Source organism: Mirounga leonina, unplaced genomic scaffold, assembly GCF_011800145.1.
Source record: "Mirounga leonina isolate KUSES-001 unplaced genomic scaffold, KU_Mleo_1.0 Mir_150, whole genome shotgun sequence".
Lineage (NCBI taxonomy): Eukaryota > Metazoa > Chordata > Mammalia > Carnivora > Phocidae > Mirounga > Mirounga leonina.
In genome coordinates, this window is record NW_023270374.1 from 22,025,630 (window position 1) to 22,096,548 (window position 70,919).

The following is a 70,919-nucleotide window of genomic DNA, read 5'->3' on the forward strand; positions in this document are numbered from 1 at the left end:
GCGCCTCCCAGCACCATTTTTAAAAAGGCGATCTTTCTCCACTGAATTGCTTTCATAACTGTCAAAAATCAGTTGTCCAAACGTGTGTGGGTCTATTTTTGGACTCTGTTCTGTCTTATGATCTATATGTCTATCTTTATGTCACTATCATACTGTTCTGATTATTATAACTTCATAATAATTCTTAAAAGCAGACAGTATTAGCCTTCTAAGTTTGTTTTTTTCAGCTCTGTTTTGACCACCTGAGGTCCTTTTTATTTCCATAGGAATTTTAAAATCAGCTTGTCAATTTTTGCAGAAAGCCTGCTGGGATTTTGGTTGGGATTGCACTGAACCTATAGATCAGTTTGGGTAGAATTGCCATCTTAATATTGAGTTTTCTCATCCCTGAACAAAGTACAGTTGACTCTCATTATTCACAATAGTATGGTCTATAAAGTCTCCGTGAATGCTGAATTAGCAAATACTGAACTGTTGTTTCCGGGGGAAATACAAGGTTAGGTTCCTAGAGCCTCTAGTCACGTTTTTGTCAACTGATCAGTAAACAACTTTGCTTTATATGTGTTTCTGTTTAAAGGGAACTTATGTAATATCTTTGGTTGATTTATTGCCATTGAACTCACAGTCAACAGCGTTATAACTCATGCCTGAAGTTTAACACACATATTTTCTCAGTAAGGCACATCACAGCCTTAGTACAAGTGTGAAAACCATAGCACTAACTAAATAGATTGCAAACACTTGCTCACTTGCTTATGGTATGTGAGCTGAAACAAGGAGGCAGAGCATCACCTGGTTTGACCTCAGCTGGCAATGTGGGTTGGGCTACTCACAATTTTCTGCTGTTCTGTGCATGTCTGTGAATAACTGCACAGCACTGCCATTATTGATCCGGGGGTTATGGATACATTTCGGTGAGTAGGTGAATTTCCAAGTGTGGAATCTGCAAATAATGAGGACTGACTTCTATCTCTCCGTTCATTTAGGCTTTCCTTAATTTCTCTTAGCAATGCTTTGTAGTGTTTCATAGCTTTTGCCAGATTTATCCCTAAGTAGTTCGGCATTTTTAATGATACTGTGGTTTTGTTTTTTTTTCCTGTTTCAATTCTCGATTATTCATTGCTGGCATATAAAGATACAATTGATTGTTGTATCCTGGAACCTTGCCAAACTCAATTAATTCTGGGAGGTTTTTTGTAGATTCCATTGGATATTCTACATAGATGGTGGTGTCATGTGCGCTAATCAAGGCAGTTAACCTCTTCCTAATCTCATGCCTTATCTTTAATTGTTATTTCTCGCCTATTTGCACTGGCTAGAAACTCCAGTAAATGTTGAATGGTTAAGAGTGGACATCCTTTCTTGTTCCTGACCTAAGAGGGAGAATATTCTGTCTTTTGCCTTTAGGTATGATGTTAGTTAGCTGTAGTTCTTCACAAATGTTCTGTGCAAGGAAGGACACAGTGCAAGGGGTTTAGACCTTGTTAGGAAAGGTGTAGTTCAGTCACGGGCAGCAGAGAACTTTGATGCCTAGCCCGGCTGGAGCTGGCCTGGAGTTTCTAGGGGAAGCAATAGGCCACCCTTCAGTGGGTATGTGTTGGGGGCTGCAGGCCTTCAGCCAATGGTCATGGGCAGCGGGAGACAGGGCGCCGGCGGGCAGGGGTCTTCAGACTACCTGGGCTGCACACGGACTTGCGGAGAGAGCGTTGTTGTGTCTGTGAGACTCTCCAGGCCCCAGGCGACTGTATGCAGGTCATGGAGGGGCTTTGGTTTCAGGAGGCCTGTAGAAAGGTTATCACCGGGCCGAGGCTGCAAGGTCGCAGGAGGATCACACTCTGAGCCCTTGGCAGGGGTAAGAATCCACCGTGGGACACCCCCTCCTCAGTAACCGCCCCGCTCCAGCCCTACGTGCCAAGCTGGAAATTGCAAGAAGCCTTTTCCTTCTGCAATGTCCCCCCAGAGTCCTCTACTGAGGTCTTAAAATTGTGCTCACTTTACAGGAGAAATGCCTAAAGGAATTCTGTTGCTCATCATAGAGTAATAATCGAAGGAGCATTTGGAACTGAGGGGCAATGAATTAGTAACTGACACAGGTGGGCAGAACCCCGATTTCAACCGCTCTCCAAAGCTGGCAGGGGAGGGGTAGGAGGGTTTCAAGAATAGGTAGGGGTGGGGAAGGGGTCAAAGGAACTGTCCGGGGGAAGCGAGCTTGGGTCCCTGAGAGCAGAGGACTGGCTGGGCTCTGGCGTGAGGGCAACTGGCTCAGCTCTGCAGGCATCCACCGCTAATCACCTTTTGTTCCCAGATTACTGCTTATCTGATGACCCAGGAAAATAAAGGACTACTTTTCTGTGCTGGAATCGGTGGCCTCCTTTCCCAGGCCCCATCCACAGGCCTGGCTGGGCCGCCTGTCCAGAATCACGGGACACAGATGTCCACAGGCCGCATACTACCAACAGAGCTGGGGCCGGACCCCAAGTCTCCTAGCCCCCCATCCATGTCTGAGCTGGGGTCCTCTGTGTGTCCCACCCCTGACTCCACACCTCCGCCTGGAAGTGACATGGAGCTTGGCACACGGTAGGGGCTCAGGAAATATCCCTATGATGAAGGTAGGTTTAGGGTGTATTTCATCTCGGAGTCTCCAGTGAGCAGCAGAGAACATGCTCAGTGAATGCTCAGCATGGGCAGGAAGAAAGCAGAGTAGGTATCGAGAAGCTCGTGGGTCCACTGGAGAGATCGGAGGGATTTTTTTTGTGTGTGTTCAAAGCACTTTATTTGTATTAATTCCTTTGACCCGCAGAATAATCCTGTGTTGGCGTTTATCACCATCTCCATCTTAGACATGAAGACAACAAAGCCCAGAGAGGTTAAGTTAGCTGCCCAGGATCGCACAGGAAGTGGCAGACCTGGGACTCCACCCCAGGCTCTGTATTTCAGACACCACTCTTACTCACCATGAGACACTGCCTCTTCGGCCATCTCCTCTGTACCCCCAGCCCTAGAAGGTGGCGCTCAGTCCACACTTACTGAAGAGCTGACATACCAGCAGACAATGAACCCAAGCCGACAACTTTCTGCTGGTTGCACCCTGTGGCTGGTGTCCCAGCTCTGAACAAGCCCCCTTAGAGGCCCTCTGGCTAATTTAGTTACTTCATTTCTTTTGAACCCAGGCCTGCAGGACTATGATTAATGATGGTAACACCTAACCTTTATTGGAGGGAGCTGGAGGCACGCTCGTGGCACAGATGGATGCTTGCCCACCCGACACCCAGACTCCGTCAACCTTAGTAACAGGACCGCTGCGCCCTCTGCTTCCCAGCCTCCTTGGCACCACATGTGGCCATACTAAGCTCTAGCCAATGAGATGTAAGTGGAAGGGGGGTGTGGGACTTCAGGGAAGCTTCCATGGAAGGAGGGGGCCAGCTCTCTGCCTCCCTCCCTCCTTGATGTTGTCAGGGCTGGGAAGAACATGCCCGAAGCTCCGGAAGCTATCCTGGACTGGGAAGTGACCCTGAACTTGAGCCACTTGCTGAAGAGGTCAGAAACAAAGACAGGAGATGGGTTCTCCAGTGATCTCCCCACATATGAAGCCCTGGATGGCCCTGGATTGATAGCCTCTCACTTCCTTTTTTTTTTTTATTAAGATTTTATTTATTTGGGCGCCTGGGTGGCTGGGTCGGTTAAGCGGCTGCCTTCGGCTCAGGTCATGATCCTGGAGTCCCAGGATCGAGTCCCGCATCGGGCTCCCTGCTCGGCGGGGAGTCTGCTTCTCCCTCTGACCCTCCCCCCTCTCATGTGCTCTCTCTCTCTCTCTCAAATAAATAAATAAAATTCTTAAAAAAAAAAAGATTTTATTTATTTATTTGAGAGAGAGAGGGAGTGCATGAGCAGGGGGAGGGGCAGGGAGAGGGAGAGGGAGAAGCACACTCCCCGCTGAGCAGAGAGATGGACGAGGGGCTCGATCCCATGACCCCAAGATCATGACCCGAGCAGAAGGCAGACGCTTAACCGACTGAGCCACCCAGGCGCCCCACCAGGCTTCTTTTATGGGAGAGAGCTCCAGCTTCTCTCTTGCTTCTGCTGCTGCTATTTGGGGTCTCCCGCTCAGGCTGTACCGAATCCTCACCGACATGGGTGTGGTTATGATGCCCATTTTTCATTTGAGGAAGCTGAGTCCTAAAGAGGTAGAGCAACTTGAGCCCTGAAGTCTGGCAGTAGGGTTTGCATGCGTACCTCCCGAACGGCGGGTGCCCCCCAGCAGAAGGCTAAGTGCTCGGTGTGCTGGGTCAGGGCTCGCTGCAGAGTGGCGGGGCTCTGCCAGACGGGCATCGGGAGTGTCAGGGTTTTGGCAGTGGCCTGGTCTGCTGGCTGGGGGAGCTGCTCCGTGTTCCCACCACATTCGAGTCTGGGCCAGGGCCCTACAGCATTTTGGCAGGGGATCCAGACCATGGTTATTAAATTCCTCATATTCTGATCTGCCCTCAAGGAACCAGCAGACCAAGCGGAGGCAATTATTGGAGGCTTTTGCAAGAGGGGAGTCATTCCAGCCCCATGTGAAACAGGATGGGGTGGCTACAGTCCCCTGACGGGGAGCTGGGATCTCAGAGCTGCGAAGATGGTCTTGGTTAGCTTCTGAAGCAGGCCCCAAAGCTACGTGGCAAAGCAGTCATCCAACCCTCCCGCCTGATTCCAGAATCCACCATACCATGAGGCGCAGAGAGGAGAGATTTTGCCACATCCCACACAGCCGGCAGGAGACCAGCTGGATCTGGATCCAGGTTTCTTAATTCTTGTTCCCATTAGGTTTTCAGACTTCGGGGCCTCTAGGTTCATGAACATACGTCAGATGGTGAATGATGTCCATCTCCCTACCCTGCACTTCCCTCCCACGCACCGGGAGCTGTGGCCAAGAGACCAGCTGGAGATGAGGCAGAAATTCTGGGCCTGGTTCTTGCCCCATCAGCAACATCACCTCTATGGGTCTGACACGTGACATGGCAACACATCCCTGAGCCGGACTCGTCAGTTATGGGCCATGCCGTCCACCATAGGCCCTGCACATGGACACTATGTGGGCTCCCCCCCACCCCTGTGGGCTCCTGAACAAGTTCCTTCCACGAGGGCTGTGTTCTTACTGATGTAACCTGCTCTCATTCATCTACTTACTAAATACGCATCGAATGTCTACTATGGGCCATGTCAGGCACAGTTTAAGGAGAGGAGAGATTATTTACATATATACACACACTTTTACATGTATGTTATACAGAAAACTTCCTGCTGGTGATTGTGCTAAAAAGAAAAATAAAGCATGTTAAAGAGATAGTGATGGTGATGAGGTTTCTTTAAGGGGGCCAGGGAAGGTCTCTTGGGTGTGTGAGCAGAGACCTAGATGAAGCAAGAAGTCATGTGCTCTGGGCAGAGGGAACGGCGGCAAGCACAAAGGCCCCGAGATGGAAATGTCATGTGAGCTTCAGGGACAGTAATAGGGGCACGTGGGTGGCTCAGTTGGAAGTGTCTTGACTCTTGATTTTGGCTCAGGTCATGATCTTGGGGTCGTGATTTCGAGCTCTGGGTTGGGCTCTGCACCCGAGGGGGTGTCTGCTTGAGATTCTCTCCCTCTCCCTCTGCCCCTCCCTCTCTCCCTCTCTCAAAAAAACCCAAACAGAATGACTGACTGACTGACTGAATGAATGAACAAAAAAAGGACAGCAATAAGGCCCAGCGGGCCAGAGGGTAGAGCCTGGGGGCGCTAGGTAGCAAGCAGGTCTGAGGAGTAAGCGTGGGGAGAGGGGGAAAGAGGAGAAGTGCCTTCTACAGGCCAAGGAGAGGGTCTGGGTAATAGTCCACGTGCAATGGAGACCGACAGATGGTCTTGCACCTTGGCCTGCTCTGTGGTGTGGGGGCTGGATTGAGGGCTAGGTCTCAAACGCCATCGACCCTCCTTTGGCTCCTCAGGATGGGACGTGGTGAGACAAACACCTCCCAGAAACCAGGGAGGCGCTGCGACACTTCAAGTGGAGAGGCCAGCAACAGGCAAGAGAGGGTGCTGCACCCGCTGCGGGCCATTTGTCCGGGCGCTGCAGGCTCTGGGGCCCCAGCAGGGACGAGCGGACACCTAGATCCCTCCCTCCCAGGGACTGGATGACACATCCCCCTGCTTAGTGTGGTGTGGCCCTCAGTAGACCCCGTGTTACGGTGACCTGTTCCTCATCACCCACGCCAAACCCAACACACTGGGAGCCCCCCTAGAGCCTCATTTCTGAGTCCCGTCCTAGTTAGCCCGGGTGCCTGGGACACAGGGACAAGGAAATGCCCTGAGGAGTGCCCGCCATGTCGTCTGCACGACCAACCTTTAGTCCTGACAACCACCCTATTTTATAGATGAGAACATGAAGTCAGCGAGGCGATCTGCCTCAGCGTCCAGGGAGCCAGTGTGAAGCAGAGTCAGTCTGCATTCTTTGGACTCTGCGAGGTACCTACTACTTGCTGGATCCGTGAATGCATCTGGGTCTCAAGTACCCGTTTGCTCTTCTCCCTTCATCTGCCATTAGTAAGTAGTACGATGGTGTCGACGTCTATGACCCGCACTGGGAGGACAATAAAAAAGGACAGTAGCAAGTGTCGGCAAGGACGTGGAGAAAGGAGAACCCTCGCACCCCGTTGGTGGGAATGTAAAATGGTGCAGCGTCTTTGGAAAACAATTTGGCGGTTCCTCAACGACTGTACAGTTACCATAGGACCCAGCAATTCTGTGAGGCACGTTATGTGCCCAGGGGATCAGAGATAGAGGTCTGTGCAGAAACTCGCACCCAAATGTCCACAGCGGCGTTACTTCTAAGAGCCCCCAAGCGGAAAACAGTGTCCACTGACCGTGAACAGATACAGGGGACGCGGTGTTTCCACACAATGGAATACAATTCAACAATCAACAGGGACAAAGCGCTGACACACGCGAGGACATGGATGGGCCTTGAAAACACTGTGCAGTGACAGGAGCCAGACACCGAAGGCCACAGAGTGTGTGATTCCATTTACACGGAATGCCCAGAATAGGCAGATCCATCGACAAAAGGTAGATTAGCCGTTGCCTCGGGCTGGGAGTGCGCTTTGGGGAGGGGATAAGTGATTGCTAACGGGTGTGATTTCTTTTCTGAGGCGCTAAGAATGTTCTGGAATCGGACGGTGCGACGGTTGCACAACTCTGAACGTATAAAAAAAAACCACTGACTTGTACACACTTCAAAAGGGTGAATGATCTCAGCCAAGTTATTAAAGCGAACCTGTGGGTCGTCCTTCCCCAAGCCCCAGGCTAAGCACAGAAGGATCCTTTGCAAGAAGGCTCGTCCCCAGACACCAAAGCCTGGGCTTGGAATGTGGCGTGCTCACTCTCAGACCGGCAGGAAGGCGGACTTATCTGTTCCTCGGGCACACATTCCAGCGGCCTGACTCGGCCTCCAGCAGTTTTAGGATTCCTGTGTCTACAAGGTCCGATTCCGAAAAGCCTGAGCCGTGGGCCTCCGGTCAAACACCGGCCCTTCCAGAGCGAGCAGCTTTCCCGAGGCTGTGCAGGCCCGGAAGTCCAGGCTCAGCCGCCAGCAGATGCCGGGATCATCCCAAACCTGGCTCTCTGGGAAAAGGGAACTATAGGAGCCTTGGTTGAAGGCCTACTAAGTGCTGGGCCCAACACGAGGTTCCTATTTAGCCTCAACCACTGCCATTTTGCTTGAGGAAAGGGATGCGCAGCGAGACTAAGTGCCCCGTCCCCGGCGACAGGTGGCAGAAGTTCTTGTTCTTCCCGGTGCACCGAGCACCCAGCCGGCACCCCGCGGGACTCTGGGCCCTAGTTTTCTTACCCCTTGGTAGAGGGGTACACACCACACCTACCATGCAGGCCAGTAGCACCTGGCTTGTAGTAAGTGCTCATTGCTCATGGGACATGGAACGGCTGCTGTTGGCCAGGCCAGCCACCACGGCCCGGCTCAGTCTCTGCTCTCGGGACATGGGTGTTAGCTCCTCAGCTCAGAGCTGTTCTGTCCTGCTCCTCTCGGAGCCCACCGCCCCCCTGGGACATCCCTGTCCCCTTCCCCCTACCGCTGTGGTTCGGAGACCTCTCTTATCTCTCTGTTGAAACTCCCGAGGGCAGAACTTGCAGAAGCAGAGCTGGGCCTGGAAGGGCCTTTGACCGCCTGGTTGCAGCCCCTGGAACCCCTGTGATGGGCCGGCCAGGCTAGGTGTGGATTCCCGTGCCCCAAGGACAGGCAGGTTCCTCCTCCTGAGGGCCTGTTCCCCAGGTGGGGCTGGAAGGCTGGTCGAAGGCCACCAGGCAGCTCACCCACCAGGACCTGGGACCTGTGGTGCCGCCTGGCTCCTCCCTCCCCCAAACGGGGGCCAACAAAACCACGAAGCACTCGTTTTCAAATCACATATGGCTTCTTTGACCCCATCAAATAACTTTATTCACACAAACGTCCCTTAATTTACAAAGCCTCAGTCATTCATACACATTAGGGGGATCCACAGTGTTCAAGGAACTTAAATATAATGTCTCATACCAACCCAAGTAAACCAAGTACAAAAAATATTCATATAAAGTTGTTCACACGTAGGTCCTAGATTACCAGCTTCTGTGCAAAAAAAGAAAATAAAGAAAAATAGATTAACTAGTAGCTGAAGCTAACTTTGCGCCTGGGTTACTCGGTGCCTCCCTCACATCCAAGTCGTCCCCACCTGCATGTTAAATCGTGGCCTCATACTCCCCGGCTGTGATGGAGGAGGCCCCCTGGGACACATAAAGAGTTCTTTACAACGTTCCTGAACAAACTCCCTTCCTTTTGTGTGGCCCCTCCTGGGAAAAGATGTGGCGGCCTCTGGGTAACCAGTGGGAGTGGCTTCACCTCTCGATGGTGACCTTGGAAGCTTACATTCGCCAGCCCTCCTGTCCCACCTCCTCGCTTTCCCTCTGAGGGCATCTCTCTGGACAGGAGTCCCTGACCTGCGAGCCTGGCAGGCAGGGTCAGAGACGGGCCTGGCGTCCCAGAGGCCGTGCCTCGGCCCAGTGTGGGAGGACAGCCAAGGTGCCATCTCCGGGCCTTAGCCCCAGGCTTGGCTGTTGTCAGGCTGTCAGTTCCTAGGTGACTCCAGTAGCGCTGTGGTCTGGGGGCCACCAGGCAGGCCAAGGGAGGGGAAGGGAGTCAGGGGGGAGCAATAACCCAGGAGCCACTGGTGCCCCCAGATGGGTGTGTACGGGGGAGGGGGGGGCACAAGGAGGATCAGAGGGGACAGGCGCACTTGGTGGGCAGAGCCAGGAGCCCAGGCAGCATGGAGCAAGGTGAGGGCAGAGAGTTAGGGGTCCCCTTCTTAGGGGGTGGAGGCCCAACTCCTGCTGTTCCAAGTTTCCAAAAGATACTCTGAGGCTGAAACCCAGACAGCCATCCTACAAAGATCTGTCTTCTGAAAAGGTAAACTGCAACAGCATAAATAGAACATTCCTACAATGCCGGCTCTTTACCTTTTCTCAGAAAAAAGACTCAGGCAAAAATAATCTTATTGCTCCAAACACTGGTTTTCTAGGAGACAGCTGATATGTCAAGGAGCAGAGAACCTGGGAGGAAGGGAATGGTGGAGGTGGGAAATGTCCAGGGGCAAGAAGGCTGCGAAGGTGGTGGTGAGTGGTCTTAGCACCGCGGGGTCAGGGAGCAGAGGGTGTGCAGGGCGCGCGCCCCTGCGGGCTCAGCCTTCATTCGCTCTGGGACCCCCCACTGGCAGTGCCCGAAAGGAGGCCAGGCCCCATCAGGAGTCAGATCTCTGCCAGTGTTGGGCTTGTTTCTCCTCTAGCTGTAAACAGGGTATTTCTTAAGTAAACATTGAATACACTCCCTTAGAAAGGCAGCCAATCGGGGGCAAACCACGTCTGGGTGGGAGGAAAGAAGTCCCACTCTCCTGTCCCAATGCTTCTGGGATGAAAGGGGGCTAAGGCCTGCGCCTTTCGTCCCCGGTGCCCAGAAAGGGGTCAAAATGGAGCCAGTCCTGAACGGACAGACTGCAGCATCCTCCTGGCTAGAGGTAAGAGGCAGGGGGCCTGCTGGGTAGTGAGAGGCAGAGAGCATCCACCTGGTGGAAACATGGTTGTTCTGTCCTCGGCTATAGCTGCGCTTAGTGTCCCGGTGGTGGCGGGAGCCCTGGGCCTGGCTTCCCTCATGGCTCTCTGTGGGCGGGAGCGAGAGGTTAAGTGACAGACATAGGGAGAAGGATGCCACGGACTTCCAGCGGAGCCAGCAGGTCTGGTCAAGCGAGGGCAGTGGAATAAGGCACTATGATCTGTCTTGCTGAGTCCTCTCGCTGGGGGGGGATACTGAGCTCAAGACCCAGAGGTCTCAGGCCCAGAACCTCCCCGCTGCGGGCTAACCGTTTCACAGATCCAAGGAGAAGAGAGTGACTGCTATTTCAAGGTTTGGAACTCCTAGAACTTGCACAGGCCTTACGAACGTGGTGGCGCTGAGATGAGGTGGCACAGGGCTGCCGCCAGGCCCAAACTGCAGGCGGAGAGGATGAAGAGGGGGAAGAAGAGGCAGCAGGCTGACCCACAGCGGAACAGGGGGAAGGTGGCTGAGAAGCGGATGGGAGCTACCTGGGTCCAACCGAGGCTAGTCCACTGGCTGTGGGCCGAGCCGGCGCTCACGTGGGGTTGACGTCCACCTGGCTGGCTGGGCACCCGGGGTGGACAAAGTGGGGGGGCAGGAGTGGAGGGAGCAAGAGGGAGAGACAGGCACTTGGGGCTAACGAGCTGGCCATCGTGAGCCTGGGAAGGAGGACCTGCCACCAAGCAAGGGTAGGCTGAGTCCTGCAAGATAAGTGCTAGCCCTCCCAGGCTGCCTGCCTTGCCCAAAAGGCAGAGACATCCTGTGACCTACGGGGGCTACACTGATGCCAAGAGAAATAATGAAGGGGGACCGCTGCAGCTCCGAGACCTGATCCAGATGGAGGTTAGAGACCGGGGGAGGGCCGAGGTGAAGTTGAAGCAAAGGGTCTCAGGTTAGGCCTGAGCCTTGACCAAGAACCTGAGGGCGGGGGCTGCAGCCAGGAAACGTGGGGTGAGAACCAGTCCCCTAGTTCTCACCATCCGCTGCCCCCAAGGGGAGGGGAGGGGAGGGGAGGCAGAGAAGGAGGGTGCGCTGCAGTCAGGGACACTGTGCTCCCCACCCTCCCGGGGGCGGCCCAGGGTGCACTCCGGTGGCCTGAGAAGCCGGAGAGGAGACGGGGCGGGTGGGCACGAAGGATTTCACAAGGAAGGGAGGGCACGGCTCCCACCCGCAGCCCTGCTCACCACGGCCAACCGTCGGCCCAGGAAGCAGCAGCAGCCGTGGTATTTTGGGGCCCTGAGAAAAGGCGAGAAAATGCCAGCAAACGTGTGGTGAGTTTGCAAGTTTGGGCTGGTGTCGCGTTGGTCTCTCCCAAACGCCCAGGGCCAAAGGACGGCCACGGGGGGGGGGGGGGAGGGAGGAGGAGAGCCCCCCCTTGGTCACACACCAACCTGAATGCCCTCCAACTACCTCCCCTATCGATCCTATGCTGGTTTCGAGGAAACAAGAAACAAAAGAATTTCTTTCCCTTTCCCCCAAGACCCCGTCTTGCTTGGTCGTAACGGGGGGAAGCCTTTGGAGAAGCCCCAGCAGCTTGCGGGTGAGAGGGACGACACGGGGCCAGCCACCTGCCCCTGCGCCCAGGGAGGTGGGGGGTGGGGGGGCAAACCCTCAGGGTCAGAAGCCCGAGGCGAGGGAGCTGCCCGCGTGCTGGCAGAGAGCGTGGGATGGCCACACAGAGCATGGTCTGCACAGACACTGGTGCTGAGGTCAACAGGGTCACACGGGGCGAACTTTAAGGTGGCAGGCCACACACGGGCACCTGACAGCTGTGGGGGGCCGGGGGGGTCTAGCCCGTCCCTTCCCTGCTCTTGGTGGGTCCATTCTTTTCCCACCAGACACGTGTACGCGGAGGGAGGGCACCTAACAGTTAAGTTCCTGGGGGTGAGGGAGACGGCGCTTGACTCTGTCGCCGGCTGGGACACCATGGGCCACGTGCAGGGCATGCCCTTCACTGCGAGGAGGTGACAGTGGCAGCCAGTTTCAGGACACCCTGTTCTTAGGGCCAGGTCACAGTCGGATCGCAGGGACTCAGGTCGTCTCTGACAACCGGGATGCGTGGCGGGCACATGTGGGAAGGAGATGATCAGGAGGCAGGAGGTGACGGGAGCTAACCTCACAGGAGTGACAGATGCCCGCCGAAGACCCGGCCGTGTCCCAGGCAGAGGTTTGGCACGACAGTTGTTTTTCCTGGGGGGGGGGGGGGGTCTTCCTCTGGGAGGGAGACCACTAACAGAAAGGTAGGCTTGTAGAGCTGGGCTGGGCTGGTGCTCGACCGCCGGGAAGTGGGGGATATCACCTCTGTCTGCCCCCACACACCCCGCCCAGCGCTCCGGGTTCTAAAGGGCAGAAGAGAGAATGGCCTCCCACCACTGTGAGTCCTGGAGTGGCCCAGGGTTTCCGGCAGCTGAGAGAGAACAAACCCGCAGTTGAGACTTTCTTTCTTGAGTTCTCCGGGCCAAGCCCTGTCTTCCTCTTCCAGGTCCTTCTTCACCTCTGACCATTTCTAAGGCCTGAGGGAGGCCCGCGGAGTCCGGCAGCGCCTGTGTCTGTGGGGGGAGGTGGCCCACAGGCTGCCTTCTGTCTTCATGCCCCCCAGGCCGGGACCCACCCTGGCTCTCCGCAGAGAGGCAGGCCTTCTCTGGGGAAGTGAGGTGCTCTAAGCAGAACTGAAGGATGGGTAAAACAAAGAAGACAGAGGGAAAATAAAGGAACGAAACAAAATAGCTCCCTAACCCCTTACAAAAATTAAAAACGACATTTATACATATGCTTTTGTCCATGTTGTTTCTCCACAGCATAGTTTCCTGCTCTTCTGAAGTCTTAATCGTTTAAATTAAAAAAGGAAGAAAAAAAAAAGACAAAAAATAAAATAAGATTTAAAAAAAATTAAGCGAAACTAAAAGGAGGGGGGAAAACCCAAACAAAAGCTTCACATTGCCGGAGATCCAGCTGTCGGGAGATCACCAACCGACCAAGCCACCACCTCGGTGGGCCTCTGTGGGAGACACGATGAGACTGTGGGTCCCGAGGATCAACCTGGAAGACAGAAGACAGAAGGCCGGGGATGAGCGGACGCTGGGCCGGTGGGCTCGGGGCACCTCCAGGCTCCGGATGCCCCACTCGGGGCCAGCACTCAACCCCGAGGACCTCAGGAGCTGTGACGTGCTGGGGGCCGAGAGGTTTCTGACTACCTCACAGGGAGTGAATCTAGCTTCGCTACAACCACCCTGCCGTAGACACAGCACACTATTCTCCTTTTTCACAGAGGGAAACTGAGGCACTGTTTAAATAAAGACACATGACTAACATCACACTGATGGAGCAGCCAACCCTGGCTGGGAACGCAGGCTTGCTGGCTGCAGCTGCCAATCCCATCATGACCCCCATCCCTGTGCTATTAGGACAAGATGTCGCAGGACCCTAGCCATCGGTCCCTCCAGACCCTGGCCCACGTCCCTCCTCGCCCTCTCTGTGCCGTACAGAAGTTTCGCGCTCACGCTCTCGGGTTTATTCTGTGTCACAGACAAGTGCGGCTCAGCCCCCTGAGAACCTGAGTTAGCCAAAGCTCTCAGGTCTCAAGAGAGGCCAGAACCCCACAGCCAGGGGCTGGGGTGACTCAGGGCCAGGGTTAAGAATGAGGTTCTGCCACTTGACCACGGGCAAATTTAAGCCCTCTGCTCCTTGGTCTCATCACTTGCACCACATCACAGGTTATTATGAGGACCAAATGAACTAATGCATCTAACCTGAGACAGCGCCTGGCCCTATTATGATTAGCTATTGCTTGGGAATTGCCTTGGTGCCAGGCCTCGGGAACAGGACCAGCCATCGGCCTTTCAGGGACCCATTTTAGTGGAGGCCTGGAACACAAGAGCCTACAGCGATCAGCCTTGAGCCAGCACCTGCCTCCAGCCCGATCAGCTGAGCAGGGCCCCATCCTAGGCAGCAATGCTCCTCCATCTGCACGGCCCAGGGACTCATCCTGGGGTTTCGGAGTGCCTGCTCTCAACCTGAATGACGGGTCTTTCATGGCATGCTTGAAATCCCTCCAAATCCACCCCCACCCCCAGGGCTTTATTCTTGTGTAAGCTCCGTGTAGCCCGAGGAGCTGTGCCCTCCCCACCATCACTTGCTGCCTGTGCAGCCTGACCACCCGGGCCTGTCATCCTCAGGTCCCAGGGAGACAGACGCCTGGCTGGTCCTCACAGGAGGCAGTGGGGTCTGGCAATATGAGACAGCCTGTCTCCTGTGAGAAATGGTGGACTCTTCTTTGAGGTCTGACTGGAGTAACGACTGTAGAGCACCTGGCCCCCAGCAGGAACTGACTGACTCCATGAGCCCACCCTGTCCTCGTCCCCAACCGGCAACGATGAATGTGTTCGATTTGGACGGGATGCAGTCCGCAGCCACTGGACCACCCAAACTGCTCGCTCCTAGCTGGGCGAGGGGGGCATGGAAGGGATGCACACCCTGCTGGAGACGTGTACCAGCGCCTTCCGGAAAACAATCTGGCCCTGTGTTTTCAGAGCCTCAGGTGTGTGCAGACCTCTAGACCCTAAGGTTCCACTTCCGGAAACCCAGCTTGACTGGTCATCTTATATATGAAAAGGACTTTATGAATACAGATGCTCGTTGAAGTATGATCTACATTACGAGGCAACAACCCACAAATCCAAAAAGAGAAGATTTAAGCAAATGATCCATCTTACTCAGTGATGTAGTACAGAGAAAATGAGAAGGCAGGTTATGGCAGAAGCACTTCCCGGGGTTAAGGAGAAATAAGCAGCCTACGATGTCCCGCGGCATATGGTATGAGCAGAACCATGTAACCAACAAAAACCTCCACGTATAGGAAATCTGTCAAGAGTACATGAAAATGTTGTACTTGTTGTGGGTGCATTTTCCCCTTCCCCTGCTTACGACTGAGGACACATCACGTTGTCGTGCTTTACTTCATAATGGGAAAACCAGCGTACTCTAAGGGACAAGAAAAGCTGGCAGCCCCAAAGAAAGGTCCCTGGAGGAGCAGTCCAAGAGACCAGACCCAGGCTCTTTTCTGGGCTCTTCCACACACAGAGTGGACAGCGGAGAATTTTCCACAAGCTGTCAGGTGAGGTTAGACTGGCAGTTTCTTCCTCCAGCGCAAGGCGAGGAAGGGGCGCCCAGTGTCTGCGTATGGGGAGTAGAGTGGGGGTGAATTATAAAGGTGCTGGAAAAGTATTTGATCTGGAAGAACATACTGGCTTTCTCAGCCTCAACCTTTTCCTCTGCTACTTCTGTTTCCCTGCCTGTGAAGTCCGCTCCATCAACAACAAAAAAATGCATTGGTGGGTTTAGTATCTCAGTTTCTGACTTGGCAAAATCAAATCACCAGAAGCATATCCTGGGATGACCCAGAAGCCACCTCAAACTCTGGCTTTACTCAGCATGTCTACAACCTTCTCCCTGTGCTTTCAAGACAAAGCAGAGCATCCAGCAGCCAGGGGGAGGGAGGGCTGGGGGTGGGAACCTCACGATCCGAGACACTCCAAGTCTTTGTGAAACAGGACAAGAAAAGCCCAGGAAACTGTAGGCTAATGTGTGATCTGCTTAGCTCATCTCCGGGACCAGTTATGACCTTTTTGACACTGCTTTCCTCCCTCCCTTGGCAGGACCCAAGCTGAGGATACCCTGCTCAAAGGGATGCCCATCAGCAGGAAGGTGGCCCACGGCAGCAGAAAAGCAGCGGTCAAGGAGGCTGAGATTCAGAAGCCAGAAGTCCCTTTTTACATAATAAACTAGCAGAACAGAGTGTGCCCGCAGAAGGTCAAACCAACAGCACAGCTCTCTGCAAGAGCTCCCAAGACACCAGTGTGTAATGACCGCTGTAATCACTGGGTCCCCTGCCAGGAAGCCAGGCTGACATTTCCCATAGGCTCCTCCACCCTCCCCCGGCTTTGGCACTGGGTCCCCCCCTCCCGGAAGGATGCCTCAGGATGGCCTACAGGTCTGGGTCTGCTTCTCTCTTGGGGGCAGGGACAAGGAAAGTAAGAGGGCTCTCTTTCAGGGAGAGGACCTCAGCTTCGGGTTCCTCTCCCGCCTCCCATTACAGAAGGCGCACCTGCCCTGGGGGGCCAATGGTGGCAGGTGCACGGGGAGCCAGGCTCCGCAGCTATGAGCAGGAATGGCTCGGAGCCCCTGGTTCTGGGTTAGATCGACAGCAGACCCTCCCAGGCACCTGCTGGGGCGGGAAATGGTGTAAGGGCCCAGCCCAGGGGTAGGGGCTGGGAGCCTCCGACCTCATCCTAGCAGATGTCACACCCCGGCTCCCTGGCTGCCCAGTGACCAGCTTGGACCAGGGCCTGCCTCGTCGCTTTCCAGTGGAATGCGTACCTCTGACCACAGAGCCCTGTGCGGAGGGCCGAGTCAGGCCGCTGAGCGCAATGACAAGTGGTGTGTGATTAACCGCCACATTCGCCTTCCTGATCGTCTCATTTGGTGAGGCTGACCGCCCCATTTTAACAAGGGGACGGGCCCAGAGAGACGGAGCGGCTCGGCCCACACCACAGCGCTGCTGAGCACTGCCCGCAGTAGCCTCAGCGCCGCCGGCCGGGGGTGCCGCCGCCGCCTGCATCTGCCGCTGGTCCCGAGGGGGAGAGGGGCCAGTGATCTGGGAAGGCGTGTTGGCAAATCCTTCCCCTTCTTTCAGCTCTCGGACAAAGCTCCCTCAGCACGTCTGACCTTCCTTCTCTGTAATCATCATCACAGCAATCGCTCACCCAGCATCGAACGTTCCAAGGGCTTTGTAGGGAACCACCCATTAAGGCAACTTTCAGCTCTTCCCCGCTGCTTCCCCCTCACTGTGTCTCCACACGGAGCCGGCGTGTTACAGCTACGGCCTCATCTCGCCCCTCCAACCCTATGAGGTAGGCACTAGGTTGCCCAGTTCCAGAGAAGCTCAGAGAAAAGGGCTGCATGGCCAAAGGGTGGGCGAGAGAAGGGTCTGGGCCTGGGTCAGTCTCACCCCACAGCTCCTGCTTTCCGCATCGAACTGTCCTGGGAAATCCCTTCCTGGAGAGACAAGAGCTTAAGTGGAGTTTAAAACCCACTTAATCCCTTCATTTATAAACACATTCGTTCAGAAAAGGGTTCAGGGAGGGCTTGGCTTAGGTACCTCCGCACAAGGCTGGTGTCTAGAGCACATCGGAGGATGTGGAGCCATCGGGCAGGGAGCAGCCTTCTAGCAAGTTCCTCTGCCAGCTAAGCAGTTGTCTGCCTGATCAAGGAGATGGGGGAACCAGAGTGCTCCCATGAATGCCACCAGCACTTTGGAGAAGGGAAGTAGGGGAAGGGGCGGGGAGTGAGGACAAAGGGGCGGGATGGACGGGCACCCCCGTCCACCTCCTCCCGGCCCCCCAGCCTGCAGACACGGAACATCTCAGGGAAGAGAAGGCTATCCTTTACTCTCCAAGTGCGGCCCTCCTACTTCGTTGATGTCAAAATGTCATTTTGAGACGAAACTAAATGGGAATGGTTTGTGGTCCCCCGTCTCCTACTCAGCCTCCTTCTTTCAAACTGTACCATCCTTCCAAATGTGTCAGTCTGGCAGCCGCAGGGTGTGAGAATCTCCCGGGAGCCGCCACGATGCTTCAGTCGAGCATCTTCACTCAAGTGCTCTATTGGGGAAACAGCACAAGGCTGTGGTGGACAGTCCTGGTTTCAAATTCCGCCTCTGCCACTTACCGGCCGCTTATAGCAGCTGAGCCTCCTTTTCCTTGCTAGCAAGTGGGGATGCTGCTCTTTACCCTTTTAGGGGCTGCTGTGAGGATTCAAGTAAGCTGCCTACCCCATCACCTGGTACCGAGCGGGACACTCCGTACGATCGATCACATTGTTCACCGTGTTACTGGGTCACTCTGGTTCTCAGACCGAACTGTACAACGTATCTAGAGATGAGGCTTAATTCAGGAACTTTCTGTCCTTATCTGCAGTATGGACGTGTAGGGTGAAGGCGGGGCGGGGGGGAGCTCTCCCAATACGCCCTCTGGAAGGCAGCCTCTGCCACACCATTGCTGTAATGCCTCAAGGACAGCCAGATGGTGGCAAAGGTATCCTCAGCCCCTGTCAACCTGCTCAGGCCTAAGGATGGAATTTTAAAGCCCACGAGCCCCGAAATCTGAAATACCACTTAGCTGTCTCCAAGGATCTATTTTCCGTGATACTGTACAAGAATGTCATAGCTACCCCGTGGAAAGGATGGGCCAGTACCCCAGGTGACCACTGGCACGTGTCAGGAGGGCTCCCATACCAGGTTTCAGGGTGACACAGAGCACCTGAGCTCATGCCACCTGCTGTGAAGGTAAGAAGCAACCGTAAGCATATGTGATGCATATACTCTTGACACTCAGCAAAATGAGAAAGTTCAATGACTCGTAAATGCTTAACTGGGATTCAAACCTCAAGTCCAGTGTTCTCCATCCCTCTCATCTATTCAACAGAAAAGGAAGTCATTGGGTTGGCATGCTCATAGACTAAAGCACAATATAAACTCAAATGGTGGTATTCCTAGGTGGGGAGCCAAGAACTCACTCTTAAAGTGAGTCCTCCCTGCACTCCTGCGTGGAGGTATTGTTCCTGTAGTTAAGGCTACCTTTGACATGCCAGTCAGCGTGCAAGGCTTCGAAAGCGATGCTTCCTTTGCCCAAACAAAGGGGCATGGAGGAATGATCTCCATTTTACAGATGGGCAAACCAAGGCTCAGGTATTCATTGTCTGCGTATCACACTGTGGAGGCACAGGGGCTAGGCGATGTCAGGGTCATAGAGGGCAGGCCTCTCCTAAGCAGAATCAGTCTTCCTCGCTTGCTTAATATACCAAAGCAGCTGGCTTTTCATACGCAGATACCGACCGGCCAGGCCCGGGGTTCAGCGGCCCCAGTACTACGGTCTGTCCCCATCTGTCAGAGGGACAGAGGCCAGGGAGCCAAGCTTTCTGATACACCATTTATCGAAGGCTCTGCTAGTCCCAGGGGCTCAGACAGGGGCAAAGCTAGGGACGACGGTGCCACAAGAGCACCCGGGTCTACAGAAGGGAAAAGGGCACAGGAGTCCGAGCAGAGCACACCCAACAGGGGCTCCGCAGCAGCCACGATGCTCTCAAAGGCCAGGGGCGCCATTCGCGACGGTCTCTAAGCCCTGACCAGGAGGCCAAAAGAAGGCAGGAGTTTGGGAGCAGGTCCCGAACGCGGGGAGAACGTCATTCACGGAGTATCAGGTTACGGAGCAGCGGAGAGCTACTGCTCTGTCAAGGGCCTGGGCCTCGAGGTAGGAGATCTAAAACCGATACGCCAGCTCTCCTTCCCGTTACTAGTCGAGGCCCCTGAGCCTCAGCTGTCTCAGCTGACAGGGTGGCCATGTCTGCTGTGCGGGGTGTGACGTCCAGCGACGGTATCCGTACGGGGCACGCTGAGGTATACAGGAAACGATTAGCATGTGGTGATGGCAGCTTTCGATCACACCCCAACCCTAAACCTCACCACCTCCCTGGCTGGCCCAGGCAAAAATTCCAGACCAGACGACTTGGCATCAAGCCAGCCTCCTTTCTGCTTTGGGCCTCAGCAAGCGCTGGTCTGGTTGTCACCTGCCCTGCCCCTCACCCTTCCAGACCCCCCAGACCCCCCTCCACGGGCCTTTTCCCAGGGGCCCCAGCCCCCGCGCCCCAGCGAGCAGACCCCCACGAGCCATGCCGTGTGCCCCCCCAAGCCCAACTGCCTGAAGGACAGGACATCCTGGGCTTCTCTTGAGCCTCTCAGGGCGCCAAGCCCACAAGTCAAATACTGGCTGATGGACGGGACCCGGGAGCTAGCACGTGGCAATAAAAGAATTAATTTACGAACTTCACGGAATCATTCAGCATGACAGGATCTTAACACAAAAATCTGGTTGTAACATCCCTGCCTATAGCTGAGTTCGCACTGAACAATGCAATGCCAGGTGGAGAGAGAGATGCTCACCCTCACCTCAGAAAACCGGGCTGCCTGTCCAAGCCGGGAGGTCATCCGGGCTCATTTCCTACCGGGCCACACCGTGCCATCCCCCCCTCCACACACACACCTGCAGAGCTAGGTGGGGGACAGGAGGCACACGGGGACGGGGACGAAGGGCTTCCCGGACAAGACACGGCCGACCCGCTACAGAACCAGGCAGCTCTGGGGCCAACGCCCGCTCTCTGACCCTCCTTCCCTCGCCGCCTTTCAAAGGGCAAGAAAATAAGGCCTTCTGTTCCATCTGGAGAGGGAAGCCTGAAATCCAGGGGTGGCCAGCGGGAGCCAGTCTGGCTTCAGTGGGCCACCCCCCCTCCTCCGGGAAAGCCAGCCACAGGAAGATGCAAATGAGAACGGTGGCCTCGCGACCGGAAGCCTTGGCTCTGGCTTCACCTCTGTGGTCTTCCCCAGATCTTCAAGACCCACGCGGCCTCCCTCCAGGACCGACCCCAAAAAAACCTCTGATGCCCAACACTGCTCCGTAGCGGGCCAACAGCTAGAGAGGCGGTGGTGGCCTTCCTGCCAGGGCGGACTCCGCACCCCACATTCGAAGCCCACTGGTCGTGGAAATCGGAGGTGGAGGTGGGGGTGAGGGCTGCAGCAGGGTAGGCCCCCCCTCCGCCCCGAGAGACTGAACACCAGCTCTCGAGCAGCCAGGGGCCCACCCTTCGCCCACTTCTGCGTGTCTGGAGGAGGCCGCCCCATGCATTCTGAAAGGCAGACTGTCGCCCAGGCTGGAACAGCAGATGGCAACCAGAGGAACCTAGCCCCTACTAAGAGACACTGAAGTAAACTGCAGGAAAATGATGAAGGACCCCGCCTGGTGGTGGGGACCCTGGTTTCCAGTCTCATCTAGCTCTCTCCCTGCGCCACTGAGGGGCGCTTGGGACCAGGGCAGGGGTTCTCCATCGGGGGTCCTTCGAACTCCAAGGATGCATAGGGCCTGCAAGAGCCCGGAAGGCATATGAAATATACCACAGGGTGCATCAGTCGCGTGCCTTTTTCTGGAGGGACAGCCCTGACACTCAGCTTCTGAGGAATCTAAGAACCACGAGCACCTCGGCAGGCTCTTATCTATCAAGGCAAAGACTCGAACCAGAAAGCAACCTGGGAGGGCTCCACGGGGTTGCCTGGGGCACAGTGGAGCAGGACAAGCTGGGCGCAGGAGCCAGGCTGCAGCTGATGGCACTAGAGCCCTGCCTACCAGTGGGGTGGGGGTGGGGGGGGTGGGGGGTGGAGGGTCCCTCTCCTTACAGATTTTCAAGGCAAAGCTGAGACTCGTAAAGCAGACAAAGGCCATGGAGAGGAGACGGGCTCTACGCCGAGTCAACTGAGCTCGATCGGTGGCCCACTCACCACGGTGAGGACACCACGCTCTCCTGCAGCCACAGCTGACGGGCCGGCTGTCCGGCGGGGCCTGGTTTACTGAGAGAAGGGGGGCGAGCTGCTGCAGACAGATGCCAGCCTTGTCTCTGCTGTGTCACAAAGCTGGGCCAGGGCAGTGAACGCGCCTACATAAAATGCGACGGCCAGTTACCGTGGAAGCTTGCAGCCTCCGAGACTTTGGTCATATTACAGCAGGGCTCATGTCCGTCGCCACTGCAGCCTTGCCTAACACTGTTTTAAACCTTTTGATTTCTCAAAGCGAGCTGCCCCAAATGCTCGTATTCAAAAGCTCGCCAAATGCACAAAAGGAAGAATTGCTGGGGCGCCTGGCTGGCTCCGTCAGTGGGGCGTGTGACTCCTGTTCTCTGGGTTGTGAACTCGAGCCCCATGGTGGGTGTAGGGATTGCTTAAAAATAAAATCTCTCAAAAACAACCCCCGAAACAAAGGAAGAATTGCTGGCAAGACCTCAGAGTCTGAGATCTGGAAGGCTCTCTGGTGACCAGCAATCCACAGGACTGCACCCCGAGTCATCCCACCAGGGTCTGAGGCCGTAGACCCATTTAGAGCCGGTCCCTCTGGCCTTGGGAAGTCATGTCTGGGGGCCCTCGGGGAGCTGGGAAGCACCTGCGCCGGTAAACAGGCACTGGCTGGCACTCCAGACAAACGAAGGGGGAACTTTTTGTCTGCAGAAACAGCCCCGGTAATTGGCAGTCGGCTACAGGGACCCCCTAACTAATTCCCTTCCTCAACTTATTAAGTGGGGATGAAGCGAAAGCTGCCAACTGCCTCAACTGGTCTCCGAAGAGACCGAGGTTCAGCTGTGGCCGCTGTGATTAGCAGACAAAGGGCTCCAGGGAGAGGCTAGGCTCCTGGGAGAAGCCAGGCTCCTGGGAGAACCCTCCTCCCCGGCCCTTTGCCAGGAGCATGCCTAAGGTGCCATCACAGCTAAAGGGGAGCGGTTGCTCTTCCATATGGTGACCGGACAGTCTGTGGTTAGAAGAGGCAAGACTCAAACAAGGTCATGCCCAGAGTGGTCTGTGCAAAAGGGGACCATATGGACTTCCGGTTACAGCAACCAGACCAAAGCCCGGTGTGCCCAGGGAACTCACGGGGGGGGGGGCACTGCCAAGAGGCTTGGAGCTCTCTTAGGGAAAAGCAGAGCACTGCAGATTGTTAGTGCAACGAATGACGGGCCTGTGAGGATTTGGCAAAAACAGACTGCACGAAGGCAATGCACAGAGCTGCCTGTTCCTGAGCTCTCGCCGCGTGCGTGGAGTTGCACTGGGTACTTCCTATTTCTTGTGCATCTGGTCTTCACACCAGCCAATAGTGAACGTCAGTGTTAAATGAGCATCATTTAGCAGACAGGAAATGGGGACCCGGAGAAGTTAGGAGACTTGCCCAAGGTCACCCAGCTGGGCCGTGGGAGAGCTGCAATTTAAACCTAGATTTATCAACACACCAGGTTCCGAAGCCAGTCTCTTACTGACACCAACAGGGAAATACAGGGCTCCCAATGGCCGTATCAGCTGCTGCCCTGTCTCCCTTCGCGTGCTCAGGAGGGCGCCTCTGCTGTCTCGCACCTTCTGAAGGCCAGCCCTGTTGGGTGTCGCATCTCCTCCCTCCTCCCGGGAGCTCTCCATTCTCTCCTCACCGTGACCTACTCATCGCCAGAAAGAACAGCCTTGTACACCACCATCACCCACCTCTACTTTTTCTTCCCCAGGGTGAAGGTCACCCTCCTTAGGCTGACATTCAAGGCTCTGGGCAATTTAGTGCCATTTCGCTCTCCCACTTCACCTCTGTGTGAGCCAACCCGAAGACCTGCTCTTGACACAAATTCTCAATGTTCTCACGCTGTGTCCCTTGCTTACAACACCCTTGCGTGCCTTTTCTTCAAGGGCTATCTTAAGTCACAGGTCCTACTTGTTGCCGTTACTGACTGCTTCAACCAAAAGCCAATGTTCCCTCCACTGAGCTCCTGGGAGCACCAAGCACGGTGCCACTTACAGACCTATCCTCAGAAGCCAATGGCAGAGGGCCCTGGAGCTAGCCCTTCCTGGCCATGTGGCCGGTGGGGCACATCACTTACTGTCTTTGGAGTGGGAAGGACATCCTACCCAGGACCCATGTGAGGATGTGACGAGATAAGAAACAGACGGGGAGAGTATGAAGTCTGCACATGGCATGCGCTCAGTAAGTCAGAAGCTAACTGAGAGGAAGTGACCCTGCCCCTTGCCCTCATGCCTTAGGATGATAAAGGCTCCAGGCTGCCCCAGGCCTGTTCTACACAGAAACAAATAAAGGGACTGTAAGCCCGCCAGCAAACTGCAAAAGCTCCCAGTAAGCACTCGTAAATGAGTATGAAACACGGACCTACTCTCCAGGGAAGGAGATGTGGTGAATAGGTAGGGCCAGCTTCTACCCCACGCCCCACATGTAGTTCAAACCAAGATGCCCGAGGATGGCTGAAGGACTGACCTTGAAGCCCCCTTCCACTAGCTTGATGTCAAGTTCAGACCTTGGGGTAGCCCCTCAGCTCTTGCACTTTAAGTGCCTGAAGGCAACTGACCACAGAGCTCTCCGCACCTCTCCCCGTTTTCTCCTTACCCCAGAATAGAAAGTATTTCCCAATTCACAAATTAAAGTGGCCCTCAAAGTCAATTTTATAGCCAGCAATCATGGTCTCGATATTATATAATCATGAAAAAAACCCAGAGAGGGAGACGCGGGCGCTAGAAAGCTGCTCTTTGGCAGAACCACCAGCCTGCCCATGTGACAGGACACTGCACAGGTTTTCAGCTCGGGAAAGCAAAAGTAAATACAAAAAACAACAAAACGCTATGTTCTTGGGACATAATTATAGCAGAGTGCATATGCAAATAAAGACAGAAGAGCCAGACACACCAGTCACCTAATGAGAAGCTGATTACAAAGGAAAGAACAAAACACAGCAAGGCACAGTCATCAGATGAAGGCTGTGAAGGCAGCTCTGGGTCTAAGGCAGGCAGTTGGGGCTCATGAAGGTGTCCCAGGCTTAGTCCCAAATTTGGGATCCAGCGGCACCCCAAGAAGACCCAGATAATCACTTACCAAATACCTGTCTAAAGGAGAGAGGATGGGTTGATGGCCATACACCCAAGATACATCTGTGTACTTTCCACCCCCCCGGCCCCCCACAAAGCCCCTCTCCTGCAGGGTTCACAGTCTCGAAAATGGCTCTGCCCCCCAGCCCAGTGATTCGTGGAGCCACTCTGCCTTCATCTCCCTCATTCCGTCCACCTGCAGTCCTCCAGCAATCTCCAAATGCACTTTAAATTCACTCTGCCCCATCCCATGTACCATCCGCCCTAGCCCGGGGAACTCGACTTCCTAGCTGGGCCCCAGGTCCATGCTTGCCCTTTCCAATCCTGGCAGCAGAGCCAGAGTGCTCCTGTAAACACGGAACCCGACGGGGGAAGCTGATCTGAGACTTACCACCATCCCCAACGCCGGGCACGTCAGGCTCCTGCTTCTTCCTCCCAGTCTCTCCCACCTTGCCCCTACCCATTCACTGCCCAGCTGCCTGGCAGACACCTCATCCTTCAGGTCTCAGGTTCAATGGCACCTCCTCCTCTGGCCTTGGGGAGGGTCCCCTATTTTCTGTTTCCTCCATCCATACAGGCATGAAATTTAGTTTCCTCTTAGGACCAATCTCTCAAACTGAGGTCAAAGGGCCCGGAGCGTGGGGACCAGGTCTGAGCTGTCCCTGATGTACCGTAAGCACCTACCGGTTAGGCTACCAAAAAAATTAATGGGCCCCTCTGGCGTGTGTGTTTTATTGATGGGGGTGGGTGGGAAGCATCCTGAGAGACTACTTCACGCTCTGTCACCAGGGTAGCCAAGAACTAGTATGAAAAGACAACAGAACCCAAGAGCTATGGGGTGCCTCCTGCACGGCCAGCATCCTCAGGCTAGCTTTACATCCATTTTCCATTGAATCCACATGAAAATCCTATGGGGTAAATGTTAGTAGCAACCCATTTTATAAATGAGGACTCCAAGGCTCAGAGAGATGCCTAAGGTTTAGCTGGACTGAGGTCAGGGATTATCTTTGTCTCCATGGCCCAAGCTGGACAAAGAGCAGGTGCTCAATACATGTTAGGGGGAATGAACAAGTGAAGATTTTTAGTCAGGATTCAAGCCATGTCCAAGACTCCACTTGGAGACCTGTGCATCCTGTTGCTTCCCCATTCCCTATGCCCAGCTGCCTCTCAAGTTCCCCTTTCTTGAAGGGTGAGCTCCCATCCTACAACAAGGACCTCACAGGGCCCTGTACTCCCCTGAGGGTACTCTGCTGGAGATCATCCCAAGATACTCACTGTTATTACGGCTCAGAAGTCTATTCTCCCAGGGCCAGGGAAGCCCATGGAGAAATTCAATTATTTTCTTTCTCTTCCCAAGAGCAGGTGGCTGCAGGACCTCACCTCATCCTAAGGACACATGCACCGCGGGGGAAACAAAGCAAGAATCAGGAGTCCCGACTCCTGGAAACTCATCCACTGTGGAACCCACAAACATGACCAGGCTGAGGGAGCAGGGAGAGAGGGGCTGAGAGTGGTCCTTTAGGTGCCCTGGTTTTCTAGACAAAAAAACCACAGCCCACAGAGAACTGACTTGCCCAAAGTCCCGATGATAGGTAATTATGGAAGGCAGAGACAGGATTAGGACCCAGCAGGCCCCTCTTCCTAGCTCTTAAGCCTAGATCTAAGCTTTTTGAGGACCAAAGATTAAGAGGTAAGGTATGTGGCTGTGTGTTTAATAGATGGTAACGTGGCAGAGTGTGCCTTTACCTTCTTTTGCCAGGGCAGCCCTCAACCCTGACCCTGAGTGTGCCTCAGTGTCACCCAGACGGCTTGCTGAATACCCTCCCCTGGTTTCCGACTCCGCAGGACTAAAGTGGGGCCAGAGATATGCATTCTGACAAGTTCCCAGGTGATGCTGCCAGTCTGGGGACCACACTCTGAGACGGTCTGTCCCTGACACTGTGTGTGTTGGGGGATGGGAGCTAGTGAGGAGGAGCAGGGAGGAGTATGGTGATAGCTTGTCAACATCTTCAAGTTCACAGGATAGAATCTTGATCTATTAAGTAGGAAACTTCTTACTCGTGACATCCTCCGTTCCTCCCACTGATAGAAAGGAAGCAGTCTTTTGAACTCTGGTTCAACTTTGCCCAGGCCACATAATCAGGCTGCAGATCCTGAAGACTCACATCTGGGTCTGCCCATGGCACCACGACCTTAGCCCCAACTCAGTGACACTCTATGAGTAGGTGGGAAGCCACAGTTCCAGAACAGCTGTCCCACAGCCACAGGACTCCAAACAAAACACTGCGCTGGAGTGATGGGCTCTCCAGTGGCTCTTGGTGCCTCTGCCCTGAGCATCTGAGGGCAGGGCAGGGAGGGGTCACCTGGATCACATCGGCGGTGACATCTGGATTTCAGTTTAGGCAACTGGCCTAAACTCCTAAATAACTCCTTCTAGAAGGTAAGAGTCACTGTGTTGTTTGGGGTGTGGTATACTCACACTCATTTCTGCTGCCCCATGCAAACCATTCATCAAATCCAAGTATGCAATCTGGTTACTAACAACAAATGAGTTTTTACTTGTGACTTCCAGTTTTCCTTATGTCTGTACAAGGGTGGGCTAGGCTGGTAAGGCCCATGCACTCTGCCAAGATCTGACGGCATTGTGCTTCCAAGCCCATGCCTCAGACGTGCCCCAGACCAGAGCCTTCTGGAAGGAAAGACATGTCTTGGACATGTCTGAAAAAAGCAGAAAGGCAAAAAACAAAAGGGTGCTGTGCTGTCCACAATATGTAAGGGTTTCCTTTTTCTAAATGGATGGAAGTAAATGCAGAATGAGTCAACTGGCTCACACCATCTCTGTGACTTTCCCATTGGAACAGCTGACCAAAGCTAAAATCCAACACCATATACCAAAGCCGACCTGCCTTCCATCACTGCTACGGTACCAGGCCTTGGAATGACAAGGAGTCAAGGTTCCCCTCCATGAGATTACTGCCCAGGCCCCATACCTGGCTCCTTTTTCCAGCCTGGAAAAACCAGAAGCATTTTCATCTTCCTCACCATGCCCTGTGGTGTGGCTGGGTGGCTCGAATCCATCTCCCCGCACCGAGTCCCTAGATATTGTTTTCTTTTACAAAGACACAACACACAGAAATCTGACCTGTATATGATGCAGGCTGAGTTATAGCTTTCCCCTGGCACCTCTAACTGAAAGTGAAATTCCTTTAAAGTTGGGAAATTCATTGCAGTATGTTATGCTATTGATTTATTTTAAACTTGGCTGGCAGTTTTAAGGCCTGCCATGCTTCTGCATCCTAGAGATGCGGGAAGAGGTCTCCATTTCCTTTGGTTCTGTAATACCACCGAGGACTCACTAGTGGCAACAAAAGGGGGGGCTGGGAGCTTATGCCGCTGCCCTAGTTTACCAAGACGGAACCCTGGGCTGTCTCCCCAGGTCCTGGGTCTAGAAGGCATCTCTGGTTCGGATTTCACGACTACAGCGGTACCCTCTCCCCTGGAGAGCTGGGTCCTGTACCCAACAAAGCCTCAGGGCGCGAAAGGCGAGTTTCTGGCGAGCCCTGAGCTGTGACCTGCTATCACCTGGTTTACAAGGTGCCACTAAACCGACCTTCAAGAACCAGCCCAAGGTGCTCCTTCCTCCCGGAAGCTTTCCCTCCGCTCCCTCCAGGCTTCCTGTATCTCTCCTGGGCCACAGCTACTACAATTAAGTCTCCATGTCATCTCCCCGTTGCTGCATGGTAAACGACTAGAGGACAACACTGGGAGGGGGCGGTTCTAGCCTGTCACCACCACCCCCAGGCAAGTGCCTGCCACATATCAGGAGGGCTCTTGCTCACCAAATGCGACTTGGCCCCAGCATCTTTCCACACAGGGCTGCGGGCAGCCACATCAATGATGGGCACCAATGACGAAATCCCCCGCTTTAGTCAAGATTTCATAAATGAACTGGGAGATCTGTCAGGGAGAAACCTGGCCACCACTGCTATTTTGCTTTGGGTCCTCAGTCTCAAAGGCCCGGGCTATGTTCACTGGGAAGGGGCTTCTGCCAGGATCCCTGGTGGAGGGAACAGAGACAGCAGGCTGCCTTTGGGTCACATCGGAGCCCTTTCCTCAGCCTGGTGCCTGTTGGCACTCCCTCAGTGCCCGTGCTTTCCCGACAGCCATCACATGGAGCGGGCTTCTGGTCTCCCACCTTCCAACCTTTGGGTAACTTAGACTTCTGCCTGCTGTGGCCCGCCCCCGGTTATGTGGGAGCCTCACTAACCCAGCCTCGCCTCACCTGCCCACGTGTGAGGCTGTTATCAGGGTGACCCAAGGGGAACCCGCACACAGGTGACCTCACCTGGAGGCGTGGACGGTGGCCCCGCTCCGGCATGCCTGTGCCCAGGTCAGTCGTCAGACTCAGAGAGGCCCCCGGGCAGCACTGTACACGAGTAACTAAGGGGCCACCTGTGTGGTGCTCCTCGGAGGGGGAGTCCACCATCCGCCTGAAAATATAAACCCATCAAAAGCTGCTTTTAAAGAGGCTGCAGGAAGCAGAAGGGAACAGTGAAATTTCCGGGCAGATACCTTGTTTGAAATCCCGGCTCTCAAAACTTAGTAAGGGGATTCTCCGCTTCCTCATCTGCAGCAGGCCGGCGGGTGGCAGTCATGCAGATGCTATGTGGTAACTGCACACGTGGTGTCAACTATTAAAAAGTGTGGGGGCGCCTGGGTGGCTCAGTCGTTAAGCGTCTGCCTTCGGCTCAGGTCACAATCCCAGGGTCCTGGGATCGAGCCCCGCATCGGGCTCCCTGCTCCGCTGGAGGCCTGCTTCTCCCTCTCCCACTCCCCCTGCTTGTGTTCCCTCTCTCACTGCCTCTCTCTGTCCAATAAATAAATAAAGTCTTAAAAAAAAAAAAAAAGTGTGGAAAGTATTTCATTCAGAGCTGAAGAGCGAGGACAAGGCCTCGGCTCAGCACAAGTCAGGGGCCCCTCAAACCAGGTTTTTACACCCAGGAGCTGTTATTGTTGGTAGAAGTGTTTGTGTCCCAGGGCGGGGGGGGGGGGAGGAAATGGGACTTGGAAGGACCCCAACCATCAGGCAGCCTTGCTTACAGCTGCATGATTACAAAAGCGATTTTGCTTTGCCCAAAGGGATGCCGTCTGGGCTAGGAGGAGCCAAGGATGCCAGGGAATAGGAGAATGTGAACCACAACAGCCCTGGGGCAGGCCTGTCCCCTCACGGATGCTTTGATGTCCTGCAGAGCTTCAAGAGACAGACTGTCCCTGGGGGCCACCCGCCCCATTACATAACCCCAGCTCAGCTTCCTCCCGTGGGTACAGCCAGAGCTGTCAGGGGAGGGCAAAGGCAAGAACAAAAGCTGGCCCCCAGGGAGATGCCTGGCCTTCTTGACCTGGGGGAGCCCCGAGAAAACACAAGGAGACAGACCAGGCCCCACTGTCTTCCTGGATGCTGGTACCTCCAGCCACCATGTCCTCAGAGTGAAGACACAGCTAATTTCCCAGCGAGAAGAGAAGCAAACCTTCTGGATCCTCATGCACAACCCCTCCACTCTTAGCCCTAAGGAGTGCTAGGGTGACGGGGAAGGCCAGGCTGAGACATCCATTTTATAGACAGGGATTCAAAAGAGGCTCAGAGACTGCAGATCTGCTTGCATCCAAGGATTGATAATCACCAGCTAAATACATTCCCCTCCCAAAGATCTTTCAACTTTAAATAAAACCCCTATCCCGTAAAGATCTAATCATCCGCTTCAGGGCGAGGATGGCATTTCCCTCCTTCCATCCTCTTTGGAAGGTTCAAGATTCCACCAGAGACTAACTGGGATGAGCCTCTGGGGTGTAGGAATCAAACCAACTCTGGTCCCTTCAGCGGTTAAGGCTTCATGGAGAAGGTGTCCTTGCTCATCCCCCCCACCCCCCGCCCCGTTGGGCTACCTAGCTGTTCAGCACGCTGTACTTTTCGGGGTACAAGAAACTCCCCAACTAGAAGGCTACTAATGGCCATGCGCCTCGTGCTCACGTTACTCATCTCACACTCCACTCAGTGCACAACTATTTGTTGAATTCCGTTATAAAAACACGTGATTGCTAGATGTTTCAATGAGGCATTACCCCATATCAGTGGACACCAGGGACTCAGACCTGGGTTCAAATCTAGGCTTTGCTCCTTATCAGCTGTGACCTTTGGGAAGTTGAAATAATGGTCAAAAAGCACGTGGCCCCAGGGATGCAGTGATTATCAACAGCTCTGACCATCTTCAGCACTGTCGCTCTCCTTCAAAACCTAACCCTTCAGCCCCCTCCCCCACACAAGGCGAGGCTCCAGGTGGGGGGTCTCACCCCAAAAGCTCCGTTTAGTGTGGCCACCTCTCACAGGGTCCTGAGTGAAGGGCATGTGTTACGTGCTCCTAGATTTGTTCACGTCTGTCCTCATGGCTGGACAAGGAAGTCACACTCAACCGAGAGGGGACCTGAATACCTACCTATTTGTCCCAAGCTCCCAACTTCTCACGGAAAACCCGTTTCTAGTTTACCCTCCGGGGATTGTTTTGAAAACTTTGCTGTTTAAAATGAACCACATTAAGAATTTCTTTTCCATTTTTTAGTTTCCAGTATCACTTTTAACTCGACACCTATAATGTGACACAATTGGGGTATAATTCTGCCAAAAAGTAAAGAAGTGTTCTGAATTGGTTTCTACAGCTTCAATGTGAGCCAACATGCTGTTGCCTGTTAGATGAGCTGAAGCTTGTGAATCCCCAGGAGACCATCAGGGGTCCAAATAGTGGGTTGGGGACCTCCACCTCAAATCTCATAAAAACAAGAAGAATCTGAAGGCCAGGTCAAGGGGTCAACTCAGGTCCTCTAGCATATGAGCCCAGAGCCCCATCTTTGGACCTCACGCCAAGAATAAATATATCCTTTATTACCTCAACAATAGGCTGGATTTTTTCCCCCTCTGATGTTAGGCAGCTACCAAGATCACATACGGAACAAAGAATTATTTTCTACGACCCTTCAGGCCACACCAACATCTAGATTTCCTTCAGCTGGCCTGAGCTGCCTGCTCCAAATAAATGTCATTCAAGGACCCTGACTATCAAAGGCCCTAGTAACCAAGGCTCGTCTATGAGACAGCAAACTTGGCCATGAACGCAGACTCCCTCATCTTACAACACCCTCCCCGGCAACGGAGGTGGGCGGTGGCACCTAGAACAGCAGTTTAGCTTACCCACTTTGGGTAAGGTCTGTGGCTGACTGGGAGGAAACACTAGAAATTATTAAACATCTTTAAAAAATGACAAATAAGGGAGAGATAGAATCCGCCATTGAGTAATCTTTAAAAATAGGTTAAGTTTTCTGGAACAAGCAATGGGCCACAGTTGCCTGGAGTCCAGCTTTGTTTAAAAAAAAAAAAAAAAAGCTATGTGGTAAATCCTCTGAAGCAAGGCTACTAAAGACCACTGTCTTCAGAGACAAAGAGAGGACAATACTTTCACCTCAAGCCAAAGTGTGTATCTAAAATTTAGCGTTTCGGGGCACCTGGGTGGCTCAGTCGTAAGCGTCTGCCTTTGGCTCAGGTCATGATCCCAGGGTCCTGGGATGGAGCCCTACATCGGGCTCCCTGCTCAGCGGGAAGCCTGCTTCTCCCTCTCCCACTCCCCCTGCTTGTGTTCCTCTCTTGCTGTCACTCTCTGTCAAATAAATAAAATCTTAAAAAATAAATAAAATAAAATTTAGCGTTTCATTTAGGCAGGTCATATAAGGCACTTTTATAACCTCCTGTGATTCCAACAACCTCAATAAGATAAACAGGATCTACCCCCCTTTAATGGATGATAAAACCCAGAGAGATAATATAACTTGCCTGAGGTCACATGGCCAGTAAGCCCCAAACATGGAACCACTCAGTCCTGGACAGCTCAGTAGGCAACACTCCTTCCAGAGGAATCCCATGTTTCCCACCCAAAGTGCATTTGTTCACTGTTGCAAAAAAACTAAAACCAGTGAGCCCTGATTTGAACACTACTCTGAAATCTACAATCCCAGATTACGGGGACCTTTCTGCATCATACCAAGCTAGGGACAGAGTGTTGCCTATATGCAGCTGGAGTCTGAGCCACAATAGTAGGTCTAATGGGAACGCTGACAAGGAGTAAGGACACACAAGTTCTGTCCCTTCATTTGGGACCTTGAATAACTCCTTTCTAGATCTCCGGCTGCCCCCTACTTCAGCAGCTCCCCTTCACAGAAAATTCCTCAGGAAGAGTCATCTATACCACTGGTTCTCGGAAGTGTAGTCTAGAGTGCGGGACTCCATGAAGCCAACCCTGTCCGTAGTAACACTAAGACATGTTTGCCTTTCTCACATCCTCTCTTAGGTGTACAATGGAGTTTTCCAGAGGTCACATGCTGAGTGACATGGCACCAGGTTAAAATCAGAAGCAAATAAGAGAACCCAGCTATTAAGGCAGATAATAAAAAGATTTGCAAGAATATAAAACAATACCACTCTACTCACTAAATTTGTTTGAAAAGAACATTTAAAACATTTCTCGGTTTTAATTTTTAATATTACCAGTATCCAAAGATATAACCCCAAACAAAAGCTTTTTAGAGTCCTCAATTTCGCAAGTGTAACTGGGCTTTTAAACCAAAAACCTGGAGAATCACTGGTCAACTCTCACTGCCTCAATTTTCTTCCCTTTCATTCCCTCTCAAACCTGCTGTGGTTTGAGGGGTTCTCTTCATTACGTGCCACCAAAATTGCTCGTGAGTGCCAATGACTTTGGCTAAAGCCAAAGGTCAATCCTCAGTCCCCATCTCCCTCAACCCACCAGCACATGGGCCACGGCCAATTACTTCCTCCTCACCGTGTCTTCACCTGCTTCCGGGACACCATATCCCAGGTCTCCTATCTCGCCGGCTCCTTTCCTTCTCCCCAACCTCACTGTGGGATGGCCCAGAGCCCAGTCATTCTTTGAACTCTCTATCCCCCCCTCTGGTGCCTTGGCCATCTCTAAATTTCTAACTCTAGACCAGATCTCTCCCCTGAACTCCAGACTCCCAACTACCCACTCACCTCTGTACTTGGATTTTAAATAGGCATTGCAAACTTACACACGGCAGCAAAGCCTAACCTTCTCCAGCCCAACCTGTTCCTCTCCATGTCCCTCCCGTCTCACTTGGTGGCAACTCTATCCTTCCAAGGGCTTCCAAGGCCAAAACCTCCAAGCCCTCTTTGATTCCTTTCTGTCATACCTTACATTCAATCCAGCAGGAAATGGTTGGCTGACTTCAAAATTCACCCCAAATCTACTATCCCCTCCCGGGCTCCATTGTTCAAAGCCATCATTCTCTCTCACCTGGCTTGTCACAGTAGCCTCCCATCTTTTCCCCTCCCTTGTTCCCCTAGAGTTTACTTTTATCACAGCAGCCACAACGATCCTTTCAAAAGATCAGCTATCCCACAGCTGAACGAACACGCATTCAGGGCTTTCCATCCTACCCAGGCCCAAACCCCCAAATCCTTAAAATGGCCTACAGGCCTACTCTAGTTGACCCCTAGTTACCTTTCTTGCTTCTTTTCTTACTACACTCCCCTCCCAGCTCTCTATCCAGCTTTCAAGCCTTTATACTGGCTGTTCCCTCTGTCTGGGATGCTCTTTTTCCAGAAATCCTCATGACTCACTCAACTCCTAGCCTTTACTCAAAAGGTCACTGTCTCAAGAGACCCACCCTGATCTCTTCCATTTAAAAGTACACCTCCACCCTCCACCTCCCAGCATTCTGATCTCCCTTGTCCTGCTCTAAGGCCCCCAGAGCACTTGGCATTTTCAAACATACTATGTTTATTGTCTATCTCCCCACCAGGATGTAAGCGCCACAACTGCAAGAACTGTTGTCTATTTTATCCACTAAAATATCTTCTGTAACTAAAATAATCCCTGGCAAATAGTGTGTCAATATGTTGACTACGTGAAATTAGCTTCTCTATCTATAAAACTTAAGCGGGGAGCAGGGGTAGTTTGGACAATAGCTCTTTCCAACTCAAGCCTCTGATTCCTTAACCAGCCAGACGCAGCTCATTGACACTGCAAATGATTTGAAGGGTCAGCTCCTGGTTACACAGACCTGGGCCCAGGCCCACAAATCTAAATGCCCGGGCCGGGACAGGCTAGGCTAGGGTACGGATCAAATAGGCACCAGCTGACCAAGTATTGTTGTCACTAGCGGTCAGAGCCTGGGACACTCAGCAGGGCTATGTGCCTCATCTTCTCTTATGGCAATGTCACCTATTTCTCCTACCTGGAGGAATCACCCTTCTTTTAGCTAGAACTTTGCCCTGCAAACCAGGACAAATCCCAACGGTGGCTGTCCAAATGGAGACCTGATCTCAATTAGTTTTGACAATCCCACAATCCTAACCCAAATTCAGGTCTCTCCCAATGACAACCTTCATCCTACCCCAGGACAAAACTTGAATTCTAAAAGGGTTTTTTTTTTTAAGGTTTATTTTAGAGAGAGAGCGTGTGCGCACGTTTATGGGGGGGGGAGGGAGGGGCAGAGGGAGAGAATCTCAGGCAGACTCCACGATGAGCGGATCTCCCAGAGATCACAAACTGAGCTGAAACCAAGAGTCAGGTGCTTAACCGACTGTGCCACTCAGGCGTCCCTCTAAGAGGTTTTTTAAAAGTGGAAGCGATAAGTTGGAAATGAGAAGTGGTGGCATGAAATATGACTAAAATGTGGTCTAGCCAACCCTTTCTGGGCTCTAACACGGCACTATCCCAAACCGAGCTCTGGAGAACACTCTCACTCAGTGGGCAGCAGTGCAAACTGGCCTGCCATCTGCCAAAGTGCTCAATGTTTCTGGGAAGCAAGAATTAAACCTAGTGGCTCGCTCCCGAAGTAAGTTCACTGAGAACACTACAGATGTGACCAGGCTCCGCTCAGCACTCACTGAGAGCAAACAGCACTCCGAGGGCGATGGGGGGAAAGGAAGGGACCAAGAACCCACCCAGGAGACTGACGGCTCTGTGCCCAGGGTGACCCCTGGGATTAGCACCACCCCTCATCACCTCATCTCAAGGCTTCAGCAAATATAAGAATAGCTTATTTCCAGCTTGCCAGATTAAGAAAAAAGGTAGGATGGGGGGAGGGTCATGAGGAAAATACACCTGCACTTAAATTAGAAGGACGGTGGATAAATGACCTAACCCCTTGCAGGGTGGCAAAGGGGAAACCAATTGCTACATACCCACCTGGCATATATGGGAGGAGTCAATGTTCTTGTCCTTTCTCACAAAGCTAGGCTGCCTTACTTGAAAACAAGTCAAATCTGACCAATACACCAGCCAGCCTTTGTATCTATTGCCATCAATCTCTCCCAATGTATTGCTTTCTTCTGCTTCCACATCTGGCCGGCTGTCTTGCCAACTGCCTGCCTTGATGATGATCCAGGCACTCCTCCATCCTCAGTGCTACTTAATTTCCGGTTCAACAACATCGCCTTACTAGCACTGGGAATGAAATCATTGGTCCAGCTGGTCTCTCAGGCTCCAGTTCAACTCCGTTCGCATGTACCGGAAGTCCTTAACGCTGCACCCTTCTGCTCTGGTATGCACGTGGCTCCCAAATGCCTCCTAAGGTCAAATTCCAGGGTCCCCGTTTCACCTTATTTCTGATCTTATGTCCCTTGCTCACACCCCAGACTCTGGTCCATCTCAACGACCACTGCCCTGCCCGGTACACACTTTTGGATTTTCCACCTCAGCTCTGCCTAACTCTCCTGACAGGTCACTGTCTGATTACCAAAGGTCTGCTCTCCTCACTGCCCCAAACTGGCGGAGGCGCTCAAGTGTGCTAGGCTCCCTCCAGCTTCAGGTCCTTTGCAGAGGTTACTCCTTTTACCTGGAATGCTCCCCCCAATTCCCTACTCCTGCCTCAGGGCACCATCACCTAAAAGGCTAATTTCCCTTAATATCATTTCTCATTTGTCGTAAAGCACCTATGACAAATAACGATCAATGTTTCTCTCCCCGACTAATTCAACTAAGCTGCAGAATTCATGAGGATGGGGGAGCCATTTTCTGAATTTGCTCACCGCTGTTACCCCAGAGCCTAGCACAACACTTGACAAATGAAAGCCCACAATCACTCTCTTAAATAAGCAAACACTTCCATATAAGAATATTCACTCACGCATTATTTACACTATCTAAAATGAAGGAAACCCATCAGATATCTAAAATAGGAAAATGCTTACATTGTACATATAATGGGACATCAATTATTGAAAACCGAACTTCCAAAGTATCACATGGGGAGATGCTCAGATGAGTATTCAAAGAGCAGGAAACAAAACTGTACCTAAATACAGCAGGTCTCAACTGTGCAGAATTGGACATGTGAATAGGAAGGATACAATTATGGATAATGTTTATTCTCTGAAAAAAATTGTCCGTTATCTCTTCTGCACATTTTCTCCAGTAAGCATTTATTAATTAACGAGAAAAAGTATTTCTAAAACACATGAGACTCTGCTCAAATGCGATGTCCCCTCAGAGAACTTTCCTATACTTTTCAGCTCTCACTTCCCCAAAGCTCTCCTCCTCAAGACTCAGGCGGGTCCTCTCACAATAGGCACTCGGTTGTCTTCAACCCTCCATCGCCCCCCAGCTCCATGGGGCCCGCTGTAGGGCCCGAGATGAAGAATCCAGTCCGGGAAGTGTGCATGCAGAACAAAAAGAGTACACTCACCTAGTTTAAAAACACTCAAGATGCTTTGCCCTGAATTTTAAGCAGCACATGTGACCTGGTCCATTCTGGTTTCAAGTTCAAAGGCATCAGGCCGGTCCTGTGGATTAGCAGCTAACATATCTTTCAAGAGCTGCTTGATCCCCTCAGACATGGAAGTCCTGCGTTTCTGGGGGATATGCAACTCCATCTTTGGGTTTTCTAGCAGCGCCTCACCAACAGGGACGATTTCGGTCCCCTGTTTGATATAGGTCCCCAGGAGCTCCTTCTTGGTCTCAGAGTCAATAAAAGTGATTCTTTCTATCATTGCCCAGATGATAATGCCCAGGGCAAAGATGTCGGCCTTGGCTGTGTAGTGTCCCTCCCAGACTTCGGGGGCCATGTAGAAGTCTGAGCCGCAGGCTGAGGACAGCCAGTATTTATTCACATTCACATTTTTGTTGTCTTGATGGCCCTCTTTTCCTCGGGGGGCTAACCCCGCACAGACCTTGCTTAGTCCAAAGTCTGCCACCTTGAGGATGGGGGTGCCAGACCGCTCGGTGATGAGGATGTTGTCTGGCTTTAGGTCCCTGTGCACGATGTGGTTTTTGTGCAGGAAGGCAATGGCGCTTGTGAGCTGTAGCATGAAGCTTTTGTTGGTGGCTGGGTCCGGCCTCCGGGACAGGACGTACTGATTCAGGTCTCCACCTTCACAGAACTCCATGACAAACCAGAGATAGCAGGGCTCCTCGGCATAACCCAGGATCCTTTCTCCTAAATCGAAGGAAGACCGGAAAGAGCTTGAGTGCCACGGACACATCCACACCACTCTCAGACGACACGCATGCAGCACAGCGGACTTACGATGGGACAGTGGTGACCAGGCTCCCATCCGAGAGGACCAGCAAACCCCGCACGGAGCCAACACTGCACCAAGCAGGCCCAGCTCTACTCACATGGGATGAGTCAAGGGCTAACAAGCTAAGGAATGACACAGGCTGCGGACACTGGGGTCAAGCACCTGGCTTTGGAATTACCCGGTGCCTGCTGACCAGTTCAATGAATAACCAGGAGGCAACTGCACTTAGTTCACCTTTCCAAGTCTCTGCTTCTGCCGCCACACCTGTACACAGCCATACGTCACTCACTCACAGAATACCTACACTGGCCTCTGACCTTCAAGCTGGTATTCACCCTCCCCCCCACCCCGGGGGGGGTGGGTAGGACGGAAATAGCCCCATCTTAAAAGGTGAAGAACCTGAGCCTCCCAGAGACTTAGAGTCCAGGGACTCCAATCCACGTGACTGGGAAGCCACTGTGTTTCATTCCAGTGCCTCCGGATCACACCCCCCATGGCTCACAGGGCTGCTGATGAGACAAGGTCAAGGGTGCAAGGAGGCCGTAAAAATGTCTGTTAATCCTTATCAGGCAAAGGACCTCTCCTCCCCGCTCTCCTAACTTGCAGGACTCTTGTGGATGCGCCTAGAACACGGCACTACAGTTTCATTTGAGAGGCATATTCCAGTGTTTGCTGCTCGCCCACCGTATCTGCCTAGCACAAGTTAGGTCTATAACAGGCCCCTCTCTCTACAAAGCTTAGTTTCAAGGAGATAACAGGTAAGTATATAAGACAGCAAGCATCTTAAGTATCTGCATTGAGGTCAACTTTTACAACGAGCAGTGACGGGTGGGTAGGAGTTGCCGTATCTGGGAGTCAGAAGGCGCAGGACCTGGGTTCCACCTACAGGACAGGCAGTAGATCAGCGGGGAGAAGCAAGAAGAGAATTCTAGGCTGAGAGATAGGATGTATAATGGGACATGTGAGAGGTGTAAACAGGAAGGAAGTCTGGTGGGAACAGGAGTCCAAAGCAGACACAGAAGTTAGAATCAAGTCGTGTTGGCTTGACACTCCAGCTCTGCCTTTCAAGAAGTCTTTCCTTTTGTTGAACCAATAGAAACTCCAGGAGAGCTGGTGATCGGCATCTCCAAACAAATCCCAATGTTCTTTATAAAGCAATTAATGGCACACGGAGTCCTTCTGTGGAAGTTATTTGAGGACTATAACTGCCCCCAAAGTCTAAATAGGCAGAAGTCTTATCTTGCTGAGGAAAGGCGGGGCCTGCCGTGGGTGGTCATATGGATCATTCAAGACTGAGCGTGAAGACTCCTCTCATCCCTAGTACGGGGTCTCCATTCCACCAGGAAAACAAGAGCTACATCTCTTTACATAGCCTCTGCCAAAGCTGAGTCTACAGAAGCCACTGCTTTGGGAGTTCTAGGTTGAGGCAGGATGACGAGAGATGGACAAGGCAAAAGCTCTGGGTTTTTGACCATGATCAGACAGACCTCACTTCCCCTGTAATTATATAATTTGTTTGTTTATATTACTCACAATCAAAGCAACACAGGTAGAACCCGTTTAGGGCGGATGGGGCGTTTTCTTTTTAAAATTAGCTCTTTCCCATCTCATAATCCTCTTTCTAGGTCACTGGCTCTGGTGGGCTGAGGCTCTTTATCTAAAAACACTGCGAAATGATGTGGTGATCTAAAGCCCAAATCCATCCCGATGCCAGAGTAGAGACCCATAAAAAGGAGGGCAAGAAAAGGTCTGCTGGTGGTACAGCCAGAAAGGAAGTGTTTAAAAAGCCATCAAATTCCTTCTGCAAGGGCTACCATCAGAAAACAGTGCAACTTTTTCACTGACACAGTGGGGAAATAAAGGGTGGGGAATGGTGATTACTTTATATACAAAGCTGGTAACCAGGGCAACTAAAGTAAAAAGAAAACAAGTCTGCAAAACAGACTACATTGTAAGTCCAGGTTATGAGGACCCAAGGAAAGAAAAGAAGGGTAAACAAGTGCCCTGGGGGCGGGGGGGGGGGTTATGGGCCAGGGACTGAAAAGCTCGCTCCAGTGGGGGGGAATGAGCTGAGCTCCGGGGATGCTACAGGCAGGGGCTGTCTGTTGAGAGCAAAGTGCTGGACAGGAAGAAGCGGGCTCCGAACCCGACCCGGCATCAGGGAGCATGTCAGAATGGAAAGCCAGGGAAGGCGGTACTTGTCCCAGAGGCAAGAACCACTTCCCTGCACGGGCCAGGGCCGTGGGCTCATTTCATCAGAAACCGCAGCATGGGTTTTCAGGCAGGAATTCCCTGCTGCCCACTCACAAACAGGAGAGGCATGCGACAATTCCAGTCCTTTCCCTCTGGCAGACTGCCCACCTGGGCCCCTGCCTACCTCACGGTAGGACGGAGGGCACGTGGCACCTGATGCGTTTCTGTTGAGAAGCCAGCCAGGGTGAAGTCACAGGAAGGGCCCAGGCGAGAAGGTGCCGAGTCTGGGGTTAGATGACAACTCTGTGCCCTGGCTAACTGGGTAGGCTCCTAGCTCGAAGGGAAACATGGGGGAGACAGAAACGACGGGAAGGACCTTGGGCAAAGGATGGCTGAAGCTCTGTGAGCCTCTGCAGCCTCCACCACATTCACAGGGACACCGACACCACATAGTCCTGGGAGTTAAGTCACAGACAAGAAACAGATTCTGCAGGGCCTCAGATACTTTGGGGAAAGGACATCCTGACCATCAATAACCTCTCCACTGGGCCTCTGTCAAGTCCGAGGAAGTCACCGATCCCAATAAGCCCAGTGCTGTAGGCCACAGAGTAAAGTGCTAGGAAACAGGACGTTGAAATCAGAAAATGAAAGTGGATGATTTTATCATATTGTTCAGGCCGTAAATAGCTAAGCCCATGTTCTAGGCAGACCAGGTGGTTTTGAGGTGCTCCCTCCCTAGAAAGCCTTCTCTCTCCCCAAATTTCTTTCTGCTGGTGCATCTGTGAATGTGTACCTTCACCCCCTGCCCAAATGCCAACCTACTTGATGCCTGCCTGACCTCCCAGGTGACTTCCCTCTTCTGACTGGCCACAGCTCTTGTCTTCCAATTTACCACGGGGTGACTGCACACTGGGGAAGGGAAAGTGCTCAAACTTTCAGGGATCACCAAACCATGGTCCTGCAAGGACATGGATTCCTGCAGACATATCCCTGGGGTCCACTGGTCAGTAGGGGCTCATGAAGGTCAGGTGGTCCCAGGGAGCATCAGTGTCCATCCATCTCACAGCCGGCCCGGCAGTTGCCCAGCCAGCCTGTGGCTACCCGCAGTTTCAGGATGGAGAACTGGAATACACACGCACCAACTAGAGCAGAATCCGCACATGAAGCTTACAATGTTTTGAGTGGATAGAAACAAAATTAAATTTTATAATTCCCTTGTTTGGTACAGCCTGACAGTTCTATAAGGTGAGAAGAGTCAAAGATTTAGCTTCCCAGAGCGAGAGAGAGATGGAGTGTTCCCTGGAAGTGTTAAGGATTTCAGGTAAATTCACCTAAGAGGCCACTGGGTTCCAGGCACTATGTAAAGGCTCACTATGTTGAGCCGTCTATGCTCTCTGGACGTGCTTTTACAGGTTGGCAAACTAAAAGGAAGGTTAAGTAACTTGCCCAAGATCACGGCCATGGCTGGTTGGGTAAGACCTGAGCCTCCGCTGCCAAGTCCTTCCACCAACACGATGCTGTCACCCGGGTCCCAGGGGGCTAGGAAACGCACTGTGATTAAAGAGACAGGCCCACCTTCAGGACAGTTTGATTACCTTCCCTTCAAGTCCAACAGCCTGGAGACCGCAGATTATACTCTATTTCAAAACATTCCATGCCACAGTTCACAGGGACACAAGAGAAAACGGGGGAAAAAAACAAGTCAAGCAGGTGTCTCCCAACAAAATGTGGCCTGCTTTGTTCAGAAAACTTGAGGCCCGCAGGCTTGGCAGAAGGATGAGTCGGTGTGAGCTTTGGGACAGAAGGCACCTCCTAGAAAGGGATACGACATAGCCAGGGGTTCATGAGCCTATTCCCAAGCTGCCTCCAGAAGCTGGGATTTCCTAACTCTAGTCAATCCCGTTTAAACACTTCCTGGGCACACGCTGCTTGTGAGACACCAGAGATGAGATCAGCAGTCGTCTCTGCCCTCGTTCAGGTTTCTGGTCATTAGAAGCAGAATGACAGCCCACGGGGATGAGAACAAGGAACAGGGTGCAATTCCGCCCAAGGAGTGGGCAAGGTGGTTAGGAGAGAGACAGGCTGAAGATCACTCAGGGGTGGCCCTTGGGCAGTGTCTCCCAGGATGGCGAGTGAGCACACCACACATGGGGTGGGAGCTCTCAGCTCGGGACCCAAGTCATCTGGGGTCAGCACATAAGAGATGTAGCAGGAGATGTGCAGAAAGGAGGCTGAAGGTGAAGCCGCTGGAGTCGGGTCCTAAGAAACGGGGTCTGGCAGACTGAAGGATTTGAGCTTAAGCTCTAAGAAATGGGAACTAAAAGTTCTTGACATGTTTTAGAACGATACCCTGCTTACAGAGTCTTAAGTCACCAAGACCTACCATTTAAGTAAGACATACAGGGTGCTAAGAACACTACCGCACACAGCTGCTTACACTGGGTTCTGATCGCCAAGATGCGGCCACATGCAAGAGCAGGTCTCAGAATCCCTCCTACAAGTTCCCTCTGCAGGCATGAGGAGTTAGAGATGGAAGACAGCCTGGGAGCTAAGAGATTCATCAGGAGTTTTGGAAACCCCAAGAAGTGAGGACTGGCAAGGGAGAGATGGGGGGGGGGGGCGGAGATCTTGAATCAATAGAACTTAGTAACATCACATGTCCTCTGTGACAGGAAGGAAGCATGGAGAGAGTACTCTAGCCAATCCTCTCTTCTTACTCCAAACCCCTATCTACTGAGACCATAATTACATCCCCTTTTACAGGGGAGGAAACAAAGGCTCAAGAATAATTACTTGCCTGTGGTCTCACAGCTAGTAAGAGACGGGCCCAGGCTCTACAGTCTGGATTCCTAACCATGATCCTACAGCCTAGATGTTCTACGGCCCACCGCTGACACAGATTCTTTAAGTTCACGGACATATGCCCCCAAGGAGTTTCATGTTCACCAAGTCCCTCGTGTTGATAGTCCAATCACAGGAACTGCAGGTTCATTTTTCAGTAGAGCACTAATTAGGATTTTGACTTAAATGTACCAAGTTCAGCAGTATGCATCACAAGTCTTAAAATTGCTCAATCCATTGGACATAAAAAAACTCACTCTAGGAATTTATTCTAAGAAGAGTACCCAAAACACAAAAACCAGAAACGAACGAGACCCCTAGAGACCCCTATCACCGACAGCAACAAAAAGGGCACAGCAAACCCCCGAGGCACCCAGAACGGGTATCCTACACAACAAAGTAAAAGTGAAGGATCGAAAAGAATGGTCCAAGAAGAGTTAGTGGTTAATTACAGTATTGCCACTTGGCTGAATGCTTTAAAGGGCCATGTTATACTTCTAATTTACTTAAATAAAAAGTCAAAAGAGGAGGTCACGTAACAGGTCAGAAGCAAGTTTAATGTGAAATGGAAATAAAAGTAGAATATAAAATTGTAATTTTAAGAAAAAGGGTTAGGAAAAAAAAAACCTAGAAAAATGAACTCTGAATTCATTATGACTACAGCCAGCCGTTTTTGATTAGTTAAAAGCTATATATTAATATATATATTTTAAAGAAGTGGCTCAGCTGACAATCAGTCCTGAGAAGCTGAAGACAAGGACCCTTCCCAAGACAAGCTCTTCTTCCAAAGAAAGATGAGCACACAGACCAAGCCCTGGTCCCCGTCTCAATGACCTTGGGCTGTGTCCTGTCACTATAAAGAGGCTGGGTCCAGTATCAACACACAGGGTGTGTTCAAAGTACTTCATGAGATTAGTCAAATGTCACTGTGCACTAGACAATCAACCCCTTAGGGTGGCTGCCAAGACAAGATACTGTGTCCTACAGAGGCCAAGAGGCCAAGAACCTGCAGGCCTAACAGAAAAGACAGGACAAGGGCTGCGGAGCCTGCCAGGCCCAGGGTCGGCACCCCCACTGTTCACTTCCATGGCTATGTGACCCTGGGCGAAGGTCTTAAGACCCTATGAATCTGTTTCATTATCCATAAATTGGGAGACATCTACCTGACCGGGCTACTGTAAGGCCTAACTGTGATACAGGAAGCATTTTGCATGGTACCTGGACACCGGAGCATACAACTACTGGGTGTTAATTATGTTAATATGTCTGGACACCAGGGGCAGCCCTTGGGCAGTCATAAGGCAGCAGCAGGTCAAGCACACGGAAACTGGAAGGAGCTTCTGGATGTACATCTGGAACCTGACCCTTCACTGGTGGTACTGGACAAGTTACTTGACCTTGATGGATCTGGATTTTCTCCCGTGTAAGACCAGGTTACGAAAACACCCAACTTCAAATGGGGGATTAAATGAGCACAAACATGAAAATACTGAGCCTAGCTATTAGGACTGGAACATTACAGGGGTCTTGTTAAAATGCCGACTCTGCCAGCCAAGCAGAGAGTGGGAAGTAACCCCTGGCGGCCCTGGCCCATTTTCCTCTCCACATGCGAGGGCCTTCCCACTTAATCTAGGCCTTACCTCTTGCCAGCATTGCTTCTGTTTACCCTTTTACAACTCATCCTTCCCTCCCCTCAACTTAGTCCACATTCCTGGCAACCGTTCCCCTAGAGCACCTCTCAGAGGCTGCAGTGAAGTAACATCTGTGTTCTGTCCGTCTCCGCCATGAGCCTGTGCACGGCGGGAGGAAACCAAGTCTCTGCACTCCTCTCGGTCCGCCTCACACATAGCAGGGGCTCAATAATTGGGTGAAATGAAACAAGAGGAGAACTGTGAGCTGGAGGCTTAAAAAAAAGACACAGGGAAAGTTCTAGTAGTAGGCATGTAGAATGTGTATGTTAAAAGACAACGAGGTAAGGATCCAAAATTTTGGGGTCACGAAGGACCCCACCCAAAGGCCAAATCGGAGTTGAGAGTGAACTGATGTTTTATAGGAAGCTAAGCAATTCTTGGAAATTTACACTATAAAAAGCCTATCCTGTGCAACCCAATTAGCCAAAACTCTCATTTAAGCCAAGGGTTGTTCCTGTCTCCTGAGGCTGATACCTCAAATCCCCAGTGCACACAGAAGGCAGGCAGGCAGCAATAAGTCTGCACGGTTGTCTCAAGACACCGAAGGGCAGACCAGAAAGGAGGAACAGGGCCCCTGGCAGCCGAGACACAGGGGAGGCACCTGTAGAGACTGGCAGTGCCAACTACTGATTAGTACCTAATTACAAAATAAACAGTGGCCATTTGTTTCTCAGTAAAATGTGATTATGCCCATTTAACAACCAAGAAAAACAGAAGAACCCAGAATTTAAGCCACCTGTCCCAAGAGTGTAGCACAGCAGTTAGGAAGTGCGGACTGAAGCCCGAAATGCCTGTGTTTGGACCTCAGCTTGGCTATCTGCTTAGCTATCCTACATGGGGCAGTTTCACTAACCTGGGTGCCCTCACCTGTAAAATAGGGGTAATTATAGCACTGACTTCAAAAGTGGGTTGCGAGGATTGAATCGGTTAATGGGTATAAAGTCTAGACCGGCACCTGGCCCATAGCAATCAGTGAGCTGCAGCTCTTACTAATGGTGACAGTGGAACCCAAACCTTCGGACTCCCAGTCAATGCTAGCGCTCTGTTTGTTGTGTCCCGTTAATTTCCAAGGCCATTAATGACCCCTTTGATCATGTCCAAGTAGCGGATCATCACCCCCCAGCTCTCCGCTTTTCTGAGGCCCAAGGCATAGTAGAGAATTCAGAGTTGCTTTCTAGGGGTCTAGGCGGGGGTGGGCCAGCTCTGAGCGTCAGGTTTTCCTACAGACTGGGGTGGGTGTGTGTGTGTGTGCAGGCTGATAGCCAGTCCACTGCTAAGACCCCAGTTTCCCTCCCCACACTAACTCCTGCCTCACTTTCTAGGCTACCCACCTCTCGGGACCTTGAACTGTGGTCATCTGGGCCTGTGTCCTCTCCATGCCTCATGGAGGAAACTTTGCCATAGCCTCTCCCGCAGTGCCTGGCTCACAGTCATCACTGGGCACAAATGCACAGACCAGACTTACCAAGGGCCTAGATTCCCACCCATGTGAAGCCGCCTAAAGATCTCTTGAGCACAGTAAACATGAAATAGTCAGTAAAGCAGAACTAGTTAGGGTCTTACCAAGATGGGATAAGCTAGACCCCCAGCTTTTCCAAACTTCTTATTTGGTCTTATGAGCCTTGGGTTTCTCCTGGAGATGATATATCATATATATAAACTCCTTATTCATCGCTGTTTGTCAGAAGGATCAGTGTGTGGGTTAGAGAGCACGCAGGAATTTGAGTTTAGTTTGACAATGAGTTCAGGCTTGCCTGCTGTCTTCTAAGTGGCAGCAATCTTGAATTTAGTTTTAGGTGCATTCAGGACAGGGTCCTTTGGCAATGGAAGCAAGGGGATAAAAGCCAACTGTTGATGTTTTAACTCCTGTTTTTTTGTGACAAGTACTTAAAAGCTAAACAAAGACATCATCGCATCCACCAAATAATTTACAGGATTGTTAATCTGGTTTAAAAAAGTCTGGGAGCCTGGTTTGAGTGTTACCACTAACCCCTATGAGGCAAGTCCTGTCTCTTTCCCAGGGTTGTTTCCTTGCCTGTGAAACAGAAGGCCAGATCAGGCTTCTAAGACCACTGCTGACTCGAACTTCTGTTTACTACATAATGCTCTATGTGCGTGGCCTATGTTCAGGGAAGGACAGGAGACCTAGAAGCCTATCAGAGTTGGATAAGACTAAGAACTGCATTAAGAAGTTTCTCTTTTCTTTTTGAGATTGGATGTACAGGTCAAATAATTTCTTAAGACTATAGAGATGCCTTCTGCATATTCAATAAAGCGCTGATACCGAAGAGGGAAAAAACCCAACTATTCCCTATTTGGCCCATTGTAAAATAAATCCCACTTCTTCTCTACCTATCTACATGGTCCTAGGCACCCTTCTTACAAGCCTATCTTCTCTGCCAATTCCTAGCTAACTCTACAGATTATCATTCTTGTTAATCCTGTGCAATACTCTGTAGAAAGTCCTTGTTAACCAGACAACTTGCCTTTCCTCCCATAACTCTGATGAGCACTTAAGTCTTCCACAGGTCCTCAAACTTTACAAATTAAGTTCCTTTGGGGGAAAGGCTGCAGCCCGCGGGCCACCCCCCTCCCCGCCCCGCCCCAAATGCTACTATGAGGACTCAGTAACTACGTAAATTTAGTTCAAAAGAGACTTCAAGGCAGATTAACACTTTTTTGGCCTATTCCAAAATGATTCTAAATTGCAGAAGACGGGGCAAAAGGTGACTGCACAGGAGTTTAATGACAGGGTTGAACCAGATTATCTCTAAGATTCCTTCCAGCTCTAACATTTCTGAGTGATAGCAGCATGCTGTAAATCCAGTGCCCCAGGACTGTTTAAGACTGCTCAATTCTGGAAGCTGAAGGCAGGAAAACTTAACCTAAGAGCACTGTGGGTCTTTTTGTTCTTAACTTTAATAATAGCAGAAAACAATGCCCATTTACTGCTTGCTAAATCAACATCTGACATGTAAATTTCAATGTCAGTTTCATCAGCTAGGCTCTGCACCATTTCCTTTATTGCTCCCTCTCTGAGCCCTGAACATTACCTGACCCGTAGTAGAGGCTCAAGTATTTTGAAGACTCCCAACAACTGAAAGGGTCGATTGAAGTGTATGGCCTATAGCAAAATTATTTCATTTCTCTAGACCTGTTTTAATTCACAAAGAGAGGCAGAAAATACCAGTGTTTCTCTCAACCTGGTGTTACTGACAACCCAGACAATAGGATGTGCTCCACCGTCAAACTTGAACAAGAACACAGTGAATTCTCAAAAGGGATGATGAAAGAGGACTCCAAATGTGGACTGAACTTGCTGAGTTCCTCCTTATCGGAGCACTTAGGGGCATTCCCAGGCTGCACAGCAGCTCGAGGACACAGGCACCCTTATCTTATGGATAAAGGAATGCTCCCCACAGGTTTTAAACAACTTGTCCCATGCCTCATGTAGTCAGTTCAGACGAGCCATGACTTAAAGTGAGCCTAACCGCAAAGCCTATGGTATTAACCACGAGGCTATCCTGCCACTGTTTACTGTGGAGTTCTGACAAATTCTACACACATGAGAATCTGAACAATATGTAAGGAGGGGGAAGCCAAGACTTCACACCTGGGTGGAAGTTTCAAGACTGGCCTCAATGAACTGAGGGTAGAAGGGGATCATTGGCAAAGTGAATTCCCACATCCCAAGGCAGTCATGTATTATGAAGTCCAGACTATTCGTTAATCACAGTGGAGAAGACAGTCTGAGAATGCGAGTGAAGAGCTTTTAGGACACAGGTAAGCTTCAAAGACTCTCGTGGAAAGTCTTTTCAAAACAAATCTATTCACCCTGGGGAGAGAGGGTAGGCTTTTCCGAAAGGATGAGGCAGGGCTGAAAAAGGACCCCAGGTGATGTTGATCATATCCCTCAATCCACTGTCAAAACAACTGACTTGAAATGGGACGGAGTTCTCCTGGGATGGGTTGCAGGAGTTTAAAATTGGGCAAAAACTCCAAACAAAATGCCCTGTCTAACCCCACCCCAAATCCTACCCATTCTTAAAGGTCAGTTCCAGTTTATTGGGGAAGTGAGGGCATCATTACCCTTTGAAAGGATCTAGGCCTTGAATCAACAGGTCTGGGTTTATGTCACTTAAGCTCTGAAGAACTGTAAGGAAGCCCAACTTCCCTTACAAGCTGATTAACCTCATCAACTTATATTTGCTTACCTCTAATCCTTAGTTTCTCCATTTATAGAGGAGAGGATTTACTTTTAAAGTTATTACCTAAAGTCACTCTGTAAGACATCTAGGACATAGCTGGGACTCAGATTAGTAACCTCTCCCCTGAGGAAGTCTCCTAAGACCTTTCTAGCCCCCTGGCCCTCTCCTCTCTTTAGAGATCCTTGGCTACTTTTAAGTCTGAACAAGACATGCGACTACAGGGCACTCAAGATGAACTCACTCCCTAACTGCAGCTAAAACCCAGAAATTAGGATAAGCCCGCCCATGACTGCAAAAGCCCCTTTGCTTCCCTGAGGCCCATCTTCCCTATAAACACCCAAGCCAGCCAGCCAGCCTCAGGGGGTTTAGAAAAAGATTAAGTATGTAAAACGAAGGAAAGGAAGAAAAAAGATGTTACATGTTATGTGACAGCTCTAGGCCCACGGCGGGGCGGGGGGGGGGGGGGGGTATTATTCAGCAGGCCCCAGAGGACTTAGCCAGGAAGCCTGCCAGTTTGCTTGACTGCCTTGGGGTTGGGGGTCTCAGAGGAAAACGGAAGACTAGGAAGCAAGAGTTTGGGGGTGGAGCTGAAGGGTGTCAGGACATTTGGAACCAGACAGGGAGGGGGTGTGGGTGGGTCCAGTAAAGTTCTTTTTGTTTGCTTTAGGAGGGAAAGAGAAGAGGCCCTAGAGAGGGGGCTCTGAAGTTCTTCCACCAACTCAGCCCAATCCCCCTCACTCCCCCCGTGGAAACTCAAAGTGCTAGAAGTTTGATAGTAACAGTTCACCTTTACTGAGCACTTAACTAAAATAATGGTGAGCACTTAATGAGCCCCTTTTTATGAAAATACCAGCTCCCGTCTGTGCCAGGGACTGATCCGGGGTCCTGAGATGAGAGGAGGGCCTATCAGTCTGGGCCCCGGTTAGGAGGGCGTGTCTGGGCCCAGGCTGACAGGACCAGGACCAGGGCCTACGGGCCTGGGGGTCCGCTGGGGCCGAGCCATCCAGAGCAGCGCGTCCAGGCCCCGTGTGGGCGGGACGGCCGGCGGCGCTCCTACCTTTGAGCGAGGTCTCCACCAGGCGCAGGTAAAGCTGTGAGCTCTTGTTGCCGTGGCTCATGCGCTGGGCTAGCCCGTTGCGCTGCAGGACGCACTCCTCAAACTGCACGACGTTCTGGTGGCGCCGCTTGAGGCTGGTCAGGGCCCAGAATTCGGCCAGCGCCAGCTCCACGTTCTCGGGGGCGTCGCAGCGGATCTTCTTGACCGCCACCCGGGCCCCGCTGCGCCCGGCCACTGCCTCGTAAACCACGCCGTAACTGCCGCGCCCGATCTCCGCCAACAGGCTGTACCGCGGCCGTGCCGACCCGCCGCCGCCCTCTGGCCGCCGCCGCGCCAGGTAGGCCTCGCCCGGGGCCTCGGCCGCCACCGGATCCATGGCCTGGGCCGCCGCCGGCCTCAGCTTCGCGCTGGGCGCCCGCGGCACTGGGCTTCGCCTTTTCCGCTCGGGGCTTTGTGTACCTCTGCGGGTGCCGTCCTCCTCCCCCGTTTCCATGGCTGCGGGCGGCGGGGGGAGCAGCAACGGCGCTGCCTGGGTCCCCCCTGCCTCATCCCTCCGTCCGGCCCCGGGACGCGGAGGAGCGGGACCCTGGATTGTGACCTGCGGGCGAAAGAATCGGTTTAACCAACTAGGCCGAAGCGGGGAGGAAAGGAGCGCAGGCCGCAAGGCGCCCCACCGCCACCTCCGCCGGCGGCTGCGGCCCCTTTAAGACGGAAGCCGCCGCCGCTGACTGAACGGGGGAGGGGAGAGGGGGGAAAGCGGGAAGGACGAAACCACTAGGCTGTGGCTCAGAGGGGGAACCGGAAAGAAAAGCAAAACACCCCCCAGCTTCCCAGTTAATTTATCGCCCAAGAATAGGAAAAACAACGACCAGCAGTCTTTACGACTTAAGAAAATTGCCTTAAGAGGCAACTCTGACTGTGGACCTCTTGTTCCCTGCCTCGTCCCCCCTGGGGTCCCCTTCCCCGCATCCCGCCTTGGGTTCTCCCGGGTGTAAACAGTCCATTGAATTAAGCCTGAGCGGTGCTCGGCGGACCAACCCAAGTGCCCGAGGGCGGCGGGTGGAGGCGGTTGGCGTAAAAGTTCCGCGTCCCTGAGCCCGCCAAACTGGGGGCCCGACTGCCCTCCTCAAGCGCCCGAGGGGACGGCGGTGGCTCCAGCCTCGGCGCTCTTTGACTCCGCAGACTGCGCCCCTACCTGGCTGGCGTCCCTCCACTTCCGGGCGGCCCGTTTCCCCCCTGGCGCCCCGGGCTGGGGATGGTCCGCTCCGGGACAGGGCTGCCTCCGGTACGGAGCGGCGCGAGAGGCGGCGGCCGCGGCCGAGTGTGCTTCGGAGCGTGCTGCGGCACGGGTGGTGGCGGCGGCGCCCGCGGGGGAGAACCGGGCGTCCGGGCTCCCGCGGCTCTCCACGTGTTCGCGCCAGCTGAGCCCTTTACATAACCTGTTTATATAAGCCGCACCTCCCGCCCGCACTCGGGCCAGCGGGGGCTCCTGGTGGCCCATCCCCCGGGAGGCCGGTCGCGTACGGCGGCGCCTGGGTCTTGCCAAGGTCGACAGAGCAGCCGCAGCCGGGCGCACGGGGCACGCCGCGCGGGGCCCAATCACAGGCGAGAACACCCAGCCAACAAAAAATAGGCGCCAAGTCCCCGCGATCCGCTGCGTGCCCCGGCTCTCCGTGCCTGCCTGCCCACCACGGCCTCCTGCCTCCTCGCCTTCGCTGTGTGAAGAGGGGCTGCGCGTAGTAGGCGCCTAATAAATACTGATTGGTTGATTGGATTGGCCGGTTTGATTGATTCATAGGCAGTGCCTGGGAGCCTTCCGGACTGGGCTGGAATCCACACCCTGCCTCCCAATAGCCCCTTTGATTCTGGGCAAATCATTGTCCGGTTCCGTGCCTCAGTTTTCTGTTCTGCAAAAGGGGTGATTGGACCTTAACCTCCCAGTGTTGATAGCGCCAAATGAAATATATATATATATATATATATATATATATATATATACACACACAAAACATTTTGTATATAAATATAAAAAATATATAAATACATATACTAAGAGTGGCTAAGTATATATGAATATAATAGGTGGCTAATTGGGTGCAAGGCTGAAAGTGCTACTTTGTTCACTGTTTTGTACTCCAATGCCTAGTACGTACCCGTTGTTTTTAAACGGAATCTGGGTATTTATTGAATTCCTATAATGTGCTAGGCACTGTTCTGAGTCTCTGAGGAAATAGCAGTGAACGAGACAATCTACCTTAGTTGAGGGTCTATGCCCTGGAGGAGACAGATGATATGGGTGATCTTGTGCAAGTTAATTAACTTGTGTCTTTTAGTTCCCATCTCTAAGATGGGAAGAACAGTAGTTGAGTCACGGTGGTTGTACAGTTAAAACACTTAGGACAGGGCCTTGCACACAGTAAATGTTAGATACTATTAACTGAACAAATAGAATAATTTTTGACATGGATAAGTATGATGGAGAAAAAGAATGAGTGAAAAAGTGCTTTGGGTTTGGGAGCAGGCCCCTTCTGATAGTGTGGTCATTGAAAGGCTGTAATTTTGAGGGGATAAAATTTCAAATTAACATGTAAGTTACAAGAATAGTAAGGAATTCTCATATACTTTGGGCCATGCTAATCTCTGTTCCAATTTTTAGTGTATGTGCTGCCGAAGTGAACACAAGAATTCTGATATACTTTTAACCAAAATAACAAATTGTTATATTTTGCTATGTTTGCATTATCATAGTCTCTCTTATGTATGTGTATGTGTATATAATATGTACATATACTTTTTTTCCCTAAATAATTTTGGAGTGGGTTTCCAGACATTATGCCCCTTTATCTGATGTACTTCTTGTGTCTATGTCCTAAGAACGTGGACATTCTCTTGCAGAATCTCAGGGTAATGATCAAAATCAGGAATTTTAACAATGATATGATTCTTTTAATACACCTTTAATATTTAAATTTTGCTAATTGTCCCAATAATGTAGCCATTCCCCAGGATACAACTCAGGATCGCAGGTTTCATTTAGCTGTCTGGTCTTTTTAGTTTCCTTTAATCTGGAGAAGCAGTTAGTTCCTCAGCCTTTGTCTTTCATGACCTTGACGTTTTTGAAGAGTACTGGTGAGTTATTTTGTAGATGTCCTTAATTTGACTCTTGTCTGTTATTTTCTCCTGATGAGATTCAGGTTATGCATTTTTGGCAAGAATGCCACTGAAAGAAATTTATGTCCTGAGTGCATCACATCAGAAGGCACATGGCTTGGTTTGTCCCCAAATTAGTGATATTAACTTTGATCATTTAGTTAAGATGATGTCTGCTGACGTACTCCACTGAAAAGTTGCTGTTTTTCCCTTTGTAATTAATAAGTATCTTGGGGGAAGATATTTTGAGACTATCCTGTTTTTCATCTCAATGTCTGCCCACTGGTTTTACGTTCATTGATGATTCTTGCCTGAATCAATTATTACTAGAATGGTTGCAAAATGGTGATGGGAAGTCCTCTGTGTTGGTTTGCTAGGGCCACCATAACAAAATATTACAGACTGGGTGGCTTAACAGAAATTCATTTTCTCACAGTTCTGGAAGCTAGAAGTCCAAGATCAAAGTGTTGGCAGGTTTAGTTTCACCCCTGAGACCTCTCTTCTTGGCCTGAAGGTGGTTACCTTCTGACTGTGTCCCCACAAGATCTTTCCTCTGTGTGGGTTATCGTTTCCTCTTATTGTAAGGACACAAGTCATATTGCATTAGGGCCCCACCCTAATGGGCTTGTGTTAATCATCTCTTTAGTTTTTTTTTTTAAGATTTATGTATTTATTTGAGAGAGAGATCGAGCAAGCACACAGAGGGAGAGGTAGAAGGAGACTCCTCCCTGAGCAGGGAGCCTGACGCAGGGCTCTATCCCAGAACGCTGGGATCAAGACCCCCAGCCGAAGGCAGAGGCTTAAGGGACGGAACCACCCACGCGCCCCTTCATCATCTCTTTAAAGACCTATCTCTAAATATGTTCCATTCTAAGGTACTGGGGCTTATAAATTCAACATATGAATTTGGGGGAACCTGAAGCCAGCCATGCTAAAACTAGTGGTAAGGCATTAAGGAAGCAGGAAGAAGTATAGAAGCCGTGAGACAGGAACAAGCTTGATGTTCAACTTCAGCCGGCTGGTGAGTGTGTAAAGTGGTATAACCACTTTGGAAAAAAAAAAGTTTGGCAGTTTCTTATGAAGTTAAATATACATCTACCCTATGGCCCAGCACCTCCATGCCTCGGTATTTACCCAAGATACGTGAAAATTTATCTTCACAAATACACTTTCATAAGAATGCTTATAGTGGCTTTTTCCATAAGAATCCCAAACTGTAAAACACTCTAATGTTCACCAATAAGTGCATGGATAACCAAACTGGGGTCTTCCTATACGGTGAGATGCTGCTGGCGTGGGGGGGGATGGGGAGGAATACAACAACATGGTTGAATTAAAATAATCATGCTGAATGAAAGAAACCAGGCACAGAAGAGTACAGACTACATGATTCTGTTTACAGTGCTTGAAAACGCAAACCGATTTACAGTGACAGAAAGCAGATTAGTAGTTGGGGTGGGGAGGCAGGTACATGAGGAAAACTTTTGGGGCTGATGGATATGTTTATTATCTTGAAGTTATCTCGTGATCGTTTCCGGGGCTGGGGAATATGTTAAAGCCACTTCAAACTGTACACTTTAAATAGGTGCAGTTTATGTACATCAGTTTTACAGCTTTACCTCATTAAAGCTGTAAAAAAATGGATTAAAAAGAGTCCATGCTGTATGATTCCATTAATATAAAGTCAAGCAACATTGATCTGTGGCGGCAGAAAACAAATCAGTGGTTATCTTTGGGGTGGGAGTTGACTGCTGAGGGGCACAAGAGCATTTTCTGGGTGATGGAATTTTATTGTACGGAGATTATACTGCAAATAAAGTTGATTTAAAAGGTGAAAAAAAACCCCACCAAAATCCTGCCACGCCATGAGCACCTGTATCTTTACTCAGAGCTTCCAAGGATGGAAAGCTGCAGGGCGCTGGCCCGGTTCCCACCATTACTGGCTCCAGAGTTGAGCAAGGCCAATGGAGTCTTTCTCCCAGCTAGTGATCCCACCTGAGTCTTTTTTTTTTTTTTTAAGATTTTATTTATTTATTTGACAGAGAGACAAAGAGAGAGAAGGAATACAGCAGGGGGAGTGGGAGAGGGAGAAGCAGGCTTCCTGCTGAGCAGGGAACCCGATGCAGGGCTCGATCCCAGGATGCTGGGATCATGACCTGAGCCGAAGGCAGATGCTTAACAACTGAGCCCCCCAGGTGCCCACCCCCCCACCTGAGTCTTAGAAGAGAGGTTGGATCTGATGTTCTGGGAGAACCACGAGGAGCATAAATCTTTTCGTGTGTGTGAGAAGGGCTGGGCTGCTTGAAACATTGTTGGTGGCTTGACTGATTTTTCCCCCCTTTTTTTATGGCTTTTCTTAAGTTACAGAAGGAACCCTCTTCTTATTTTAATCAGTTGCCAACAGCTACTAAAGTTGTCTGTCAGCCACAGGAATTAACAAAGTATTCTCGTGCCAATCCCGTGAGGTGGTTACTATCATTAGCCCCATTTTATAGATGAAGAGACTGAGGAGGGAGGAGGTTGCCCAGCTAGGATTGGACCTGAGACCCCAGACTCTTCACTCTACCTTTCCTGCTCAACCCTCCCCAGGGTAAGCATTTATGTGAAAATTATGGCAAGCCTTCCACGCCTTTCTCTGTCGGCATGTCTGCCTGCCTCCATATCCCCGGAGCCTCAGATGGTGCCAGACATATGACTGGAGCCCAACATTTAGTGACAGAAGAAATGAAGGAAAAGGGAGGGGCAGCAGTGAGGTCTATGCCCTTCCAGCAGGCCCCTGCCTTTGAGGGGCTGACATAGAACATAAGATGTAATGGAGGGCTCCTGGGCTGCTCAGTTGTTAAGCATCTGCCTTTGGCTCAGGTCATGATCCCGGGGTCCTGGGATCGAGTCCCACATCGGGCTCCCTGCTCGGCGCGGGGCCTGCTTCTCCCTCACCCTCTGCTGCTCCCCCTGCTTGTGCTCTCTCTCGCTCGCTCTCTGTCAAATAAATAAAATCTTTTTTAAAAAAAAAAAGCGGTTTTTAAAGATGTCATGGAATTGCGTGGTCCTGAATAACATTAGTCCTGCACAGGATACTAAAGCAGTTTGTAAAGCGATAGCAAGGGACAAGAGCAGGTGCCGTTTGAGAATGGTGGTTTGGGAAAACCTCTCCAAGGAGGTGACCGTTGGCAGAGACCTGATAGAAGTAAGAGGCAGCCAAATGCCTATCTACTGGAAGAGCATTTGTATCAGAGGGAAGAGCAAGTGCAAAGGAGGCCAGTGTGGCTGGAGCACAGGGAATGGAGGAAGACAAGCAGGACATAGGGAGAGATGTGGTGGGCTGGTGGTGAGGCAGCAGCTTGTGGGCGGTGATGAGGACTTGGGGTTTACTGAGACTTTGTGATATACGGAGCACCACAGAAAGCGAAGGAGCAGGAGAATTGAGGCTCACAGATGTTGTTACTCTGAGAACTGTCCAAAGGGAGAAGGCAGAGTGGTGATGCTCCCTGCCCATCCCCGTATTTCAGGGAGAGGAAACATACCCCAGGGGCAGCCATGGGGGTGGTTCCATGGGAAAATGGGGAGCTCTGGCCCAGGGGGGGAAGGTTGGGTGGAGTGGAGGAGTGTGGAAGGAATGGAAGCTGGGGGGGGGGGCATGAGATGGCTCTAGTGGGCTAGGAGAGAGTGAGAGGGGGATGAGGAGGGAGGGTGGGGCTGGGTGGCAAGGGGCTCTGGCAGAGAATGCTGCGAATTGGTGGTTGTAGCAGGGGGAGGTGAGGCTCCTACAGGGGTAGAGGAGGGGACTTCACTTCGGAGGGCTGTGGAGGTGCTGAAAGACAGAGGCTTGAGGTAGGTGCCTTAAAGGAGGGCATATTCTGAGTAGGGGACCCAGGAAGGCCTGGGGAGGCTCTGCAGCCAGCTTGCACTCCCCTCCCATACTGTAATGGGTTTCACTGGGCTCCAGGAGGGGTGTCCCCCAGGAAAACTGGAGCTTGTTACACTGCCCAACACCAAGGAGCTCACAACAACTATGTGGGAGAGACAAACCGTCTCTCATTTAGTGAATGGGAAGATTGGGCCCTGAAAGCTGTTCCATCCCAAACGAGTGCAACATCTGGGATCCAAACCCCAGGCAGCCATGGGTTTGGGCATCCAAGCTCTTAACGCTTGTACAGGTGTTCTCAAGCTTGGGTGCACACCGGCATCCCCAGGAGGGCTGGTTAAAAAACCAGATGGCTGGACCCCAGCCCCAGAGTGACAGCTAATCAGTAAGTCTTGGGTAGGGCTTGATCATTTGCATCTCTAGCTTGGTCCCAGGTGATGCTGTTACAGTTGCTGGTCTAGGGACTGACCACGCTTTGAGAACCACATTACACTATGCTGCCCCTAGACTGAGCACAAAGCTGAGACCATTATAAAGGATTGGCATTCTGGCAAAGAATTCGGAGATGGATTGGAGCTATTACAGAGAAAACTAAGCAAATAAGACACACAGTGATTATTAAAGCCAAGAAAACAAAAACGATTTATAACAAAAACATTGTAATCATCATAAACTACAACACTTAGCTGGAAATAATATTACGTTGTCATTATAATGTAAAAACAGCACATTGATTTAACCAAAAATTATGCTGTAATTATTTGGGGAAAATTGGAGAGGGTGTGTGTAGAGAAAGAGTGGAGAGAGAGAGGAAAACTAAATTCTTATTCTCCATAGCTGTAAGTTAATAGAAAAGCCTAAAATTAAAAAACCTTGGAAGTGCCACCATAATCAGGTTTGAAGAGACAACCACAGAATGAGTTACTGCTTCATGGATGAGACTTGGAGGTAGCATTCTTCTTTTTTTTATTTAGTTTTTAAGGTTTTATTTATTTGACAGAGGGAGATAGCGAGAGCAGGAACACAAGCAGGGGGAGTGGGAGAGGGAGAAGCAGGCTTCCCGCTGAGCAGGGAGACTGATGCAGGGCTCAATCCCAGGACCCTGGGATCATGACCTGAGCCGAAGGCAGACACTTGATGACTGAGGGAGGTGGCATTCTTCTTATAAGCCTTGTCATAGGATCTAGTTTGTAGTAGTAACTAACTCTTAACCATTATGTATATTTATTACTGGGATTAAAATCTAAATTAAAAATGAAAGTGGGCATGGGATTTAGCTACCACTGAAGCAGCCTGTCCTCTTGGTGGCGCTGTTCAGCTTCTGGCTCTGACGCCCACGGGTTGTCCTGTGTTACCTAAAGGCATCAGAAGAGCTGCAAGTAGTTAAGTACTCAAATCACACCCTGGGGACTCTGCACTAGAGACTCTGGTCCCCAGCCAGACTCAGCAAAGGCGGCCTCTTGTCTCTTTAACGAGGGTTCAAGTCACAGAAAACAAAGATGGAAGCAGATAACCGGTACCGTTTCCCAAACTGAATGGATTGTTCTAATTTCGTATGTTCTTCCTACTGGCCACTGAAAAGGCTCAGGAATTCCAACCTTTCTTCCTCTCCCATCTGGGAATAGTATAAAAATTCTCTGCCAGGCTATGTACCTGAACATTTGCTGCAGAAAAATTAGTTGCCAGGTTCTTAGGAGTTGTTTATGATTTTTGGAAAGATAAGGGAATATAATGCAGAAGTAGCAGGGCAAAGTCCCTGATTCTGTTCACGACTGGGACATTCAAAATAAATGGTTGGGGAATCAGGTTGAAATGTATACAGCCACAAGGTGACAAAGTACACTTGCTGATCAAAGTGTAAAGGATACAGCCTTTTAGGAAGGAAATTTGATAACTCATTGTTTATTAATATAGTTAAAAATTCATATACTTGGATCCAGAGATTCCATTTCTAGAACTTATCCTATAGAAATACGTCCCCAAGGATGGAGCAATATATGTGCAATGAGGATTTTTATTGTGGTTATTTGTAATAGTAAAATATTAGAAATACTCAGGTAGCCGAGACAGGGGATTAGTTACATACGCATTTGAATATAATGTAGCCATCAAAAAGAAGGAATTAGCTCTGTACGTACTAGCACGGAACTAGTCACAGCATACTGTTACATAAAAAAAAAGCAAATGTAAACTAGGATCTATAGTGCGACTTCATATTTTGTTTTAATATATATTTGTAAGTTCATAACTGCTAATCTTCACTGAGTTGTTTCTCTGTATTTGTGCTATCCTAAATGCTCTCTTTAGACTTATTATTCCAATAAGCCTAGAGGGTGGGGTCCATAATCTCCAGTCTCCATAGAAACTGAGGCACAGGGGCGCCTGGGTGGCTCAGTCAGGGTTAAGCATCTGCCTTCTGCTTGGTTGGGGTCATGATCCCAGCTTCCTGGGGTCAAGCCCCACGTGGGGCTCCCTGCTCAGCGGGGAGCCTGCTTCTCCCTCGCCCTCTGCTGAGCTCTCTCTCTCAAATAAATAACTAAATAAATAAATAAATAAATAAATAAATATTAAAAAATAAAAAGAAACCGAGGCACGGAGAGGTTATGTGATTTTCTCAAGGCCATGCCACTAAAAAGGCGGAGCTAGATTTTAAACACGGGCACACCTGATTCGTGGTCTTAAACCATCACATGATACAGCCTGTGTACTTACATGTTAGTTTCATGCATCCATAAAGGAACATTTAGATAAATAATACTCTAGATGCCAAGAATTCCCTTCCGGTGATTCTTCTACTCTCAACATTTTTGTATAATTTGAACTTTAATGTATGTCTTTTGGTTATTAATTTTTTTAAAGATTTTATTTATTTATTTTTCAGAGCGAGAGAGAGAACATACAAACAGGGGGAGTGGCAGGCAAAGGGAGAAGCAGGTCCCTGCTGAGCAAGGAGCCCGATGCGGGACTGATCCCAGGACCCTGGCATCATGACCTGAGCCGAAGGCAGACGCCCAACGACTGAGCCACCCAGGCTCCATTATAGCCTTTTTTTTTTTTTTAAATTGAGGTATAATTGACATATAATATTAGCTTTAGGTGTACAACGTAAGGATTCACTATTTGTATGTATAATGAAATGATCACCACAACAAGTCTGGTTAACATCGATCATCATACATAGTTACTACATTATTTTTCTTGGGATGAGAACTTTCAAGATTTACTCTTACCAACTTTCAGATATGTAATACAGTATTATTAACTATAGTCACCATGCTGTACATGACCTCCCCTTGACTTACTTATTTTATAACGGAAAATGTGAACCTTTGACCCCCTTCACTCACGTCACCTATCTGCCCAATTCTGGCAACCACTAATTTGCTTTCTGTATCTGTGGGCTTGGGTTGTTGGGGGGTTTTGTTTTTTCTTTTTTAGGTTCCCACATATAAGTGAGGTCATTACAGTATTTGTCTTTCTCTTTCTGGCTTATTTCACTAGCATAATGCCTTCAAATTCCATCCATGTTGTCACAAATAGCAAGATCTCACTCCTTTTATGGCTGAGTAATATTCCTATCTATCTATCTATCTATCTATCTATCTATCTATCTATCTATCTATCTATCTATCTATCATCTATAATATATATATTCCTCTATATAATACATGTATTCCTATATATGTATATCACATTTTCTTTATCCATTTGTCCATTGACGGACATGACACTCAGGTTGTTTCTATATCTTGGCTATTGTAAATAACGCTGCCATAAATGGGGGTGCACATACCTTTTCGAGTTAACGTTTTAGTTTCCTTTGGATAAACACACAGAAGCGGAATTGCTGGATCCTATGGTAGGTCTATATTTAATTTATTGAGGAAACTTTGTACTATTTTCCATAGTGGTTGTACCAATTCCATTCTACAGTTTTGCCCAGCTCTGTTGCACTGCAGTTTTACTTTTGATTTTAGTTGGCCAGTGAGGAATGAGGCTGCACTCTAGGTATCAACCTCAAAGTGTTATCCGCTGCTGTGCTGGGCCCCCAACATGACACATTGCCTTCCTCTCTCTACAGAACTCATTATTGGTCCAGCCAACATTTACTGGGCACTTGGCCCTCTGTGTGAGCTGGGGATCTGGAAGAGCAAGACAAGTTCCCTGCTGATAAAATCTCACTGCGTTGTGAGGAAACCCACCACGTTTAAAAATACAGGTCTCCATTGGTGAATGTAATGGTAATAATATTAAAGAAGCACTTACCAGGTACTGGTTCAAACACTTCTTACATATACTAATTTATTGAGAGGTCCTACTATTATTTCTTTCTTACAGATGAGGCACAGAGAGGTTAGGCAACTTGCCCAAGATCACACGGCTAGGAAGGAGAAGATCAGGGAATTCCAATCCAGGTAAGTGCTCTCAGGAGCACAATCAAAGAGCCCAGCCTGTGGTGCAACAATCATAATAAAAAATAGTATTAACAACCCTAACAGTATCTGTCGCAAATCACACGGAGCCATGTTGGGTTTTAAGTGCTTGCACATACTTTTCTCCGTATTTGGTAGTCCTAAATATAAGGTGACCCTCCCATTTTTCACAATAAGAAGATTGCAAAAAGGAAAATATTTGGGGGGACGAACTCGAATATATCAATTCTTAAGGCTGTAGATGAAATAATCAAATGTCTATGTGTAATATTTAATTTATTACTTTAGGTATGCACATACTTTCAAGATTAATATATTTAGATAAGTTTAAATATCTAATATATTAATAAATAATATCTTAATTGAGAAATACTGGTTTTTTTCCACTCTCGCATTTTACAAAACAGTTTTATTCCATCTCTTCCTGTGCGTCTTTGATTGTAGGATCGTTATTATTACCAGGGATGGTTTCTGAGTCACCCAACTCACTTTCTAGATCACATAAATTTCACTCCTATTGAGATTGTGTGTGATGCAGCACTTTTTGAGCCTGTATTGATTCTCTTGCTGAAAGATTTTAACCTCGAAGTCCCGATTCACTTAATCTTAGGACACTATTGTTTTTCCGTTTGTCCCATCGGTTTATATTTGCGATCACAACATCCTAGCATTTAATTTGTTGCTTTTAAAGTCATCTTTAGAAGGCTGGCTTCATTATAGGGGATGTGAGGCCAACCCCCAGTATAACGACAAAGATTGTTTGCTTTTTTTTTAAACCGCTTCCATCCAGTGACTTCTATAAATTGGTCTTCCTCAAAGATACTTTGTTGCTTAAAATCAAGTAATTGAGAGTCTAGGGAATACATAACATTCTGTAAGCTTTTGTAAGAACTTAAACATAAGGCAACTCTCACTTTATGTCGTGGGGTAATTTTTTAGGGATAAACACCCTGCCTTATGTCCAGATACTTAACCACATGTTAACCTCACCTATTAAACGTGGTGAATCTGGCTGTGCAAATCCGTGTGGTGCCACTATCCTCACTTAACGTGTGTGTAAATTGAGATGCAGAAGGTAAGGTGACTTACCCAAGGTGCCTAGCAGATGGCAGAGCCAGAACACAACTCAAATCCAAGTGTATCTGGCCCTCTCGCCCCCACCTCTCCCATTAAAGCACTGGAAAAGTTTCTAAACCAGCTTCCTAATTTAGATGGCTGGCTCTGGTAAGTCTGTGGGGCTGTGTTGACAGAATGCTAACACTGATTAATTTATTATTCTTTTATTGCCTTCTGCTTGTATGGCTGTGTGCAGTATTTCATAAAGAGAATGGCAGAGCAATTTGCAAATATAAAACCCAGATGCTTAATTTTAATTTCTGGGTTTCTGTTTCAAATCCATTGCAGAACAAGGCAGGTTATTTACACTCTAAATAGATGCTCCGGCATCTATGTCTGAAGACCCCCCGGAAGCTGCTCTTAGGTCCTGAAGTGATATATTTACTTATATTTGTTTTGCTCTTGAAAGGCGACCGTTTCAGGTTTGAAGTGGGAAGTCAGTGGTGCCTCCCTTCCGAGTGCAAGGGTCCATTACAGGTGTGTGCTGGAGCTGGTTCCTGCGGACCCGTGAGAGCTGATCGTGTGCATCTCTTCCCAGCTCTGCTCAGTGACATCACATTGGCAGCTTGAAATTAGCCACGGTGGGAGAATTTACGCCATGGGAATTGGCAAACCTTATACATCAAGGCTCCTTCCACCCCCACATCCCTCCCCCAAATGAGTGAATCTCCCCGTGCCTTGGGAATCATAAGAGTACTTCGCCTCTAGATTACTCTGAAGATATAGTGAGATGAAGCAAGTAAAGCACAAGGCATTGCTTGTATGTTTTTTTAAATAAATGATACATACTGAGAGTTGAAAACAAACAAACAAATGTTACAAAAGTTTCCTTGTCAACCTGGACTTCCATTCCAATTCCTCTCCCAAAAGGCAACCTGTTTCTCCAAATCCTTCCAGAGATATGTAAGCATATATAAACGGTACACGTGCGTGTGTGTGTGTGTGTGTGTGTGTAATCTTCTTGACACATGTATATTTTTTTAAATGGCAGCATATCATGACAGTATTTAGCCCCAGCCATATATGTATCATATATATATCTCATATGAGATACATACACATATCATATATATGTATATGAGAAAGGGAGATTCACTGACATACATATATCTATCTCTATCCATCATCATCATCATCATCATTCTCATCCTTATCTATCTATGATAGATAAACTGGCTCATAGATCTAGCTTATTTTTATTTTTATTTTTTTTAAGATTTTATTTATTTATTTGAGGGAGAGAGAATGAGCAGGGAGAGGGGCAGAAGGAGAGGGAGAAGCAAACTCCCCGCTGAGCAGGAAACCCGATGTGGGGCTCAATCCCTGGACCCTGGGATCATGACCTGAGCCGAAGGCAGATGCTTAACCAACTGAGCCAAACAGGCACCCCTAGATCTAACTTATTTTTTTTTTAAGATTTTATTTATTTATTTGAGAGAGAGAGAATGAGCGAGAACACATGAGAGGGGATAGGGTCAGAGGGCAAAGCAGACTCCCTGCCGAGCAGGGAGCCCGATGCGGGACTCGATCCAGGGACTCCAGGATCATGACCTGAGCTGAAGGCAGTCGCTTAACCAACTGAGCCACCCAGGCGCCCCGATCTAGCTTATTTTTAAGGACTGCCCATTATTCTGTTTGTGGAAGCACCATGGTTTATTTAACCAGCCCCCTGTGGGTGACTTTTAGGTTGTTTCCTACCTCTTGCCAGTACGAACAATGGGCACTGAACGACCTGTCTTTTGCACATAAACACGAATGTATCTATAGGCTTATTTTCTGGAAATGAAGCTGTTGGGTCAAAGGGCATAGACATCTTAAATTCTGATTTGATTGTCAAATTGCCCTTCGTGGGGAGTCCAATTTACTCTCCAACCCCCGGCGTAGTGGGTCGGTGAGTCCCCACAGCCTCAGGACATTGTCCAGCTTTTTCATCTGTGCCATCTGACAGTCCTTGGCACCCGGATAGGTAAATGATCCTCATGATTCTTATTGCTGGAGAAACCCAGGTCCAGGGAGGAAAGGGACTTGCCTGCCCTCACCCGTATCCAGGCGTCTGCACACAATGCAAAGAACTGGTGGGTCCAGGTTGGTACTGACACCATCAGGCCCTCCAGGAAGTAGGGAGCGACCCCTGAGCACTGGAGTTCTGTGAACTCTGCTTTGTAGGCTTTTTATCATCCCTGTTTTTCTTGAGTGAGATTTCTCAGGAACACTAAGGATCAAGAGGGTGAGAAGCTTTAGTGCTCCGGGAGGCTTCGGTACAGCTCGTTCCCTATTGCTGAACAGAATAAGTTTTCTGAAATACAGACCTTGTCATCTCATTCTCCTCTTTAAAACTTTCTGTGACCCCACCTTTCTCAAAGTTCCTGGATCAGCAGCACCAGTGGCACTTGGGACTGATTAGCAATGTGCATTTTCGGGCCCCACCGTTGACTTGCTGAATCAGACTCCTTGGAGGTGGGGCTCAGCATTCGGGCTTCAACAGAGCCATCCGGGGATGCTGATGGGCACTCCAGTTTGGGCACCACTGACTTACAGAATGAAGGGGCCCCTCTTCATCATATGCCCCTCACTCCCCTTTCCTTTTCCTTCCTGCAACTTCTAAACACACCTAGCTACTGGCTCCTCAAACCTCCCTGCACTTTCTCACCTCTGTGCTTGGGGCCAGAAACCCTTAGCTGTCCCCCAATTTCTTTAGAGCAACAGAAGCTCACATTTTGAAATCCCATTTCCCAGCCTCCCTTGCAACTGTGTTCTGACCCAGGGGATGTGAGCAGAAGTGGAGTGTGCAATTTCCTACTTGTGCCCCCAGAAGGAAAGAACATGTCTGCCCTTCCGCTTGCCCATGTCCACCGGCTGGAATACAGACATGATGGTTTGGAACCATGCAAACAGATGAGGGCTGCGCCTCAGGTATGGTGGAGCATCAGGAGGGAAGGGGCCTGGGTCCCTGACACCGTAGGGGCTCTAGACCACTTAAGCCTGGACTGTGATACATGAAGAAGCTTCCATTTTATTAGGCGCCATTACTTGAGGTCTGTGTGAACACAACTCTCTTCCCCAATGTGCTAGCGTGCTGACCCACCATCTGCCTGGCAACAGCCCTCTCCTGCCTTTCAAGGACAAAATCAAACGCACTTCCTTTCCCTGATCTTTTTTTTTTTTTTAAGGTTATTTATTTATTTATTTATTTATTTATTTATTTATTTATTTGACAGAGAGAGACACAGCGAGAGAGGGAACAGAAGCAGGGGGAGAGGGAGAGGGAGAAGCAGGCTTCCCGTGGAGCAGGGAGCCCGATGTGGGGCTCGATTCCAGGACACTGAGATCATGACCTGAGCCGAAGGCAGATGCCTAACGACTGAGCCACCCAGGTGCCCCTCTTTTCCCTGATCTTAGGAGAGATGGTTTCTCTCTCCACCTCAGAGCCCTGGTTGCTGCCTAGCGTAGACTCAAGTCATCTCTCCACTGGAGCGGGAGTTCCTTGGCCGGGGGACCGGGGAGCGGGAGGGGCATGAGCTTTGTCATGGTGGAATATTCCACAGGTCTGGCTCAGTGTCTGATGCAGAGTGGATTCTAACGAACATCTTTCAGTGGTAACTCTAAGTCAGCTTCGGCTGTTTTTCTGTGCTCCCTGCTCAATTGTGCTTTGGTGAATTCTTTGGATGAGAAATGAGAACCAATTTGTAATCTGGAATGGTGGTTAGAACTGTTTTTCTCTTCCCAGAATGGCTGTGGACCAAGTGGACTGAGACTGGCCACCAGTGGGTGCTTTGGGGATGACCTGGGGGTTAGGTGTAGGAGGATAATAACGCAGGAGAAAGAATTCATTATGTCTCCACACAACCCATGAAGCCCCCATCTTCCCATGTTTGTTCTGAATGGTGTGGAGAGGCCTCAAGGTCAAAACTTGTGAGAAATGTTGACACAGTGAGACCTTTCTCAAAAGACCACTCAGTCATTGCAAACCCATGTTTCATGCCCCAGGAGCCTCCTGGTTTCTCAGAACAATGTTTGTTCTTTGGGACCAAGCTATGCCAGAACACTCTGACCTTTATTCTGACTCAGAACTAAAAAAGTCTAAAGCCCATATTGTCAATCAGATTGGTGCTCTCTCTCGCCCTCTCCAAGGGCTAACAAGTTGTTAATATTCCATTGGTTCATCAAATATTTATTGGGTATCAGCTTTTTGCCAGGCACTGTATAAGGTGCTTGGAATACAAAGATGAAAAAGATGTTCTCCCTGTCCTCACTAAGTGCAGGCGCAAATGTATGTAAAAATGATCACAATAATGCAAGAATTTCCAAAGGGGGGCCCTGAGACCCTTTGAGGGGATCCATGAGGCCAAAACTATTTTCATAATAACACTAAGACATTATTTGCCCCTTTCACTCTTAATTTTTCTTATGTGTATGGTGGAATTTTCCAGAAACTGTGTGATGTCTTTTATCACAACATATTCTAATGCAGAAGCAGACAGGAGAATCAGTTGTCTGTGAAGCCAGACATAAAGAGAATTGTGTAAATTTGTAAAACAGTGTCACTCTTCTCACTATTTTTCAAAAATATATTTCATAAAAAAACGATTTGTCTATATTAACATAAGATGGGCTTATTATTGTTTTAAAGGTAATAAATACCTAAAAAAATCTCCATTTTAATCTCTAATATAGCAGATTCCAATTAATATGGCCCACAGGAACAAAATCTCTTTGCAGTCCTCAATACTTTTTTTTTTTTTTAACTTTTCACTTTGCGATCACGGTAGGTTCACATGGGGTTGTAAGAAAGACTGCAGAGAGAGGCTGTGTACTCTTCACCCAGTTTCCCCTGATGGCAAACATCGTGCGTAACTTCAGTACGACCAGGAGCCTGGCGGTGATACAATCCAACTCCCTTATCCAGATCCCACCGGTTGTGTGTGTGTGTGTTTAATTTACGCCACTTTATCGCATGTGTAGATTTGTGTGTCCACCACCGCAGTCAAGATGTACAACAATTCCATCACAGTGATCTCTCCTACTACCCTCTTGTACCCACAGCCACCTCCCTCCCTCTCCCCTCCTGGACCCCTGTTCTCCCTCTCTATAATTTTGTCATCAAGAATATTCTATAAATGGAATAATACATTATGTAACCTCTTGAGATGGGCTTATTCACTCAGCATAATTCCCTTGAGATCCATCCCAGGTGTTGTGTGTATCCAGAGTATACCCCTTGCTTTGGTGAGTGGTGTTCCATGGTGTGGACGCACCACGGTGTACTGAATGGTTCCCCTGGGGAAGGACATTTGGATTGTTTCTGGTTCTTGGCTATTGCAAATACAGTTGCCAGGAGCATTCATGTACAGGTTTTTGAGTGAACAGAAGTTTTTACTTGTCTGGGGTAAATACCCCCCAAATACAATTGCTGAGTAGTACAGTAAGCATATTTCATTTTGTAAGAGGCCATCACAATTTTTTTTTTTCTGAGTGGCTGTATCATTTTACATCCCAATCTATGAGTGATCTAGTTTCTCCACATCTCCGCCAGCATTTGGTGTTATCACCGTGTTTTATCTTAGTCATCCCAATAGTTGTGTAGTGATAGCTCATTATGATTTGAATTTGCATTTCCTGATGGCTAATGATGTTGAAAATATTTTTATGTGCTTACTTGCCATCTGTATATCCTTTTCAGTGCAATGTCCGTTCATGTTCTTTGCCCATTTTCTAATTGGATTGTTTGCTCTCACTCTTGGGTTTGGAGAGTTCTTTACGTATTCTCGATACCAGTCCTTTGTCAGATATGTGGTTTGCAAATATTTTCTCCCAGTGCTTTTGTCCTCTTTACAGGGCCTTTCTCGGAGCAAAAGATTTTCATTTTGCATGATCCAACTTATTAATTTTTTATGAATCATGCTTTTACTAAGAAACTAAGAACTTTTCACACAGCCCTAGATCACAAAGATTTTTTTTTTTAAGTTTTTTTTCCCCCCAGAAGTTGTATAGCATTGGGGTGCCTGGGTGGCTCAGGGGGTGAGTGGCTGACTCTTGATTTTGGCTGGGGTTATGATCTCAGGGTCCTGGAATCGAGCCCTGTGTCAGGCTTTGCACTCAGTGGGGAGTCTGCTTGAGGATTCTCTCTCTCCCTCTCCCTCTGCCCCTCCCCCTGCTCTATCTCTCTCTATCTTAAATAAATAAATAGATCTTTAAAAAAAAGTTGTGTAGTTTTCATTCTACATCTAATCCTTTTTTGATGAAAGAATTTGAGTTAATTTTTGTATAAACTGTGAGGTTTAGGTCAAGGTTCATTTGCCTCCGAATGTCAATAATTTCTAGGGGATCCTGAGACCACAGATTTGAGAACTTCTATAATAAGGTATATGATGTACTCCAAGACAGGTATGTGCAAAGTGCTGTGGGAAGGTTAACTTTGAATGAGGCAGTTATCTTGAAGACTTGCCAGAGGAGGTGACATTTGAGTTCTGCTTTGGAGGATGAATAGGCTTTACCAAGCAGAGAAAAAAGCCTTGTTTTCTTTTCTGTCCTCATTGGACCTAAGGAGTCAGGCAGACCGTGGTTGAAATCCTTCTTAATTAGCTAAGTTACTTACTTTTCCTAAGCCTCAGTTTTCTTATCTACAAAATAGGTGGAATAAGTCTTTCTTTTCAAGGAAACTTTGAGGATTAAATAAGTACCTAACCTGGCAAGCATGGTACCTGATGCATGGAAGGCACCCAATGAATTGCTTTCGCTCCCCATTTCACTATTTCCTTTACATTTTATGCATGTTATGGAGTTAGACCTTTCCTTTCAGGGTCAGGCTATATTGGCTTCATTCTTTTTTCCCCCACATTGCTCTAGATGAGTGGTTCTCAGACTTTATGTATCAGCTGTCACAAAGCTGATACTCAATATTTAGTCATGAAGGGCTTTAAAACACACATTATAGAACTTCTGATTCAGTAGGTCTGGGGTAGGGCCTAGGAGTTTGCATTTCTATTTTGGGGGTGGGTGTCGCATTTCTTGCAAGTGTCCAGGTGATGCTGCTGCTGCTGATTTGGAGAACACACTTTGAGAACCACTGCGTAGGTATTCCCAGTAATTGTCTTGTATAGAAGGAATCAAAATATTCACGTCTACATGTAAATAGGTTTTCAAGGAAATGGCTTCTTGTGTTTGGTTTTCAAAATCCATAGAAAACTCAATGGGGAGACTTCTGGTTTTAAGATGGCTAAGTTTCATTTTTGTTTTTTATTGTGGTAAAAAACCACCCAACATTACATGTACCATTTTTACCACATGTGAGAGTGCGGTTCAGTAGTGTTAAGTATATTCAAGGACGGCTGGGTTTTCTTTCTATCTTGTTCTCTTCTCATTGAATCCACTTCAGACCATAAGAAGAAATGCAAACACCCCTTCCATTTTGATGAGACCAGGAGATATCTCTAACTGTGAAACACAATACATGAAGACAGAAACTGGGTTGGGGAATGACAAAAGATTTGGCAGAATGGAGGAGGGTCCACCATCTTGCCTAAGGAGGACAGACAGCCAATTCACCCCAGAATCCCGGAAGGCTCTGGAATTGGCAGAACCAGGCTTTGCAGGAGGTGGAGGCAAGGGAGGGGGCCAAAAACAAGAGAACTGATGGAAATTCTTTGTCATGGGGCACTTGGACCCCTTGTTGAGAGGTGCTTCTTTCCTCAGGGGTTTAATCTTGGGAAAATTTTAACCAGAGAGGTTCCTGCTTTCATGACCACAGTCCCAGTTTATGGGAATGGGGGAGAGGGTGCTGAACTAGACATAGGGGTTGCCTAAAAAGCTGCATTCTGAATGATGACACCCCCAGCCCTTCCCAGCCGAGCTCCAGAATATTTGCATGTAGGCTCATTCAGCAACATCCCCTACCCCTCTCCTGCCCCAAGCGGTGACGTAGAGCTTCCTTTTATGAAGAAACCCAACTGTCCCAGAGAAAAGACCTGCAATTGTGCCATCCAGGACTTCTCACGAAGTCCAGCTGGACACTCAGTTGCCCTACAGTGAAACATATCGGTTGTCAAACCTTCACCATGCTTGTAAAGCTTTCAGTGATTGCCTCCCTTTGAAATAAAGATGATTAGTCACTAAGTTTTCCA

At 50.0% G+C, this 70,919-nt stretch overlaps 1 protein-coding gene and 1 long non-coding RNA gene across 4 annotated transcripts; one reads left to right on the forward strand and one right to left on the reverse strand.

The window, feature by feature from the left end:
• Positions 1-8,414: 8,414 nt before the first annotated feature.
• On the reverse strand, positions 8,415-51,927 carry STK35 (serine/threonine kinase 35). 3 transcript variants are annotated; one of them, XR_004679446.1, is made up of 5 exons: positions 51,431-51,925; positions 50,236-50,833; positions 37,411-38,160; positions 12,566-13,181; positions 8,415-8,627 (listed from the first exon to the last, which is right to left on the reverse strand). XR_004679446.1 is itself a non-coding variant. In XM_035006020.1 (4 exons), exons 1-3 carry the CDS (start codon positions 51,734-51,736, stop codon positions 37,448-37,450), a joined length of 1,617 nt encoding a protein of 538 aa, XP_034861911.1. In that variant the 5' UTR covers positions 51,737-51,925; the 3' UTR covers positions 8,415-13,181; positions 37,411-37,447. The 3 variants fall into 3 exon arrangements, 2 of the variants coding, with proteins under 2 accessions (XP_034861911.1, XP_034861912.1); XM_035006020.1 differs by having other exon boundaries at positions 8,415-13,181; XM_035006021.1 differs by lacking the exons at positions 8,415-8,627; positions 12,566-13,181 and having other exon boundaries at positions 37,131-38,160; positions 51,431-51,927.
• A 9,293-nt stretch (positions 51,928-61,220) lies between these two features.
• LOC118011323 lies at positions 61,221-63,760 on the forward strand. Its single transcript, XR_004679447.1, has 3 exons — positions 61,221-61,491; positions 61,589-61,665; positions 63,338-63,760. It is a non-coding gene; the product is annotated as an uncharacterized LOC118011323 (long non-coding RNA).
• The last annotated feature ends 7,159 nt before the right edge of the window (positions 63,761-70,919 follow it).

Excerpts from the sequence above, each read along its gene's own strand:
- STK35 (XM_035006020.1), bottom strand. The coding sequence starts at position 51,736 with ATGGGCCACCAGGAGCCCCCGCTGGCCCGAGTGCGGGCGGGAGGTGCG. Across the intron at positions 50,834-51,430 it reads AGTGGAGGGACGCCAGCCAG|GTCACAATCCAGGGTCCCGC; the intron begins GTAGGGGCGCAG and ends TTTCGCCCGCAG. Across the intron at positions 38,161-50,235 it reads GGTGGAGACCTCGCTCAAAG|GAGAAAGGATCCTGGGTTAT; the intron begins GTAGGAGCGCCG and ends CCTTCGATTTAG.